Source organism: Argentina silus, assembly GCF_951799395.1.
Source record: "Argentina silus genome assembly, chromosome: 4".
Taxonomy (NCBI): domain Eukaryota; kingdom Metazoa; phylum Chordata; class Actinopteri; order Argentiniformes; family Argentinidae; genus Argentina; species Argentina silus.
Genome location: NC_139658.1, coordinates 6,081,970 through 6,145,244, shown reverse-complemented (window position 1 = coordinate 6,145,244; position 63,275 = coordinate 6,081,970). Strand labels below are relative to the sequence as shown.

The 63,275-nt window shown below is 41.8% G+C and overlaps 8 protein-coding genes across 11 annotated transcripts in view; 4 read left to right on the top strand and 4 right to left on the bottom strand.

The window, feature by feature from the left end:
- The window catches only part of twf2b (twinfilin actin-binding protein 2b), a gene marked incomplete at both ends in the record, with an annotated part of 4,035 nt that extends 3,016 nt beyond the window's left edge, over positions 1-1,019 (bottom strand). Inside the window, 2 exons of the mRNA XM_083668460.1 lie at positions 1-18; positions 995-1,019. The exon at positions 1-18 is cut by the window's left edge and continues 60 nt beyond it. Coding sequence (XP_083524586.1) covers positions 1-18; positions 995-1,019 — 43 coding nt within the window. The remainder of the gene's footprint in view (positions 19-994) is intronic.
- A 1,670-nt stretch (positions 1,020-2,689) lies between these two features.
- Positions 2,690-6,328, bottom strand: LOC310803610 (WD repeat-containing protein 82-like). 2 transcript variants are annotated; one of them, XM_083668457.1, is made up of 9 exons: positions 5,972-6,328; positions 5,377-5,477; positions 5,143-5,209; positions 4,868-4,967; positions 4,597-4,713; positions 4,304-4,459; positions 4,141-4,210; positions 3,730-3,872; positions 2,690-3,588 (listed from the first exon to the last, which is right to left on the bottom strand). In XM_083668457.1, the coding sequence occupies exons 1-9, from the start codon at positions 6,130-6,132 to the stop codon at positions 3,559-3,561; spliced, it is 945 nt and encodes a 314-aa protein (XP_083524583.1). In that variant the 5' UTR covers positions 6,133-6,328; the 3' UTR covers positions 2,690-3,558. The 2 variants fall into 2 exon arrangements, with proteins under 2 accessions (XP_083524583.1, XP_083524584.1); XM_083668458.1 differs by having other exon boundaries at positions 6,223-6,296.
- A 74-nt stretch (positions 6,329-6,402) lies between these two features.
- Positions 6,403-9,356, top strand: rpusd4 (RNA pseudouridine synthase D4). Its single transcript, XM_083668452.1, has 6 exons — positions 6,403-6,887; positions 7,090-7,294; positions 7,421-7,514; positions 7,700-7,850; positions 8,158-8,255; positions 8,675-9,356. Exons 1-6 carry the CDS (start codon positions 6,512-6,514, stop codon positions 8,879-8,881), a joined length of 1,131 nt encoding a protein of 376 aa, XP_083524578.1. The 5' UTR covers positions 6,403-6,511; the 3' UTR covers positions 8,882-9,356.
- A 144-nt stretch (positions 9,357-9,500) lies between these two features.
- Positions 9,501-16,724, bottom strand: qrich1 (glutamine-rich 1). Of its 3 annotated transcripts, none has more exons than XM_083668440.1 (12): positions 16,589-16,724; positions 14,162-14,440; positions 13,878-13,958; positions 13,627-13,767; positions 12,403-13,482; positions 12,034-12,193; positions 11,748-11,902; positions 11,496-11,610; positions 11,218-11,326; positions 10,789-10,940; positions 10,568-10,658; positions 9,501-10,449 (listed from the first exon to the last, which is right to left on the bottom strand). In XM_083668440.1, exons 2-12 carry the CDS (start codon positions 14,411-14,413, stop codon positions 10,263-10,265), a joined length of 2,523 nt encoding a protein of 840 aa, XP_083524566.1. In that variant the 5' UTR covers positions 14,414-14,440; positions 16,589-16,724; the 3' UTR covers positions 9,501-10,262. The 3 variants fall into 3 exon arrangements, with proteins under 3 accessions (XP_083524566.1, XP_083524565.1, XP_083524567.1); XM_083668439.1 differs by lacking the exon at positions 16,589-16,724 and adding an exon at positions 15,420-15,701; XM_083668441.1 differs by lacking the exon at positions 16,589-16,724 and adding an exon at positions 15,420-15,701 and having other exon boundaries at positions 13,627-13,761.
- Positions 16,725-22,108: 5,384 nt separating this feature from the next.
- LOC310803010 (proline-rich transmembrane protein 3) lies at positions 22,109-26,265 on the top strand (the record flags this gene model as incomplete). Its single annotated transcript, XM_083667647.1, has 4 exons — positions 22,109-22,247; positions 22,586-22,687; positions 23,100-24,779; positions 25,991-26,265. 4 exons carry the CDS (start codon positions 22,109-22,111, stop codon positions 26,263-26,265), a joined length of 2,196 nt encoding a protein of 731 aa, XP_083523773.1.
- A 1,188-nt stretch (positions 26,266-27,453) lies between these two features.
- On the top strand, positions 27,454-37,634 carry tmcc1b (transmembrane and coiled-coil domain family 1b). Its single transcript, XM_083668446.1, has 8 exons — positions 27,454-27,503; positions 29,047-29,209; positions 31,080-31,123; positions 32,432-33,207; positions 34,451-34,876; positions 35,166-35,650; positions 35,786-35,921; positions 36,100-37,634. The coding sequence occupies exons 4-8, from the start codon at positions 32,605-32,607 to the stop codon at positions 36,412-36,414; spliced, it is 1,965 nt and encodes a 654-aa protein (XP_083524572.1). The 5' UTR covers positions 27,454-27,503; positions 29,047-29,209; positions 31,080-31,123; positions 32,432-32,604; the 3' UTR covers positions 36,415-37,634.
- A 1,142-nt stretch (positions 37,635-38,776) lies between these two features.
- On the bottom strand, positions 38,777-39,895 carry h1m (linker histone H1M; the record flags this gene model as incomplete). The annotated part of the gene is made up of 4 exons (XM_083667646.1): positions 39,656-39,895; positions 39,335-39,467; positions 39,192-39,244; positions 38,777-39,043 (listed from the first exon to the last, which is right to left on the bottom strand). Exons 1-4 carry the CDS (start codon positions 39,866-39,868, stop codon positions 38,777-38,779), a joined length of 666 nt encoding a protein of 221 aa, XP_083523772.1. The 5' UTR covers positions 39,869-39,895.
- Positions 39,896-43,416: 3,521 nt separating this feature from the next.
- LOC310803008 (uncharacterized protein) lies at positions 43,417-48,454 on the top strand (the record flags this gene model as incomplete). The annotated part of the gene is made up of 15 exons (XM_083667645.1): positions 43,417-43,451; positions 43,903-43,925; positions 44,495-44,773; positions 44,996-45,292; positions 45,468-45,521; positions 45,691-45,744; positions 46,050-46,103; positions 46,412-46,426; positions 46,969-47,061; positions 47,258-47,276; positions 47,378-47,409; positions 47,680-47,720; positions 47,846-47,912; positions 48,058-48,098; positions 48,231-48,454. The coding sequence occupies 15 exons, from the start codon at positions 43,417-43,419 to the stop codon at positions 48,321-48,323; spliced, it is 1,197 nt and encodes a 398-aa protein (XP_083523771.1). The 3' UTR covers positions 48,324-48,454.
- Positions 48,455-63,275: the final 14,821 nt, after the last annotated feature.

Here is a 63,275-nt window from a genome sequence, read left to right as displayed (position 1 = left end):
CCTTCAGCTCAGACGTTGCTAAAGTAATAAGATATATGTCAGACAAGGAGGGGTGGAATTGGTCAGTAAGAACTTGAGACTCTAGAGAGAAATTCTGATCTCATGCCAGCCACTCACGGTACCGCCTTAGGTGACACAGACAAGGGTCATATAGATACATCAGAGACAGTCAGAGACAATACTGTAAAGGGTTTTAAAGTGTAACAAAGTGATCTCAGATCTGTCAATGCTAGTTGGGTAATCTGTCCTCCTCTAATGGATTGAACCCATAATATTTGTGTTTTTGCATTAGCTGAGAGTTTCCTACATAAGAGGCCTTACTTATAAGAGCCCCCCTCCCCCTCCTCACCATGGTTACCAAACACAGCAACCTAATAAATGATGCAGGATCAGGTGAGACAGATGAGAGAGGAGAAGTATGCTTCCGCCAACCGCGCCCCCCACCAAGCTCAAATTACGCACATGTTGAAACATACACACATACTGTTAAACTGCATAGCCACAGATAACATAAAACACATTTCTTATCAGTCAACTCTGGTGTTATGCCTAATGTTTGGTATTTAACCATACAACTGCTGATGAATAGATGTTTCTCTAACCGACAGCAGCATAGGCGACATCCCCTTTACACTGAGCTTTTACGCGCAAAAGTAACCGAATATATATAAAATCGTTTCAAATTAATGATGCTACATTGCTGATCTTGACGGCCTTGTGTTGAAGACATTCGATAATCAATAATCAAGGTGATTAATCAAAGTGAGCCGTGAAAAATCAGCATTTACAAGAAGGCATGGGGAGCTTTTGGCGCACAATGGCGCAGCGCAATGAAACAGTAGGCCTTTTGCCAAAACTGATAAATCCCATCGACCATCTATCACGTTAAGACAACACTAGGCTTATCTATCAACTGTTCAGAAATCAAAACACATTAAATAACAGGGTAGCCATAGGTTTATGGTATGTCAATTCAGGTTGCGGGCGAGTTTACCATGGATTCCCGTTTGGTGTGACATCTTTTGGCAGATAGATTTATCGCTTCAAAATCCTCTCCTCCAACAACGTTGTGAGTCTCCGTGTCTTCACTCTATTAACGCGCAGCAGGTACGTCCGCACTGACAGCAGACAGTTCGGCCTGGACCAACTTCCAAGCCAATGACATAAACGCCCAAAGGATGACTTGGGGGATCCCTAACGCTTGAAACTCGACCTGCGGAAATGTGACAGATGAGTAATAACGTACCTGTCAGTGGATATGCCACCTTAACCACTGATCTAAAATTCTTTACGTATCAATGACCACAACTTTGAAGCGCTTGGCGGGAGTGGGACCTCTCCAAAGACGCGCTTCGTTAGGCTACGGCATGTGGCACTGAAGGCTCGTTATATGTTAGAATTCCGCTGCTCAAGACCATAACATCGTTGCTTCCCTGTCTGTTCTTGGATGGATGGTCCTGTGTCATCACCAATGACATATTATCACTCATTCACATCATGAGCCGGATCAGTTCAACATGCGACCGCAACCGAGATCTCAAATTCCAGCCTCCTGGTCAAAGAAATGCGACACCCAGGGTGAAGCTGACCCTGGCATTTCAACACCGTACCTTGGTTCGGAGTAGGGACTTTAATATATTTAGGCTATTGTGGCAGGGATATGGCTAAGCGTGCATCCTCTGACTGACAAACCCAAACAACTTTTGTTGCAAAAGCGAAGTACACTTTGTATTTGTCTCCATATCCCTTATATCTGACAAAACAATAAACAGCAAATTGACAGTAGCCTACTGTAGACCTGTAGGTAGGCATTTTTGGCGAATGAATGGTTGGTTGTTGAATGGTCAATACAAATAAGCTACATAACAATGGCCATTGACAAAACTACAAACACAGCTCATGCATATTCAATGTGTGTGTGTGTGTCTGTGTGTGTGTGTGAGAGAGAAAGAGAGAGAGAGAGAGAAAGAAAGAGAAAATGTTACAGGCAATAATTGTGTAGAAAAGTGGGAGAAAGAAAAAGTGGGAGAAAGAGGTTGCATTCATAAACGTATCCCTCTATCCACTTAACACCCCCCCGCCCCCTCGCGCTCTCTCACGCGCACACACTCACAGAGGTGGGTGAGAGAAAGATGAGTGTGTGCCTGTGAGGTTACCTGTGATGGGATCATTCATTATTCACCCAGCTGTGAGTACACAATCCAAGGTTCTATGCATTATTCAATAGAGGCCCCCTCTATCACAGACACACTTAGCGCAAACAAACAAACACACACACACTACAACTACACAAAGATAAGTTCACTTCAATCAATCAGTCGATCAGACTATTTGTATAGCACAAATTCAACACAATGTGCTTTGAAGGTAAAGTAAATCCAAACAAATTGAAATACAGTACACAAGCTGTGGGAGAATAGAAACTGTGGGAGAGTAGAACCCACTTTGAGCTCATATACCTAACACAGGACTATCTATACAGAGCACCTTGTAAATGTTCTTAATTAACCACCTATTGAAACGCTTTAAGTGAAAAACCACATAGGTCGCTTAAGAAAATACATTTGTTAATCAGTTTTCCTCACTCTCAACACTTCTTAGGACATTGAGAAATTGTAACACAGTAAATCATATTCTACCCAAATGTTCCCCCCAAAATAACGCCCAACCAAAAATGTGACCACTTGATTTATTTAATAAAAAACATTTATTTACAATGCGCTTTACAATGAAAACAATTGGAAATAAAAATGTCACATATTATGAAAATATAAGTACTAGCAAAATGAAATAATAAAATTAAGATACTATAAATAGCAATTAGGGACAGTAAAACAACAAGACTGCAGCAATGACTAATGCATGCATTTAAAATAACATTTAAAATATGTTCAGAATACAGTCAAAAACACATCAATACTGAATTTACAACAAAATATGTATCTACTATTAAAGCACACTGCGTTGTGTTTATTATGTAATAAAAATACTTTCTTTATGTTTGCCTAAAGAGATGTCCAGAATCGTTGTATTATTACATTTTATGACACATTTCCCTCAGAACCACTTATAAAAGATATCTAAAAACATGTCAGCCCGTAGTAGACCTACTCTAATATTAAGAAACGTTTCTCATCAGGGAAGCTATAAATAGCACCTGTCACAATAGACAGTTGATATCTTAAAACTCAGAAGCTATCGGCAAAAGAAAGGGTGGACAAATCAATCACTTTAAGTAATGACCTCCTCACACAAGAATGAGTGACAATGGCTCATGCATGTACGAGTGATTGGAATACCTTTTACCAATGTGTTATAACAAGGTTCACACAGATGAAACTATTATCCTAAGCCTTTACTGACTAAGTTCCTTGTAGACCACCCCATGGTGTATTGGTCAATCACAATGCACCACATTGAGATCTAATGTGGAGCTCTTTGCACCGACTGCATTGGGCCTGTGCATATTTATAATGACATGAAAGGAGTAAGGGATTGTGGACAATGATGATTCCACAGGTGCCCCCAGGGACGAGTTAATGAGGCCGCACCCCAAGGTCAGTCATCGACACAGGGAAGCCAAAATGTCTAAAAGTAAGGACAAAGAGTGTAAGGATTAGGGTTAGCAGTAATACGTGAGAGACAGTGTTTGAGTATGTCTCTGTGTGTGTTTTTGAGTAAGCATGGTTGTGTGGCTGTTTAAATGAATGTGTTTGTACAGTATCTCACCATATTAGAGCAGGCACTGGCAAAGGTCATGTATTTGGGGTTGAACTGTAGCGTGTTGATCGGACCAGAATGTTTTCCATCCAGAACAGCCACCTTCATCCCACTCTCTGTGCTCCAGACATGGACCCTCCCATCCTCAGAACCTGGGACATTAGACAACACAGGGGTTAGTATAGTGCAGTTTTATCAGAAGAGGGTTTGGACTAAGTGTCAGACCTATTCAGACTGCCCTGTGGAATAATTAAGATGGCAATAATATATGTTAATACAGTCAAGGGTGGAATTGGCTTCAGACTTGAAATGAAGGTGACTTTTCCTACTAACAGAGTCTAGTGATTCAAATGTTGAATGGTCCTGATCTTGCTGAGCTACCCAGGTGCTGTACTGAATGTTTTTAGTGTTTGGGCTCACCAATCATGACAAACTGTGAGTCTGGGGTGAAGCAGGCCTCAAGGGAAATTCCTTTACAGTTGTTGTAGCCCTACAGGACACACATGTAAAAAGTGTTAAATATGAACAGTCAGACTACAACAACCGTATAACTGTGTTGGAAGACAAACAGTAGTTCTCTCACTGAGAATGTGTGCAGCACCAATCCGTTGAAGGCATCTAGGATGCGAATGGCACCCCCGTTGGTAGAGATGAGAATCTGTTTGCCATCCTTACTGAATTTGAGTCCAGTCCACTCACAGACACGGCTAAACTGAGTCTCAAAAGAAGAAAATGGACCCTGAAAACAAAAGACCTACATACTTACTACTGTTGACTTCACTAAAGGAACTGACATTGTAGATACTTGCTGCCCCCCCCTCCCCGCCCCTGACACACACCCATACAAAATCAATTATTGATTTCACACAGTTTTACCTTATCAAAGGAGCGAAGGTCATACAATTTAATCGCCTCTGAGTTCACCCCAGCAGCAAATATCATCCCCTCCGGATCAAAGGAGCATACAGGCTTTCCCAAAGGATTAGTCAGACCCTGAGACAAACAAATACGCACACACAAACAGAGACACATATTTGGATCATTACCCCAGATCATTAGGTAAATGTAAAGGTGTAAAGCTTTAGTGAAACTAGATGACTGGTATACTTCTGGTCACACAGTGAAAGGCTGCAGATACAGTAGTTACCTGACAGTTTGGAGAGCGCAGGTCCCAGAGCCTGATGGTTTTGTCCAAGGAGCCTGAGATAAATGTATCATCCACTGGTGACATGGAGAGAGCAACAACCCTGACAACATCCACACAACCCAAAATTAATATTAGTGTCCAAACAACATTTATATATTTCCAAATCTGAAGCTTGATAATATGTGGCAGTCTATAGTCTAATGACTATATAGTAAAGTCTATATAGTAAAGATGTTTACTATATACTACTATCAAATCCCAAAGAGTTGTTTCACCTTGCAGTGTGACCAGGGAAGTAGCGGATGTACTTGTTGTCAGTGAGCGACAGGTATCGGATGGTATCTACATGAGACACACAAATAATTAACATAATGAACAAGATTATACTTTTATAACACACACACACACACACACAAATATATAATTTAGGTGGGTTGGGGCCCAGCCTAGCTCTGTTATCCCCCACCTAAAAAGATAGTCCTCAACTGGTTTATGCCAGAAATTCCTACCATCCAGTTTGTTGGAGCTGTAGACGACTGTGTTGGCATCCCCATGTGTATATCGGATAAGATCCACTCCATACTTCTTACTATATAGGGTCCGTTTGGGCCTAAGATGGGGTGAGGGCATGACGTGAGACAGGAGTATAGGACCACAGAGGTACAGAACATATTAGATTAGATTAGATTAGATTAGATTCAACTTTATTGTCATTGTGCAGAGTACAAGTACAGAGACAATTATGCTGTTCAATCATGCAAAGAGCAATGCCAATATATGGTTGTGAAATGTCAGACTTCCTAGAATGTCATGACTAGGATGAGTGTAGTATATTCCCTTTGTAAGTGGGGGGTGATTCAGTGAATGCACGATGAGTGAGCTTGCTCTCATCTCTCTGATGCTACGGCTTTAGCTCAGTGGGCAAACACAGTCTTACTGCGTGCAGACTGTTTACAGTAACCCAGTCGGTCACATAATCAACACTATTGCCCAATTCGGCTGCACAATGTGATACCAATTGGTTGAAACAGAGGAGGGGGTAGGCCAATAAGAATGATTGTGGGATTAATGCAATACCAAAAACACAATGCTGATTGAGCTCACTTTCCCTCCCGGCAGTCATATAAAACAATGGAGTCGTCATCACTACTGGATATTGCACTCTCGCCATTCAGGCTATAATCCACACAGTTGATTTTCTGTGAATTCTCCCGGAACGTTTTAGCAACCCTAAATTTTCGCAAAACGCTATCCGTTATCTTCATCTTTGCATGCTCTTATTTCCTTGGGAGCTAAAACATGTATCAATGCCTTAAAATAATATATCGAAAAAAGAAAGAGACATAAAAGCGGACCTCGGCCATCGCAAAAATATTCCGAGAGAGATTATTGACCGCATTTAATCCTCAAATTCATTCTGGAGGAACAATTTGTGGACGTGACTGCGCGGTGGCCCAGACTCATCTCCACTACGTCGCACACATAGACAACAGCAGAAGCTGCGCGGAAGTAAACATTCATCACGTCCGGTTACCCTGTGTTCGCAAGCCTGTCACAGATGCTCAAGCTTTGCCCTTACACTAAATTGCCATCTACATTGTAGGAAGTGTCGTTAGTAATTTTGACTTGACTCGCGTATGCAATATGCTCCTTTGCCCTTTTAAAATGAGGCGCATTTGTCACATATCGACAGGAGTGCCGTCTTTGCTCGCGCGGACACATGTCACTGCTCCCAGACGAAAGACACCCAGGCTTGACTCTGATAAAGAGGAAAAGAAGAGTAATTTGAGGGCGATCGACCTTGCGCGTAAGATTCAACGGGAGGAAGTAAAGGCAACTAACGTGCTAGAAGATGCTATTAAGACCCCTCTGCAGAAGAGGGTCACCGAGCTCCGACAGTCCAGTCAGCAGTTGCAGAATGTCCACCCCAACGTGTTGGCCAAGCACCTTCACAGGTGCATACGCTTCCAAAACAAAGACCTTGTTGTCATCAACAAGCCATATGGAGTATCCGTGCAAGGTAGGCTACTTATGTGAAGTATTATTTTTTTTTTTTTACAGTGCATAGTCAAATTGATCAAGGATTATTTCGTTAATAAACTATTTATTCATTCCGATCTGATCATTAGACTGTCACTGGACCATTTGTGTATGTCTATGCACTATACACTAATACCGAAGATAATGGCACCATAGCTTTAATCCCATTCTCTTTCTCTCAGATGGGTCAGGGGTCAAAAACAACATATCCAGCATTCTTCCAGTTCTTGCCAAAATGATGGATGGTATGCAAACTAAGTCTCAGCTACATGTATGCCTGGGATTAGACAAGGAGACAACAGGAACTCTTCTGTTGGCCAGGAGTGAGGAGGCTGTGGACTACATACAAAACCTCCACAAAAATCACCAAGTGGAGAGAAAATATTGGTATGTAGTGGATTTTTTTTGTTGAGGCTCATTCAAACACCAGTTATCAGTTTATCAAAACAAATCAGTCTCGGGTGGTGTCTGAGCAAATTCCATGAAGTTAATTGATTTGTTAATTTCTCCCAGGGTTGTCACTGTGGGGGTGCCTGTACCCTCCGAGGGCGTGATTGACATCCCCGTCATAGAGAGAGCGGTCACAGGCTCTCAGCCTCACTTCAAGGTAAGCCTCACTTCCTGAATATTAGACTCATCCTTATGTAGAATAAATCGCACAACACAACCTTTACACGCCACAACAGTCCTCGAGTCAATAGACCGCACAATTTGTGTCCTTAGCACGTTTTGCTGTGCTTAAGGATTGGTGTTGGTACCTCTATTATAAAACCTATTTGTAAACACCCTCAGATGGGCCTGAGTCCAGTGTACAGGGTGAGTGACGGAGGAGAGGGAATGACCAGAGTTCGTGCCCATCGCCAGGCCACCGGTGCCGTGACAAAGTACCGTGTCCTGGACAGCAGCAATGGCTGCAGCTTGGTGGAACTTCAGCCAATCACAGGTAAGCAATAGTACTGTGCCTAGACTACATGCTAACTAATGTATTCTGACAGTCATCATTGTCTATTCACACAATTGTGGTGAGGTCTATGAGCACTGGGTGATGTTGATTTCTCTATCCCATAAAGGAACAAGGCGCAGATGCCCTCTCATGCCAGTCTGAAAAAAACTAATAAAAACAAAACATAGAAGAACATCATCCTAGGCCCCTTCCACTTGATTCATGAGGAAGCCACTTTACAAGCCTAGTGAAATAACATTGCAATTTGTTCCTGTATCTTGTCTCATCTTCCCCCTCCTAATCCTAGGGGCGAAGCACCAGATGAGGGTCCATATGGCATATGCTTTGGCATGCCCCATCCTTGGGGACCACAAATATTCCCACTGGAGCAAACTGGCACCCCAGGTAAGGCAAACATCAAAGAACTTCACAATACTCAACTGATACAGTACAGGGTACAAGGTAGCATAGCATTGTAGACTCCTTTTGTACTAAGTAACTTCACTAGTCACCTACAACTCTCAGGCGGTTTCCCAGACACAGATTTAGCCTAGTCCTGGACTAAATCACTTTCAATGGAAAATCTTAATTTAAAATGCATTTTAGTCTAGAATTAGGCTTAATTTGTGTCCGGGAAACCAGCCCAATATGTCTACCGGTATAGGTCATGTCTCCTGTGTGAGTACTGAAGGGATTCAGGCAATTTGGCAGCAAGTAATCCCTGCTTTCATCCATTGAGTATTTGGCACATCAGTGATTTCATTTTTGAAAGGACACAACGCCAAACTATGTATTCAAGTAAACTTTCTCATTTAAATCCTCAGCAATTACCGGAAAGTGTGTTGCGGAGGCTGGGACTGGAACAGAGCAAGGCACGCTACCTCCCTCTTCACCTTCATGCCCGTCAGCTCACATTGCCAGGCTTGAAAGGTCATAGTGACATCACAGTATCCTGCCCCCTGCCAAAATTCTTCACCACCACGATGCACCGCCTGCAGATTACCCTTCCAGATAGAAAGGAGACGTCATGATGTCTGAGCCGCCCCTATTTAGAAGGAGGATGTTTGGACCTTAGAGCTTTGATAATGTCGTGGCATCACCTGTGTGGTTTCCCAACCTGGACTGGGGGGGGGGGAGAATATATATAACTGAGTGAAATTGAAAAATAAAATGCAAATGTAAGCAGTATTTCCTAATTTGTCATGCTAGTAGGATCCTATGTTGGCCATCAATTAATCTCGTTCCCAGAAATCACTGAAAACAAATAATGACCAGGTTTGAGTCGTTATTCCAGGCTTATATGCGCAATATCTTGAAGACGAGGTTAGTACGTATGTGACAGAATTGGACTGTTGAAAGTACATTCCAGGAGAGGACATAAGGAAGAAGCTACTTGAGACTTTTGAGATGCACCCAAGAACTCCATAAACAAACAGTTTGATTTATACAACTCAACTATAAAGCTATTAAAATGAATTGAGCTGTAGAATATTCCGTTGTATGTTCCTTTGTACACTGTTGTCGACTTGGGGATCTCACCTGAGCGAACAGGATTCACAACTTCTTACACCACTACTGAAACACTTCATATTTCATTCTAACCACATCCTCTCAGAATCACTCACAAGCACAAACTCACAGTACAAAAGGCATGTTTGAAAACAGGCTTTCATCTTTAGCCTCCAACAACACTATAATATCAATACATACAGGATATCATAAATGCAAATATAAAAAAAAAAAAAAAGAGAAGGTGAGCAGAGGTCCCATAATTGTCTGTTCATGTGTGATACACTCTGCTCGGGGGGGCTCTATGGGGCCCCATGCTCCTGCCATGTCTGGGACCTGAGAGGAAGGGGACAGGGGCGTGGGGTCTGTGTGAAGCTAAGAGGTAAAAGGGTACATGTCCATATATATATATATATATACACCATATATATATATATATATCAATATATATATCATATATATCATATATATATATGATTTAATTAGTCAGGACATTCACTTCAGTTAAGTGATCTGGTCAAAAAATCCTTCCCACTTATCAGTCCAGGAAATAATTCTATATAGAAGTGAGGGAGTGAGGTGATGGCTTAAACATATGAGACCAACAGAAAGAAAGAATTCAGTCAGTCAATCAGAATCGAGCATGAGTGACCTTGACATACTTTTAACTGCCTTTAGATTAATAAACCAAGGAATCAGAACTTTAAAAAGGCCCATAAGACCATTCTGTAAACACTGTCGCTCCCCAGCTCCCGTGGTTGAAAGGTATGATGGGTTGAGAGGCCACTGGAGTTCTTCTGAATTAGTCAGGGGATACTGCATAGTGAGGAACGTTGTGGAGCGAGAAGGACTGATTCAAAGGAGAGACTGTGTCCATTTCAGTCCCTCCTCCCTTCTCCTCTCTCAGTGCATGTTCCCCGCCATGGCAATGGCTTCTTGGATCTCTCTCACAATGATGATACGTGTGAGCATTTGCTCCACTTGTTCACTTGTGATTGGCTGGGTAGAGTACCATATGGGACTGTTGGGCGCCACAACCGGCTCTGGTGTCAGGTAGTAGGCATCATTACGCCCCTTGGCACTCTGGGGGCTGAGAGAGACAAGAGAAGATTAAAGCTGTTATATATATCGAACACCATGGAGAGCACCACAAGCAAGGACATCTTCTTAGATACGAGAAATGTAATGGGACGGGAAGCATCACCCACCATTTAAAGAGGTAAAAGTCATACAGCTTGATGGGACACCGCAGCGGGTTCTCAGGATCCTCAGCCTGCTCTTCATACATGTCATCAGTCACTACAAGTCACACGGGGCAGGGGTCAGAGGTGAGCATCAGCCAGTAGTGATGGACTGTAAGGGAGATGAGCCTTATGTTGCCAATACCAGGCTAGGTCATCAACAGAGAATGTTGAGCCTAGGATCTCACCTTTCTGTCCGACATGGTGAAGCCCCACTCCCTTCAGATAGCGGATACTGGTGCTCTTGTCCTTGGGGTTGGATGGGTTCTTCTTGGTGTGTCTCAACACCTTGGAGAAGGCTACCTTCATGTGCTGCTCTACTGTCGTCAAATGGAAATACCTACACAGTAAAGAGAATTCTTCAGAACCAAACACACCACCCAGCATTCACACACACAGCACCTAACCTGCAGCAACTAAACAACTACCACTGATATGATGACAGAGGCAACGTGGGTGACGGCTCTACTGTGGCAAGCACAATACAATAAGAGTGTGAGTATGACTGTAATCAGTGAGGGGTGAGTAGGAATAATAGTATGGTGTAACATTAAAACAGGTGTAAACATTGTGTTTATCATCATGTGTACAGATTTGTGTGTTTGTGTGTAACTCACTTAGTGTTGAAGAACATGAGAGTGGTGAGCAGTGTGGCTGGCGAATGGGCACCAAGTTGTTTACACTCCCACAACATCTCTTCTGTCACATGACTAGGAATGAGGTACCCTGAGAGAAAGCAGCTAATAAGAATATATTCCCACAAGACAGCAAGTAATCCAAAACAAACATTTCTTGACGAAAACTTCATCGTTGTCACAGAAATACACAAGAGAAATGTCAGCCTCTCTCGCACCGAAATAATCACAATCAAAGACACAAACACAGTGTCTCTTACCCAGCGGATGGACGCTGGGCCTCCATTCATCCAGAGCTTTGTGTAACCACTGGGAGAACCGTGTGTAGTACTGATCAGAGAAAATATCATCGACCCGTCCATTTTCAAAGAGATACTACAAGCAGAAAGGAGAGAAAAACTCACTTTATACTGTCATACACTTAGGCTAACTCAGCATTCTATGCGTGTATTGAGAGATATCCGAGTCAGTGAGGATACAGAACATTGTGTGTGCAGGAATGGTATGCGTACCTTCTGTATACACAGGAAGATGTAGTAGAGTGCATCAGGCTCAAACTGCTCGCCCTCCAGACCTCGCGCCTCCTGGGTCATCAAGGCCAGAGCCAAGTTCAGCTCAGCCACCGCACTCGATACCAAGTCCTCCTGGAAGCGCAGGGGCTGCCGACCTGGAGCCAGAGAGAGAGAGGGAGCGAGAGAAAGAAAGACAGAGATGGGAGGGGAGGGGAATGAAAGTTATTACACACACTGGGAGGGGGGGGTGATGGATGTGTGGGCGAGTGTCTGTGTGTTGACTCACGTCCGATGGGCGCTAGCTTTGTCTGCTCATCCTTGTCCAGCTCAGCGTTTTTTCGCTGGACCCAGAGGCGCCAGACGTCCAGGCCCTCCTCAGGCTTCAGAGAGACAGGGAGTAGCAGCTCAGTAGGAGGCTCGCCCTGGGATTCTGACTCTATCTGACCCTGCAGAAGGCACAAACACACAGACGGAACATCAAAACTAGGCTCTCAGCATCACAATAGGAAGGAGTAATCACCTCCAGCTTATCTGGTGATGACAACCATCAAAATTAACATCATTTCTTCTGAGAACCTGAAAACAACCTTGGCATCTGTGGCAAGGACAAATCAAAGGTCTAATATAAATCAGGAGGTGTCCACCCCATTCTGACCTGTAGGTGGAGCTGCTGTTCTTGTCCCTCTCCTCCCTGACAGTGCTGTTGCTGAGGGTCCCAGATGTGTAGTGACTGTGTGGTGTTGTAAGCTCCTCCCACCGTCTGCACTGCCACAGGGATGTGGATGTTTCCGTTCATGAACTGCGCAGGGAACAGGGTCTGCACCACCTCCTCCTGTGTGCCAGAGGAAACGGCAGCACCCGACTGGACAGACACGGCCCCTGATGAAGAGTTAGCAACCATCTTGTCCTTGTCGTTGGAGGCTGCCATCTGTACACTGCTGTAGGCCTCCTGGGGAATTGCGATGTGTGCTACACCCTGCTGCTGTGGGGCTGAGTACACAGGGATGGTCCAGGTCTCACCTGCAGGACCTGTGATTGTGCCAGTGGTGCTGTACAGGTGGGTGCTGTCCACGGTGAGCAGGTCCGGCCGTAGGGACAGGTAGCCCTGCTGCTGCCCTTGAGGGATGGCCAGGACTGTGGCCACCTGCTGGCCCTGAGAGAGGGCGTAGGACACTGCAATGGGAACATCCACCTTGCGCTTCTTGGCTGGTTGGAGCACTGCCGGGGATGTGCCTGCCCTCCTCTCAGCCTCGCGAGGAGAGCCCTGCTGCTGGGAAGGAGACATGGTCTCAACAGTCTGGATCTGGATCTGCTGGCCACCTTGTAGCTGGATCTGTTGCCCGCCTTGAAGCTGGATCTGTTGCCCCCCTGGCAACTGGATGTGTTGCCCTCCTTGGAGCTGGATCTGTTGCCCTCCTTGGAGCTGGATCTGTTGCCCCCCTTGGAGCTGGATCTGTTGCCCCCCTTGGAAATGGATCTGTTGCCCTCCTTGGAGCTGGATCTGTTGCCCCCCTTGGAGCTGGATCTGTTGCCCCCCTGGTAGCTGGATCTGTTGCCCCCCTTGAAGTTGTATTTGTTGCCCACCTTGAAGTTGTATCTGTTGCCCACCTTGAAGTTGTATCTGTTGCCCTCCGGGTAACTGGATATGTTGCCCGCTCTGTAGCTGTATCTGCTGACCCCCTTGTAGCTGGATCTGCTGACCTCCTGCTACTGCTGCCACCAACTGGGCCTGGATCTGTGAGAGAGATACTCAATTATAAACCAATGCAATCTGGGTAAGTAAGTAGTAGCAGTGTGAGTGTGCGTAATATAAACGCATATATGCAGAGTGAATTGTGTAGGTGTGTGTTAACATGAGTGATTAATTTTTTTTATGTACCTGCTGGTGCTGCTCCTCTGTGAGCTCTCCCTGCTGGACCAGCTGTGCTGCGGTGGGGATGCCCTGGAGCTCCTGCTGGGAGGGAGAAGACACCTGGAGTACCTGGCCCACTGTCTGGCCCTGCTGTCCCTGAATCTGTACCTTATTATGTAGAACGAGAGAGAAAGAGAAATGTGTTCAGGACACCCTTCACACAGCAAGTCTGAAGGTGGTCACAGTTTATGGTTTGTGTGTGGGCGGGCATTACTCACCTGCACTTGTATTTGCTGCTCAGACGCCTGGTGCACAGCTGCAGCCAGCTGGGGTGAGATCTGTGCAGAGGTCACCTGCACCTGTTCAGGACAAATAACAAGAATATGATCATCACTCAGACTGATAATGGAAGGAACAAAGGTGACAATAAGGCACAAGCACAGACATCAGTCTTTGAGTGTATGTTGTGGTTTACTCTCTGACATCACTTATTGGCAGTCAATTGGCAAAGTATAAAATCCATTTAAGTAAGAGACTGCAGGATAAAGGGACCTGCTCGTACCGGACAGGCCAGCTCCAGGAGTGACCCTGCCACCTCAGTGCTGTCGGTGTAGACGCAGTTGCCACCCTGTTGATACACCATGGTTGTGGTGGTGGCAGTGCCGCCTTGCTGGCTGAACTCCTGCAGCACCTCTGGGCCCTTGTTGGCCAATGACTCCAAGAACTCCTTCATGCGATGCTGAGGCACACTGCGGGCCTTCTGCCTCACATACTCGTCAAATGAGACCACACCGCTCTCTACCGGCTCGTTCATGACAAGTTACAATGCCCTCCACTGCACCTAGTGAGGAAAAGAACATAGTTTATAGCAAAACACCACATCACAGGGGTAAACTAGGCACTAGAACTTCAACTAGCCCCAATATGAGGGTCAACAGTTTCAGTCACAAGTACTGCCTGACAGTATGACACACAACAGTGGTTATTTCGTAATTGAATCAACATTAATGCATACACAATAGTGGGAAACCATAAAGGCAAGCTATACCTCCCATTTTTTTATTAGTTCAACTATGCTGATCTGTGTAAGAAGTGAAATGACTGCTAAATGAATACATAAATGAACATGGTGAATAGAATAGGCCAAAGTATACCCTTAAAGCCCAGCTGGCTGTTTTCATTTGAGGGAGGTGAAGCTGACATGGGGCAAAGTGCATTGGCAAACCCCTTTCCTTGATGCACTTTGCACCAATTATCCCGCCGTCACATTGGCGTAAACATGACAGTAGAGTTGTCACAGAAATGTGTTTGTGTGTATTTCACACTGCCCAAAGATGCATGAGGCCTAGTACACATTGGCTGGCTACACAGAGATAAAATGTATAGCCCCCACAGTTTAAAGGAAAATAAATGTTTATTGAAATAATAAATAATTGCTTTGGACTTTAAGATATGGTCAAAAAATGACCAACGACGCCACCTCCACCAATTAATTCAGTAGGTTAGTTAGGTATGTATCTAGGTAGCTAACGCTAGCGTGCTAACAAGTGCATCTTTCAATGCTACCTTAAATAAAACCAAAACCCTCCGTTCCGCCAAGGCACGGCGTTCAAAAATAAAACACGATAAACCCCAAGTCGTCAGTATATGCTATCCACGTGCAATTTGCTGAAATATACATTGCATGTCGATGCCATTAATTGCAGTATATTAATTTTAACAAGCTAGCTGACTACAAATAGCTACGTGACGTGTGCTTATTTCGACGAAATTTACCCCTGGTTTCCGAGAGAACAATGCAGATATCAAATCAAATTTACCTTACGCACAGATCAACCCAGCAGTATTCCGAGTATTTGGAATACTTGTTTTGTACTGTGTGTGCTCTAATTATGTAGAGAAAAGTATTTTAGCCATATTTGAATATGAAGAGAGAAGATGACGGAAGTAGGCCCGGTGGAACTGTGAGAATCCCCGGACTCGCTCTGAGTCTGACAAGCAACTCCCGCATCAGATAGGGCGAGGACTGTATCGCAGGTCCCTCTTCTTTCTGCTATGCTTCGTCCAAGGGCTAACGATAGGCAACGACACAACACATTTCATATTTACGGGAACGAGCATTGCGTGCACCCGAGTCGAGTGGCAATGCATCAATTTTCTTATCAAAGACAAAACTAATTTCCCAAGAAGAGAGCAGTTATATGATAATGCTTGCAATAGTAATGTATCAGTGAATTTATAATTCCTTGTTGATGGACTGCAACACATTTGTGTCTTAATATCAGCCATATAAATATAATGTTTGCTTGAGATTAAACTTCCTGTTTCTGAATAAGCTTTTGCTTTTCACAAATAGGCTACATGTATTGCCATGCATCACATTTAATACCATATAATAGTATTGCTCAGCTGGTATGAATACCCTACCGTTGTGATGTATTCAATTTAAAGGCTCATTTGCTTGCGATGCATCATGAGAGCACTGGCGTGTGTGATTCGGAAATAACGTAGCCAGTAATATGTTCTACCCCATAAATAATAACAGCTCACAACTTTATCTTGTCATATAGCAGATATTCAACAAGACTTGATGGTCAAAACACACTTTCGTTCACAGGTACATTCATCATTGCTAGGCAGCCTTTTGAGAGATAAAGAAAGAAAGAAAGAAATAAGTGTCTGTGCCTAGATACACAGGTGCCAGATGCCCCTGTCAGAACTTCCACAGATGTGCAGATATATTTGAGTAATTCTGAAAAGCCACAGGGTTTCCAAATGTACTCTCGACTCAATAAAAAGCAGCATTATCTGCTAATAATAGTTGGATGGATACTGCAGCATCTTATTTTGGGTTGAGCTCGAGGCTCTTTTTGTAGTACGCGTGTGCACGCGCCTCTACACTAACCGCGCTCGAAATGTGCTTTGCACGCGCGAGATATGCCAGTGTTGTACAGAACCCCGACCCATATCAGCGTTCTCTCAAGCCTACCTGTCAGAATGGGCTCCAGAACTTGCACCTTATTGGTCGGGCTAACTCAAATGCAGGGTCACAGTCCTCATACGCGGGGTTAGTTATCTACTTAATAATTAGGCACTTCCTTCAATTTTTTGTAATTTGCTACACAGTTTATGGAGGACGCCATTTTACACTAGGTTGGCCGTCGCTCGCGTTCTCGCGAGTAGTGGCTTTCGGAGGGTCACGAGCATGCATGTCATTTGAGTCTTGAATGTATAGTATAGTTTTAAACGTCTATTTTAATAGCGATACTTGCACCCTGCAACTCTAGCAATTCAAATTGTGAATGCTGCTGTAGCCTAATGTTCAAGAGATTATTCAAATCAGGGATCACAGAGAATTTAAAATATCAATGAATCACAAAGGTTTTTAGCTGAAATTGCCTATGCTTTGAGAGATTGAGGGAGGTCTTCAGTGCAGCCCCCCTTTTTTTTTGTTATTATTTTTTTTAATTGATTTTGTATATATATATGTTTTAATCAATCCTGGTCAAGGGAAGGCACAGCCAGAAATGGCATTAAGCTGTTCCTCTTTGTAATGAAACAGATTTATGTGTACACTTTACCCAATAGACCTTACCCAAAGTTGGCCTCACAGTCAGTCAGGAATTTTCACCTGTCTTTACTTACTAAGTTTCCTGTATGCAAGAATGTGTTGTGATTATTTCGTTCAAAAGCTAAGATTTAAAGGCCAGCTGAAAGTCTAACATTTTGAGTGTGTGTGTGTGTGTGTGTGTGTGTGTGCGCGCGCGCGCGCGCGTGTGTGCGTGTGTGTGTGTATGTGTGTGTGTGTGCGCCTTTAACAGGAATACAACTGCCCCAGTCTGCCTTAAAGAGCCAGGCATGTGCCAGTGAGGGCCTCCCCTGCTCTCCCCACAACAGGCTGTCTCTCCGCTCTCTTAAGGTGGACCAGAAGAGATGTACTGCATGTGCATACTACCGCATCGTGATAACGGACAGGAAATAGTTAATTCCCACGCTCTCTCCTTTAGCCTTTCTGTGATCCTAGGAGGGCTGTCCAGTGGAAATGGTGATAGCTCAATTCCCCAGAACACTCCCCTGAACACACACCCCATGTAACATACACATGACATCCATAAATGCACCACCTATACATTCCTCACTTCTTAATGTACGTTGTTTTTCGCACATCTACCTGATGGTAGACAACTCACCATACTTCACATGCATTACATATGGCTGTAAATGAATTGATAAACGTTCATGGACCACACACCTAACTGTACAACCAGCATTGTACACCTCACACCTATTTCTTATCCCTCACAATGTTAGTTTGTGTGGAAGAGGTAATTGTGTGTCCCAATACATATATCCCATAGGGAATTTGTGTGTGACTCTATATCCTCCTTCAACCCCATGTGGCCAATCTCAAGGCTGCGCCGAGAGAAACAAAGGGAAATTTTAAGGAGAAATACTCTAAACTCTCTGATGAGATGACCCCCAGAGAAGGGAGGAGAGGGGAGCCTATCTGTCAGAGCTGGAGCTAGGTTAAAGCTGGAGCTAGGCTTAGGGTTAGGGCTGTAGTTAGGGTTAGGGCTGTAGTTAGGGTTAGGGCTGGAGCTAGGTTAAAGCTGGAGCTAGGCTTAGGGTTAGGGCTGTAGTTAGGGTTAGGGCTGGAGCTATTAGGGTTGGAGCAAGGGTTAGGGCTGGATCTTAAAGATCTAATATAAATCAACAATATCAATATGTTAATTTGTCATAACAGTAAAGTACACAGAGAGAGAGAGAGAGAGAGAGAAAAGATCCAACAAACAAAGACAGGTGCAGGGAAAGACGCAAATGAGTAAAGTGAGATTCAGTTGGATAAACAAGCAGACAAACAAAAGATAAAATCTAATCTGATTAGATTTGATACAATTTGGGGCGCTTAGTGGCGTAGCACGCTAATGCGCATACCATGTAATCGCAAGGTTCCTGGTTCGATTCCGACCCTCGACATATCTTGCATGTCATCCCTCCTCTCTCTCCCATCCTTCCTGTCAAGCTCTACTGTCTCTATCCCAATAAAGCAAAAACGCCCTAAAAACATATTAAAAAAGATTTGATACAATTTATTGTCCATCCAGGGATGGAAATATGTATTGGGCATCACCAGAAGAGAAATGAGAGACACTAATGGCTGCTCCCAAAATGTGTTGTTCATTAGGACAATGTTTCTACCCAAACTGGACTTAACAGTCACATAAAATCCCCATTATTATCATCACCATGCACAACAAACAGTACACAAGAAGTTAAGTAGGTATACCCACTTAGGTATTAATTCCATGTAGCTTAGAATCCATTGGGACCATGATCATCGATATGCTCTAGAAGAAAAGGACTTGGTCCAGCCAACACACCATGTACAGCACAGGCCGTTCCAAAGCTATCCTACTCAGTGTCATGTTTGAGGTAAGCTCCAGCATGATTAAAGCCATGGACTTGGCATTAACTGTAAGTGTGTGTTAGTGAAGTGGCACATGTTTTAACTACTCCTCATGATGAAGACTAATATACTCCCAATGGTGTATGCCTTACACAGACATATACACTTGTTCATACACACATAGATATTGATGAAATACATGAACACTTGTGTGTATTCCCATACTGATACAGTAACATACTGTACCTTCAAAGCAACAACTGTGTACAGTACTACTCTTTCATGCCAACGTTATCACAAATCCTCCCAATGCACTGAAATATAATATACAATAATCACAACTAACACTCAGGCACATGATAAATAGGCAATTGACTCGATATACAGTTAGACCTATTTACATTTATGATTCCTTATGTGTGTTTCCGGGTCTTCTGTCCTCCTTGATCACTGCTAACTTTGTGCTGCTAATGATCTTAATGTAATCCTTTAAATTGAGGAGATTACCTAAACACAGCTGTGGTTAGGCAGAGAAAAAGAGAGAGACGGGGTCACAGTCACATCCAAATATCTATGGATCTTCCAATGAATTACTGTATTTTTTCCTAAGCAGTGAATGAACTAAAGAATGATAAGGGCGTATCTTTAACATTCTTAGACCATCTGATGTACAGTTCATATATTCTTTTTCTATGGGTGATCAAGGAGCAGGGCTGCCAAGCAACCAGCCGGTGCAGTGATTAGACCAAGACATCAGCTTGAAATGGAGATTCTGAGCGTCACTCTAATAAATCCAGTGAGCGCAACCGTTACTGAATATGAACTTCATTGGCTGGCTTCTACATGTGAAATAAGGCGGCTTCCCGCTGCTACTTGACCCTGGCGATCACTAGGAGAAAAAGGTGCATCTCTGTTACCCAATCACACAGTAAAGATCAAAGAATCACAGGTAGGTCACAATTGTCATTTTGAATCTGGTAAAGGGGTTAAAGTAATTGCTTTATTGAAGCAGCTGTCATTGTTTGTGTGAGAGAGGTTGTGGACACATTACCTGTTACTGAATTATGACTCTAACTTTATAAAAGGCACACTTAGTACACCTATCCACTTTGTATGCATTGAGATAGACAATTTGAAAGTGCAGAGAAAGATGTGTGAAAGATATGTTTAACATGTGCTTATGTCATGATGTTTACAAAGTAAGGTATAGGCAAAAGATCATGTTATTACTTTGAATTTAGTAAGACGGTGACCATAAATATCTGAAGAGACAGTATACTATATTAGTTGGTGTATCAAGTCTGACAGTGACGACTCACGGTGATACAATTTATATACTGAACACAAATTTGGCAGGGGGTCTTGGGGTCCTCCCCCAGAAAATACATTTTGATATGACAATAACATTTGAAAAATATATATTTCTGTGAGTGCTTTTCATTTTTGAGGATTAGTCATCTCTCCAAAATGTGGTCTTCTGTAAGCGCATTTAATGCAATTCTACATACAAGATTTATAAGCACCTACCAATTCTACGCAGTTTGATATGACAACAATAACATGGATTTAAGACTTGATTATTTATTTATTTATTTTTTACTTTTTACTGAGGATGAGCCATACCTTCATGCATGTTTATAGGATTAGCACACATTCGGGGAAATAATAAACAGTAGCCTAGGATCCGGGAGTCCCCCCCCTCTATGAATTGATATTAATTTGTATTTTCTTTAAAATTCAATCGCATTTAAATCACATGATAGAATGATCTAAAATCAACTTAGTTCAAACCAGAGACAGACTGTCAAGGCCTATATGTTGTGTTTTTATGCAGGGGGGAGGCAGCTCCCATCTCGGTTTGTACCATAGTTTGATGTGAATCTTAATGTCCATTATCATCAGTGAGGAGAGACAGATTTGCACGTGGAGGAAACTAAGGTACTTTTGTGAGTATCTTGGTGGTAAAAGTGTTTCCAGATTTAATTGTATTTGTGAGTTAGAAATTATAACAACTCTCAAATGTAAAAAATAAAAGAATAATAATTAAAATTGAATAAAAAATAAATAAATAAATATATTAATATTAGAAAGAGTCCGTGTGCTGCTGCTAGTGAGCGCCAGCAGCCGGGGTAGGTATTTTTACGCCTGCAGTTTGAGATAGATTATTGACATCAATAATTGTTTTTGGGACCTGTCAAAAGGCGTATAGCTTGAAAGAATCATGTAGTCCTAGACAAGTGCAGTCTTTTTTTATTATAATTTTTCCCCTTTGCATGTGTAGCATATTCACATTGCTTATGGATTTATTCCAAAAAAATAAAAGACATCTATACATTTCGCCTATATAACATGTAATAACACTAAATGATGGCGACCTAACAAAGACACACAGGCTCTCTGTGACCCAAAGGGAATATTTCCAAACCCTGAGAGATCAGACCTCTTGCAGCTGTTGACTGCTCTGTTTTTGCTCTTACTGAGCCAAACAACCTACAGGTGTGTACTCGCAACTCCACCCTGCGCTCCCATACACATTCACAGCATGCTCGCAGGCACGCACACACCCACCACACACGCACATGCACACGCACACGCACACGCACACGCACACACACACACACACACACACACACACACACACACACACACACACACACACACACACACACACACAGGATTACAGAGGGGATGTATTGCCTCTTATCGCATTGGCACTCAAGATGAATGATCAGGGAAGCTGTTTGACACTTTACTCCCAGCTTACCCTGACAAATGATTATCTACAACCCACTGCTCATCTTGAAAATTCTCCTAGAGAGCTCCATTACCTGGCTGTACTTTACTGTGAAAACCCCCTGACCTGAAACTCACTAGTCTCCCTTATTCATATATAGAGTATCTATAGAGTCATGGCTGGCAAAATTATCCACAAAACACTTGAAAGTGGAATACTACGCTACATAGCAGCTATCTTACTCACTTTTGTCTTTATCTTCCTGCAGGTCTCAGGGTGTGATAGCCAAATTAATATTGCATTGTGCAATGGAGTGGTCCTTATCTCTCTCTGTGGTGCTGGTTCTACTTCATTGCTCACCAGGACACATGATCAAGACCTCACCCTCATCAAACAACTCTGATCCTATCCCACACTCAAACCCCCTCTTCTCCTCCCACCACTCTGTCACAACCCCCCAGCTCACACCAACAATCCAGCCAGTGTCGCATGTGGATCTGATCGATGGTGGGATGGAGGTGCCAGTAAACTCAAACCAATCCCCTAAACACACAATGACAGAGGAGGCCACTCTCAAGGTGTTACAAGAAAGTTCTATGATTGATCAGATAGAACAGTTCCATTCCACGCCAATCCAAGCCAATCCAAGGTCACCTGACTCTCAGACAACAGTGGTTGAGGAAATTAGTGACAATGAACCTTTAGATAAAAATCTGTTTCAGACAGGTGAGAGGACAATAGAAACTGTTGGCTGTATATAATTCAGTTTTATGAGAATTGATCACAAAAAAATTAAGCATTTTTGATCTACATTACCTCTCAATGCATGCTCTTTTGTACTTTAGGAAAGGAGCACACCCAGCCCATTCGTAACTTACAAACCACTGAGTCATCAGCATCATCATCACCTACTGTGGAACACACTGCCATTCAACATGAAGTAATGGGTAAGAAAGATGTTTTCTTTGTTCATAGTCTCTTCCTTTAAATATACTTACTTCATCACAATAGTATTAGTACTATATATATATATATATATATATATAGTACCAGTCAAAAGTTTGGACACACCTTCTCATTCAATGGTTTTTCTTTATTTTTTTATTAATTTCTACATTGTAGATTAATATTGAAGACATCAAAACTATGAAGAAACACATATAGAATTATGTAGTAAACAAAAAAGTGTTAAACAAACCAGAATATGTTTTATATTTTAGATTCTTCAAAGTAGCCACCTTTTGCTTTGATGACAGCTTTGCACACTCTTGGCAAGGTGTGTCCAAACTTTTGACTGGTACTGTATATATGACAGACACAAAAAAAAAATCTCTCTTTCTGTCTCTCTGTCTCTTTTAGGTAAAGATAAGCACTGGCCTGTACCCCCTGTCCACTATGGTGTGTTTAACTCCATAACACATCAAGGACTGTCTCGACCTGGAGGCCCCTGTGTTCTGGGTTTGGGCCTCTGTGTAGTCCCTACAGGCCCTAATGGGACCAGCCTGCTATGGGAGGACCTGAGCCGCACGCTGGCATTTGCCTGGGAGCTACATGTCTTTGGATCTGCTAGCCTCTTCCTGCTGCTAGCAGGTGGGGCTGTTTTAGGAATGGTTGGTACGTCTACTCTGCTTCATCCCCTCTGTGATTCCCTGACCCTGGCCAATGGCCTTCTGCTGCTGACCGGTGTCCTGCGTGCTTTGCATCTTCTTATTGATCCGTATGGTACACGTCGCATCCTGTCTCGGCCTGTCCTCACAGCACTCCACAACATGCCACTGACACTGCTGCTGTGGGCACAGGTTGCCTTGGCTCTGACTGCACTGCGACGAATTAACATGAACCTACTGCCCCTGGCACTGCAGCGCCCTTCAGTGGTTGGGGGTCTGGCTGCACTGCACTGCACTCTGCTGCTGGTGGCCGACCTGCTCTCCTCAACCATGTCTCCTGCACTCCCTGTGCTGCTACAGACACTCTCTCTCTGCTGGAGTCTGCCCCTTTGCCTAGGAATTCTCATCCAGTCACTCTCCCATCTGCACCCATTTCTCAGGACCAGGACCCCCATACCCCAGTGGGGGGAACCTCAGAGGATTGAGGAGCGTGTTAGGCAGGTAACAGCAGTGTGTGCCCTCCTGGGGGTGTTGTGCTGTGGCCTACAAATCTACAGTCTGCTTTGGCTCTATGGGCTGCTTGGTGACTGGAGGCAATTTGGGTGGTGCTGGTGGCTGGGTCAGTTCTGGGCCAGAGTGCTTGAGTTGGCTTGGGGCTTCTCTCTTCTTGCACTGGGATTCTGGGTCTTCTGGAGGCCCCAGAGGAGCCACACAAGGAGTGAACTTGGACACTGGAGGCTGGAGGGATTAAAAAGGGTGGAGAGAGCATCATTTTGGGAGACTGTCTTAAAACGTTTGCGGGGAGGACCTTTCAGGAAGTCAGAGAAAAACTGGGCAGAACTTATGCCAAATAACTGGGCAGGGCAGCAGCACTCAAGAGCAGACATTAACAGCTCCATAATCAGTAACTTTGACAGCCCCCCTATTACCCACAGTCTGGGGGATGGCATCTTTGACCACAAGGTTGGCCCGTTTAGCAGCAGCAGCGGTGATTCGCAGGCTGTTGTTCTATGGCAGCAAGTGGGTGAGCGTGAGTGCATCCTCTCCCTCATAGAGTTTGACATGCGTCCCCTGTCTCCAATCAACCTCAGACGCAGCATTGACAATGCGTTCCATTATGGACACCTACTTGGGGTGGGCAGTCTCTTTTCACCCCCACCTCCTTCCACGACACACAATATGGACACAGACATCTCACTGGGAGGCAGTGTGACCACACTTACCTCTCCCACTCATGTTGGCTGTAGGGGGGCACTGGACGCTGGCTCTAGCCCTGCATCTCCTGACCATTTCCAAACCAAGGAAGATACCGTTAATCAGATCCCCTCACCATTCTTGAACCGTGAGCATCAAGGAGAGGGCCCAAATAGGGCGATTGAGCCAGGGATCTCGGGCATCTCTCAGGAGGATGACCGGTCCAGTATTACCAGTGGTGATGACATTACTGACCTTTAAGCAGTCAGTGACAGCCAACATGGAAAACAAGCATGCCACTTTCCATCCATCTGAAAGGGTGGATTGACACAATTGTTTATACACAGCTCAATTGACCAGGAAACAGACCCATTTATAAACACTCCACTGTATGTTTGATTTGGGGAAAACAAGAATGAAAAGAAAATCATACATATCGACATACTAGAATCCCTGTGGGACCACTGGAGCCTGAGTGGTACTTGGAATACATTTTTTTATTTTTTATTATTCTTTAGCTCTTATTATTATTTGCACTGATACCTCATTGATTTGTTGTTAATAATGTATATGTGTTAAATGACAATTGTATTTAATACATTTATCATGAAGCACAAGTAACATATGCATGTCTGTACATTTCCTGCTAATGTTCACTGTGGTGAAATTAAATACTGTAGGCCTGCACATGTAAAGAAATATAATGCTGTTTTTTTTATTAAAACAATATGATATATGTTAATCATGTGTTCTATGTTTTTACATCTCATTGATAGAAAAAAATATGGATCCTGACTCCTGCAACATGATGTTACAGGCCAATATAGCCTACATATTTCAAAAGTGTCTGTTACAAAATAATTGTGTCAGCTCTATACATTATATTTCTACTTCTACCTTTCTCCTACTTAATGAGCGGCAGGTGTTTATCACCGCATTGGGTGTTAAGTCCTTGAGTACATTTATATATATATACATTAAACCTACTAAAAGACATTTATTTTGACCAGATTTTAAATCTTGGCATAACAGGCCTGTAAAAAGGGTGAATCAACTTTACAAACGGCACCCTGTATTGTACATCTCCATCGCTAATTTCCAACAGTTTTTGCTGTCAAAAGGTAGGATTTTTCGCCCTCAACACAGCTAAATTATGGCTGATGTAGAACTGCTATAATTAACACTAGTACAGCTGAAAGTCTTGCCTGTCTTGATATGTACCATACTTTTAAAATGTCTTTCAATGTCTGCTATGTGGGAGCCCCTTCGGTCAGTTTGTGGGCATTGTGGATTTACCCTTGATTCATACTCTGAAGGACTAGTTCTAACAGCACCTTTACAATGGGTCCTGCATGGAGATGAAGGTACAGTCAATATTGCCATCTTGTGGTCACAAGTGTAACTGGCAGTGAATAACTGATGATGGGCATTTGCTCTCCCTGCTCTCAGCTGATGGGGAGCTTCAGATCTCCTGCCCTTCAAGACCCATCCTTACAGTCGCAACACCTGCTGTGCCCCCTGCTCAGTATCCTCAGTTTCTGCAATACCCAATGTTCCCTAAACATGTCCCAGTAACCGCCCCTCTGATGACCACTACTACCCAGGGCACTGCTGCGCCCCCTACTAAACTCCCTCAGTTCCCACAATACCCCGTGTCCCCACAAAACCTAATGTTCCCTAAACCTGTCCCAGCAACCCCCCCATTCGATGACCACTACCACTGAGGGCACTGCTGCACCCCCTGCTAAGCTCCATCAGTTCCAGCAATACCCCCCCCCCCCCCCCCATGTTCCCGCAATATCATTTTTGATGCAATTGATATATACTGTCTCTTGTTTGTTCTTAAATGTTAAGTGAAGTTGCGCATCTTGTTTGAAATGCTTTTTAAATTGTAACTACTGCATTTTGTCAGCATGATCCATGTGCACAATAAATACTCAAAATATTGCTTTTGTTTTGGTTGTGTATAGAGTGTGGCTCTCGATGCATGAGGTCTACTTTGTAACAAGGAAAAGGCAATGAGGGTGAAATTCACTGAGCCCTACCCTAATAATTTCTGCTACGAAGGTATAGGGTACAGCACTGTTCTGGTACACAGGTCTTATTCAGGGCCAGATTCAGTGTTTGTGCTATTTTCCTGGAACAATGATATCATGGTAGCATGTTATCCCCTTCTGGAAGTTCAACTTTGTGCTTTGCTTTTCAACCCAGATTAGGGGTAGGTTATTATGAGTCTATATGAATTGATTAATAATGGTAATGGTAATATGCCATTCGTAAGACTTTATCCATAATGACTTGCAGTACAGTGGGTGCATACATTTATATATATATATGGTCCCAGTGGGATTGAAAACCTTAGCCTTGATAGTGCCTTACTGTACCTACTGAGCCGCATAGTGAATGTCCTGTGGCAGTTGGTAGAGCATGGCTCTAGCAACACTGAGGTTGTAGGTTTGATTCTCGCTGGGACTATAACTGCTAAACATTTATTGTAGCCAATTGTGTCACTTTGGATAATAATATCTGATAAATAGCATATCACAGGATGAGCAAATTTGAGATGTGTAATCAGTTTAAAAGCAATGTATGCGCATCCAACTCATTTCCAGGTGCAGAGTACAACATTGTCCATGAAAAGCTAGTACTAGTACCACCAGTAAGAAAATGTTTACATAAAACATATTTACATGAATTAATTTTATTTTTTTGAAAGAGTAGTAGTAAAAAATGACTCAAAACATAAATATTTTGGTTTGTGCCACTTTGCAAGTAAGCAGTGTTGTATGGAGTTTTTCTTTACGGTCTGTGTCAGTGTCAAAGAAAAAGTGATGTGCACATAATTTCTATGCCTTTGCCCCCATCGCGACCTACGTTGAACACGCTCTTTGACGTAATCGTGGGAGTGTTCCATCCATCGGGAGAAATGAACGGTCATCAGCACAATCCGCTCAGCGTCCATGTAAGTTGAAACCTGTAAATAAGCCTTACAGTTTTGATTTATGAACCAAAGCAGCAGTGCTTTAAGAAGATTGGTCCCTCTGTCGTTGTAGATATTTTCCGAGAGAGACGTATTGTTCATGAACATTAGTTCAACCTGACAACTAAGCTGCCAACCAACCTGTTCTACCCTGCTAACATTTGCTAACGTTTGAGCAAGCTAGCCAGACAGACATGGCTGTCTGGGTGCAAGCGATTTATACTGTGGCAGGCTCTAGCCCTACGTCAACAAGCGGGGTTAACAAATTAGGGGTGGGGGTAGATTATCAAACAGCTAACTAGTTACTACACGGTATGGCCAAATGTTTATTATTATTTTCCGACAATGTGACTCCTTCGCCTACGCCTCAGATCACTATGAATATAGCTCACACATACTAGCTAATATAGCTAGCTGATGACTGTATCCTGCCACATCTCAGCAAGCCAAGGACACGACTTGGGTGTGTCTCATGTAGCTAGCGTTAGCTAGCTATAATTAACTTAAGGCTGACTAAAGTTAACTAAATATTGTAGCTACGTGGGCTGTGTTCGTTTGAAGTAGGTAGATCCATCCCTGCCATTGGCATAACACAGTTAGAGTTAGCTTGTTATGACCTGCGTTATCACGATTCTACTCTGCTGCAACGGCGGGATGTGCGGTGGCATAAATTGCACGAACCCACGGCACTGGTACAACATCATGTTAGCTTTAGCTATCCTAGCTAGACCGGTTAAATGTACAGTGTCTGTATCTGATGATATTTTACAACGATAGCTAACGTTATAGTCAACGTCATCCAGCTAGCTTGTTAAAATGAGCTACAGTTCATTCCGATACCGGCGATGATGCACTGGTTGTGGTGGTGTCCACACTGGCTGGAGTGACAGCCTGAGCCGCGCGTCTGTCATTCAGCCTAAGCTAGCTAGCCACTCTTTGCTTCAACATGAAGAGAGATTTACTTGAGAGCTTGCTGGACAACTCTATATGTTTATGACTAGCTATGTTAGCTAGTTAATCGTGCATGGGTTTTATTCTCCAACACAGCAGGGCTGGCGTGCACTTGTTTGGGTGTAAACAATACCACACTGACTCACTGTAACAAGCACATTTATCAACGGGCCTTCGATCTGATTAACGCTATCCGATTAATTTAACTAGCTAACAGGCTGATAATTCTAGTGCAAAGATATCTCCTATGTTAAACAAAAACACGACAATTTATTGATTCCTAAATATCTAAAAGTCAGAGATTACGACTCGATGACTTGATAATTGCTTTTTATTTAGCTGTTGCTTCGCCCATCCCACACCAAACAATCCTATTCATGTCAACAACTCTCTGAATATAGTTTTTATTTGCTCAATGTGTAGTAAAAGTAACTTGAGAGGTTGACATTAGATAATGTGACTGATTATACTGACACTGTGTTGTTGTTGATACTACCAAATGTATTCCTATGCATGTCAGTCTAAAGATGTAATTGAAAATCTGCTCTTACTATTCTCCATCTTTCTATTGCAGCATGTGATATTTTTAAACGTCCATGGAAATAGTTGACGTTTGAAGGACATCCCAGCTGTATTTTGTTTGGAGAGAGTGTTCAGAGGAATTGGATTTGGAAATTACCATACATTTTTTCAATGCAGAAAAATCACAGTAGGCCTGCGGATGATCAGGACTGAAGGTATGCGTCCCAATAGCTGACCAATGGCAAGTTGCATCTTCCCTATTCACCATAAAAGCTAACAGAAACAAAAGCTAGCGTTTCATACTTTAGAAAGTACTCCGGCTGACACTGCACACTTTCAAGTCATTATGCTTTAACAAAAAGCTTTGCTGTAAATGCCATGTGAAAGTAGTATGCACTAGGTCTAATAGACAAATAAATATACTTAAATGTGGTGCATGGGTCTTATCAATGTAGGCACAGGCAGTATAAGACTGTAGACGGATACACAACACCACACACTAGCTGGTGTGACCTTGGAAGGCTGCATGCACAGGGCAGAGAGAGTGAGAGGCGAGTGTTGGCTGACCCACTTCAGACAGTGAAAATGCTGTGCCCTAGAGGAGGATGAGAGACTGTATGTGTGTGTGTATCTTAGTTGTAATGTCTGTATGCCGTACAGGCATAGATTATAAACTACAGTAGTGCATTAATCTATTTGTAAATGCAGACCTACGCCTATTGCATGTTTTTAAGTCTTATAGCGGATTGTGATGGAGAGGGTGTTCATAGATGTTTTGTTTCTGGCTTGTTGACGGTGACAAACAGTAGCTGTGCTGAGTCTTCGAGTTACTCCTGTTTGTCTGCTTAATAATGCATGCATAACACAGTCAGACTCATCACTTTGGCTCTGTATTACCTTCAAGCCTCAGTGAAACATGTATGTCACTCTCTGTATCTGTCAGTGTGCGCTTCTCACCTGTTGTTCTCAGTATTCACACACTGACATCTGGCCTGGAGATAGGCCTATATATAGCCAGTCTTTTCAATTTGTTGACGAAGTGAGGAGTTTGTGGTTAGCATTTAAGTGCTTTTCAGCAATAGATATGTAGATTAATTGTAGCACTGTTGATGCTGTACAGTTAGCTGTTAACATAAGTGTGTTTGCATGGCTGCTCTATGTGAGTGCGATTAGGAAAGGTGTAATATAATTCTGACTCTGTATTGTGGTAGAAAATATGTTGGTGTACTTGCTATGGTGTCGGGGAATCAAGAAATCAACAATCTCTCAATCCACACTTCAATCTAAGTCTGGGATACCTTCTCTCCATTGTTAGTGCTACTCTGCTATCCTGTTTTTGGCTTTGCCGGTATTATTTAATCAATAAATGAGATTGATGAAAAGGGATAGCATGGCAGAAACTGCAGACAGAGCACTATCTCCTAATGTGATGGAAACATTAGCCTAGTATCATGATTGTTGTTGTTGTTGGTGAGTGTTGAGACACTGGACCACTGGCATCATGAGTGCTGTTACCAGTAACTGGTCTCCCTCTTTTTAGTTTTGTGCTGATTGGACAAATTGCCCAATTATTGGTACGGTTGCACCGTCTGTCATTGAGGCTCTTGGATCACTGCATCAGAGGCTCCATTAGTGTGGATAGCCTGTCTGAAGGTTGTGTGACCCTCATTACTACTTACTGCAACACTCATGGTGCATGATGCACCCCTTACCACCTCTTATGCTTTAGACCATGATGCAAGAGACGTTCTTCTGAGTATTTTTGAAACATATGGACGCACTATTATGAAACACGCATTCGTAGTTAAGGCTTCAAAGACAGTTAATTAGGTAGCAAGGCCTAGATCATATTTTTGATCAGGCAGTAAAGATCTCCACTGTCTGGATGCTGGACAGCTCATCCTGCAGCTTTAGGAGTCAGAATTTCTTTTAGAATTCGATGAAGAGACCTAATGTGTGTACTTCTCTCTGATTCTCTGATAGGTTTTACATAATGCAATTTAGCATGAGTCTGTAAGCATAGTTTATTTGAATGTAGTTGCTTCCAACTACATTTTCATCTGATGTTGACTTCCTCCTCTGCAGCTGACCCTGAGCTGTAAGTCAGAAGAGGAGAGGCTGGACGGATGGTAAGCTGCCTCTCTCTCCCCCCCCCCCCACCCCCCTCCATCTTTCTATCCGTCTCGTCTCTCTTGTTGATAAGTGAGAGTCTTTATTTAGCTTAAATCGTCTACCCTGACCCAAAGAAGCTCTGGAGTAGCCCTGTACGCCACACCCCTGCACATTTTTGTTTTGATTTTGAGACCAAAGCTTGTAAGGAAATCATGGTGGAACTTTGGGCACTGTCAGATAAGACCATTTGAAAGGATATTCACTTCACATTGTAGTGCTCCATTCATTGCTTACTTTCTTTCATACTATTTGTACTTTTAACCATCATCCAAATTCTTAAGGGGATATCTTTTTACCCATTTACTAAATACATATTTTCTGAAATGTTGTCTTGAATGGGTTTATAGTGTTGGTTCACAATTTTTCAACTTATAGTCAGATGGCCCCTTACAGTACTTTGAAAGTAGTCCAATGGCCAGGAGAAACTTGAATCCATGATTCAGTGTTGTTTAAACTGCTAACTGCCTCTACCAACTTCAGCTAACTTTAGCCACTGCTAACAAAAAAACAATATGAGTGATGGGTCTAAAACATTTTTGTTCAACATTTGCGGCTACAATCACCTCAAATAAAACTGTCTGACATGGTTGGAAGTTACTTTGAGGTGATTAAGCCACAAATGTAGAACAATATTTTTGAGCCCCCATCACTCCCATTGTTTTTTTGTTAGCGGTGGCTTAAGTTAAGTTAGTAGTGACTATATAAACAACTTTGAATCTGAACCATGGATTAAAGTTTCTCTTGGCCCATAGACTACTTTCAAGGTCAGGAACTATCTGACTATACGTTTAAACATCATGAACCAACCCATTAATGGCCTATAGAAAAATGATGAAATATGATTTCATGAACATCGATGGAAAAATTAAATAAACATACTAATTTCAGCATTTCAGAAATTGCTTTTGGAAATGTAATAATATTTTTGCCTGACATCCATCATTGCTGTAGACTGCTTTCTTATAGTTTAGTATTGTTGTGTTAGTGGATTGGCTCTGAGACATTGTGGTTTGGCCCAAATGGATCAATTCTTATTATTGCTATCTGGATACATTTATTACAGAAATATAAAATTTTACAGAACATAAACATTTATTTGGACAAAAGTAATAAGAAACATAAGAGTTAAATATGAAGTCAAGACTCCACATGTCTCAAAGCCAACCCAATAGCTGCTGCTTGGTAATTTTTTTTATTCTGCTGTTTATTATGTCCATCATTTACTGCTGCATGTCATAATCCATTTTATTTTCCTTCTGTGTTAGACGAGCATGACTTTGAGCCAATACGCAGATGCATGTACGCTCACAGGGCCCATCTGAGCGCCATCCCCCTGCTTCCCGGCTTTGAACCCGCCTCTCATAGGGGGTGTGGCGGCGGGGCGTAGCTAGACCCCCGCACCCCCAAGTTGACCCTCCCTGTGAGCCTGGCGCCCCTGATGGATCAGGGCAGTAGTGAGCAAAGTCCTGAGGAGCCGGACATGGGAGGCCGAGCGGAGCCGGAGGTCGGCAGGAGGGCGTCGGAGTCAGAGCATGGCCTGTCTAAAATCACCCACAATGCCCTGGAAAACATGGGTGCGCTGGGTCACGGCCTGAAGCAGCTCTTCCAGCCGCAGCGCCGGCGCTCTTCTGTCTCCCCACACGATGCCGCCTCCTCCTCCACGGGTGCCCCCGCCCCTGAGCCCTCTGATGCAGGGCCAGAGGTTGGGGAAGCCTTAGCCCCCTCGGCTCCTCCTCCGGACTCTGACCCCCACGCTGCTTCCGCTCCTCCTGCAGCTCTGAGCCGTGTGCTGCAGCAGATCCGAGGCGCGCCCCCCATGATGAAGCGAGGGACCAGCCTGCAGAGCCGCCGCAGCAAGGCGGGGGGGGGCGGGGAACCCCCCCAGAAAGGCAGCCCTCAGATTCACCGCCGCAGTACCCATGAGGTGCTGCTGCAGGCTGGCCGCCCACGCTCCTCCTCTACCACAGACACGCCCAGCAGCCCAGCCCTGGCTGACATGCTGCTGACCTCTGGGTACCACTCCACTGAGGAGCCTGACCGGGTGAGTCTTCACAAGGCCCTTCACTTAGGCGGCTCCTTAGGAACCAGCCAACAGAATATGAAAGGCCTAATTTATACCCAACCCAAGTATACAAACGTAAGTGCGCAACAGCTAAGCAACATGTAATTCTGTGTTCAAAACTGTGCATGCCCTCAAATTATAACACGACCCAATAACACTGAAATATATGTTGCTTAGGTGCTGTGTTTGCGTGCTTCGGTTATGTAAATGAAAGTTATTTTTTTATTTTTTATTAAAATCGAAAAACAACCTACTCCAAAAACCTATATCTCAATGAAAATGCAACTCAAATACAGTCGGATTTAACAACTTCCATACCAGTGTTTCATGACAATGTAATTCACATATTGATTTTAGATTTTTAAATAGCTAATAATAATGAACTAACACTTGCTATCGTTGGAAATGACTGAATAAATAAGTAAGTGGATAATTGAGCTGTCGGTGCTGGCAGGTCAAAGATGGCCTGTGTGGTTGGTCACTACAGTATGTGCTCTAAGCCTTTCTAAATTTAGCTGTCGCTGTCTCTGAGTATACTTCAGGTCAGTAAACCCTTGCAAGCAAAAAGTTCGAGTAGTGGCTTGTTCCCTGACATCGCTGGCTCTTTGGGTTTCAGAATTATCCTTACTGGTATCCTCACTGGTGTTCCTTAAATTCAACATTCTGTACATTGTATGGAAATAAACATTATTCTATTAAATGATCTCAGTTAGCGTATCATACTATACTACTAGTAGACAATTGGTTCAGTACCCCTTCAATTCGTGCCATGTATCTGTGATAAAGGCTACCTCATGCATGCAACGTGCATACCCCTTCAAGTCCTCTCACAACGCTTGATGACACCACCAAGCTTTTAAGCAGTATGTTTGTAAATCTGACTGCAGGATGAGGGTAAACTGTTACGCCAACTCCAGACGGTAATCACCCTGTGTTATTAACTTCCATTACAAGAGCAGCTATCAGACTACTAGAGTAGTCTTGACTGTGCTGTGGTTGAGTGACTCAACACAGTCTGTCATTTTAAGAGTGGAGAGAGTATCAATAGCCTCCCCTCCGCCCCTCTTTTAAAAGCCAACAGCAGTTTTTTTTTGTCTTTTCTCATCTTTTCTACTATTCATTAACCTTCTCGCCCATTTCAACACATAATTTTGACTGTCCTTTCTTTCCCATTCTCCCTCTGTTCCCTCTTTTTCCCTCCCTCTCCTTTTCTTCCCGTCAGCTGGATCGTTATGACGGGTCGGGCCTTGCCGTGTCGCCTAATGCCCTCTCCTATGGTGCTGACGGGTATGGGATGGATGCAGTGGACAGCACCCCAGACCCCCAGCGTACAAAACAGGCCATTGCCCAACTACAACAGAAGATCCTCAAGCTCACTGAGCAGATCAAGATTGAACAGACAGCGCGTGACGACAATGTGGCCGAGTACCTCAAACTGGCCAACAACGCAGATAAGCAGCAGAGCGCACGCATCAAACAGGTGTTTGAGAAGAAGAATCAGAAGTCGGCCCAGACCATCCAGCAGCTGCAGAGGAAGCTGGAGCACTACCACCGTAAGCTGTGCGAGGTGGAGCACAACGGTATCCCGCGCCAGCCCAAAGATGTGCTGCGAGACATGCACCAGGGCCTCAAAGATGTTGGGGCAAAGGTATGCACTGTCTGTCACTTTGAAAACCAAAATTGTGTTTCAGTGCTGTCCTTACAGCTATGTAAGCTATGTATGTAATTTCCAAGCTATATAGGCTTGGAAAGTACTCTCCTTTACTTTCATCTCTTATTTCTACTGTCATGCAACTCCTGCTGTTAACTATAAAGGATACAATTCATGATGTTAGCAATCTGTCCTTTTCAGAGTGATCAGCACACTGCCTACATCATTTGTTTATCTCCTGTCATTAGCTTCTTCACTGGTCCCCTTAAACTCTGCTTCCTAACAGGTGACAGGTGGCCTCTCCAGCTTTTCCCAGGCCACACATTCTGCAGGTGTGGCTGTTGTGTCCAAGCCCAGAGAGATCGCCTCCCTCATCCGGAACAAGTTTGGCAGTGCAGACAACATCTCCAACCTCAAGGACTCCATGGATGACCCCCAAGGAGACAAGAGTATGGGTGCTGGGGGAGCAAGGACCCTGGGGGGAGGCCAACTGCAGTCCAGCCCCAAATATGGCAGTGAAGATGACTGCTCTAGTGCCACATCGGGCTCTGCAGGGGCCAACAGCACCACAGGGGCCCCTGGTGGTCCCCCCAGCTCTAAGGGCAATACCCTGGAGCAAGCTCAGAGTTCGGGCTTTGACACACTCCTCCACGAGGTCCAAGAACTCCGAGATAACCAGAGTCGACTGGAGGAGTCTTTTGACAACCTGAAGTCCCACTATCAGAGGGACTACTCCATGATCATGCAGGCTTTGCAGGAGGAACGATATAGGTAACCTGGGGGCTGAAGCCAAACCTTCCAAGTACAAAATACACTTACTAGAAAGAATAGACAGAGTCAATGATGCGTATATTTCAACAACACCCTCAAGTCTTGATTTGGTACCTGACTTCTGTGTGTTTTAAGGTGTGAACGTTTGGAGGAGCAACTTAATGACTTAACAGAGCTGCACCAGAATGAGATCCTGAACCTAAAACAGGAGTTGGCCAGCATGGAGGAGAAGATTGCCTACCAATCCTATGAAAGAGCCAGAGACATTCAGGTCTGTCCCATCCCCTAAAGTAAAGAGCATTCTTAGTCTGAATATCTTCATGTTCATTGAAGTAATCTGCTCATCCTTGTATTGTAGTTGTGTGCCTTTTGAGTGTTTTATTGTTTGTGATGTGTGTGTGACCAGGGCTCTTAGTAACCGTGTCTCCCCCTCCCCCTTGCTCCTGTAGGAGGCGCTGGAGGCCTGCCAAACGCGAATCTCTAAGATGGAGCTCCAGCAGCAGCAACAGCAGGTGGTGCAGCTGGAAGGCCTAGAGAATGCCACAGCGCGGACTCTCTTGGGCAAACTCATCAACGTGCTGCTGGCTGTCATGGCTGTCTTGCTGGTGTTTGTCTCCACAGTGGCCAACTGTGTGGTGCCCCTGATGAAGACACGCAGCCGCACATTCTCTACACTGCTCCTCGTCATCCTCCTTGCCTTCCTCTGGAGGAACTGGGACGCCATCTCGCAGTACCTGGATCGCTTCCTACTGCACCCCAGATGACCTGCAGGGGGGGGCTCTCTTAATGATGAGGAGACAGAGGGGCGGGGCCAGACATGAAGAGAGGGAGGGGATTAACCCATACACTGCCTCAAGTGCAAGTACACTGCCCCAAGTGTTTTGAGCGAGCTCAAAGAGGGTCGGGGAGGGGAGGTATAGCTGAAAAAAGAGGAGTCGAGAGAACTGCACACTTGATATCTCTCTTCAATGAGTGGATTTGTTTACATGTGGAAGACTTTTGTTGTTGTTTCCCCACTGGAGAAATGTTATTGCTGAGTTACTGTTTAGAGTTAATTCAGTTGATATTGTTTCTTAATATATTTGCTCTTTTTAATTCAGATGATTGAGAGCTCTCTCTCTCGCGCGCGTGCTCTCGCTCATGACTGGGTTTGGATGGTAATGACCTGGCATTTATACTAATGCACATCCCTGTCCCCCTTGTTATTTTATTTCCTTTTCTCTCTCTAACCATAACATCTCCCTCTGCTATCTGTCTAATCTATTGTTCTCTCTTCCATGTTTCTCTCTCTCTTTAATCCTCCAAGTCTTAACCCATTTCACAAAATCTCTGGCTGCTGTTTGATTCTCCCCGAAGTACACTCGTTCATTTTCCCTGATTGATTTTGATGGTGGGCTGGTGTAAGAAATATCGTGGAAACTCCCTCTAACCCTTGCTTAATCTAATTCTATGCTTTTAAATGCATGAGGGAAGTGAACGAGTGCACATTTCGGGAAGAAGGGTAGAGAATTGGACAGCAGCCTCCTTTGACACTCTCAGACCAACTACATTGCTATGGAAACAAATATGCTCATCAATGAATCAACGAAGTGATGGTTTCCTGATATGTTTCTGTTGGATGTGCCGAGTTTGCAATGCTTGGCCTAATTGGACCAGGGTGCCATGCTGGAAGGCACTAAACTTAAGAAGGCCCACCCCGCCCCACCCTCTTGGCCAACCGGCCTCCCCCTGTCCTGTTGGCTCTGCCCGTGCAGAGACAAATTATTAATCTATGAACTGAATGAACATACTTGAAGAGCTCTAAAAATGCTCAAAGACTGTGCTTCCGTACTGTTTCTATTAGTGAAAATGAAATAGTAAAACTTTTTAGTTTATTTTTTATTTTTTAAGACCAATAAACATGCTGTTTTAATGAAATGAATGAGTAAATGATTTGTCAATGTGTCATGATATCCAGTCATAGAATTGGTGTCTTAACATCTGACTCCTGGTGCTTTGCAAATGTGGTTGTACAATAAAACCTTGAATGCCTGTGTGTTCATCTTGTCCACAAGAGGGTGCAAAAGCAATACACTGTACCTAGGGGGAGAGGCCTATACATCAGACTCCATTTTAGAATTGCACCATTGTAGGCACATAATGACCAGAAGAAATACAGTATATCTTCCTCAAGGGCCATTAGTACAAAAATGGATGCCGCTGTGTTAGTTTAAGGCCCTGACCAGAAACCTGCCCTAGATTCTTGTGTAGATCTGAAATCACTGGAAAGTACAAAAGGTAGTAGTTGCAGCACCCATGTGGACCTTTTGGCATATTGCTTATCTAAAGCACACTTTTCAGATCTACAAGTGTCTAGGGAGTAGGGATTGTTTTTGGACAGGGCCCTCACAGAATAACAGCTCATTTAAAGACAGCAGTAGAACACGCCTTCCAGACTTGCAACATCTAGAAAGCTTGTATTCAAAATGCAAGCAAACTATGCTATACTCTTGTTAACCCAATGAACAGATGTATGTATTCAAGTTAGAAAGATAGTACAGATGAAAAGGTATGAGGTGGGCTGGTTATTGACACCATGGTGAATTGGTCAGAATGCAGGATTAAGATTACAGTCAGGAGGTCATGGAGTACAGTTTGGGCAAAGTATGGGTTGCACCTGATGGGTTGGTTGTGGTTCTAGGAAGATAAACAAACATACCTGAAAAGTGCCATATCCAAGGAGCAACGCTGCAGCATTTAGACTAACAATGGAAAAAAAAAAACTCCAAAGAAACACAATATAAACTAATTCTAGCAATGAAAAAGGCACATTTGTAAGGTAGCATTTGCACAACAACGGAATGGGAATTAGGCCACCCCTATGTTCTTACCAACTACTCACTGAAATGGAGGGGACACTAAATACGAAGGTGAGTGAGGCAGAGGAACAGCAATCAGTGTGTGGAGGGAGGGCAGGTATGGAGAGTTGATCACGTGGCACCACATGGTCATCAGGGGAAGAAGTGAAGTGATTAACATAACTCATCTGGTCTATGAAATATAACAGAAGCAGAAACTTCAATAAAAAAAGCTTTATTCAATACAAAAAGTGCATAATTAAAACCCATATTTGGAATAAGCGTGCAGTCACTCTGCTGCCTTCTTGCCTCGTTTCCCTGTGATTTTGGGTGGGGGAGCAGCATCTCCTTGATCGTCACCCTCAGGTTTCTTGGAGACTTTGGCACCCTTCTTCTGGGTTGTCCCCTCACCCTTTGCAGCTTTGGAAGTCTTCTGTACTTTAAGTTTAGGCTGCTCCTTAGATGCCCCCTCTGCAGACTTCTTAGCCTTGGGCTTCTTCGCAGGGGCCACCTTTGAGGCTGTCGCCTCTTTTTGGACCTTCTTGGGTTTTGGATCCTGAGAGACAAATTTGTTTGATTTGCTATACATCATTCAGTTGCAAATTAAAGCTAGAGTGTAAACATGTCTTAAATTTCTTACCAATGAAGGTAGTGCATCACACTCCCTACCAGAACAAGGACATGCATAGTGAAACTACTCCTACCTCTGAAGCCTCCTCCTTCTGCTTTTTTGGTGCAGGCTTTTTCTTCTCTGCACCTACGAAAACAGAGTTTTTGAAATAATGAACACCAGTAGGGAAGTGAAATACAAGACATACAATAATAAGGTGGAGGGGGGGGCGTTTACCTGCTTCCTTATCCTTGATCTGCTTAGTCTTCTTGGCTCCAGCCTTTGCAGCTTTGGGGACTTCTCCCACATTAGGATCAGTGTTCTCAGTGGTTTTCAGTTTGGACTCCTTAGCTTTACCCCGAACTGCAAGCTGGAAAGGAAAGTTAAACGTTAACTTGGAGCCCAATGACTCCAATAAATAATATTGCAAAAAGGTCCTACAGCATTCAACAGAGGCCTCTCATTTGACAAAAGCGCACATTTTGTTTGACCATGCTAGAGAGGACCAAGTAGCCTTCAACAGATGAGAAGGTAGGCGATAGCTGGTAAGGTACTTACCCGAAACCGTCCCTGCGCGCCAGTAGCAGTGGAATTGGCTGGCCTCAACAACACGCCACTCTCGAGTCCTTTAGTAAGGGCCTTGCGCATCATGTATTTCAACCTCACCAAGTCCACTGACGGGTATTTCTCTGTTATGTAACTGCGTATCGCCTGTGAGGAGACCCCCTTTCTAGTGTCCAACTGTTTCAGTGCCTCTTTGAGCATCACCATCGTAGGGGGATGAGCCGAAACCTTCCGTGCCGCAGGTGCTTTACCTGAGTCGCCACCGACATCTTGAACACAAATGTTATCAAATAAGTTAACCTAAAACAGACTTATCATATTTCTGTATCGCAGCCAAAACATCAATCCCTGATTTAGCCTTCCCAATAATTTACTTTTTTCATCTTTCAGTGGCGCGGAGGAGGATGAAATTACTTCTTCAGCAACTGCTGCTTTCTTGGGTGGCATTCTCAAACGATTGATTCTAAAGATGAATAAGTACAAATCGTTGTATTTGAAAACAGAACAACTGTTCACAACCTTAACATACACAACAAATCGATTTTTATGCAGTTCAAGCCACCCCTCTGCCATCACGTGGTAGATCACGACAGGTGCTAACAATTTGCACACTTAGGCCACAGAGTTCTTAAATATAAACTCTTTGATTGCATTTTGTGTACTGTAATCTCGCTCACCCGACGCGCAGTAATACACCGGGGACGAGGTTAAGATGCATCTAAATTCGTCATGTTTTTTCACACTCTGCCACATGGTACGCCTGATACATGTATGGCACAAAAGGAAGACGATAAGAGAATATCGTTTTAGTCCCTTTGTCCGTCCGGCTACTTTTAGGCTACTCTCTTCAATACGTAATGAATTATGAAACCCTCAGGCTATACGTGTGTGTTCTGTTTTGTTGGTTAATTAATGCCTTTTGGTATTTTCACTTCCACATGTTTACTCACGACTTCTTCAACCAGAAAGTCATAGGGAAGCCAGAAACTCAATAGACAGACACTTTTGTGATTGAAAACTGAATTGGCCAATAATGTGTCAAATATATTGTCATGTTGAGCAGGAGACGTGAATAAACTAACTACCCAAAATAATGTCAAAGGAGTGTGGTTATTGTTTAGCACCACGTGTCCTTGGCTAAATGTGTAGCTTGCAGCCTACATCTAAATAACGGTTGTGGTTTTCTGGTGAGAAAGACCTACTTCTTAATTCAAGCAAAATATCTCATCATAAATAGCATACTCAGTCTGAGACTCTCTGTACAATTGTTCACACCTATGGCATTGTTCACACCTATGGCTTGGCAGCTGTTTTGGGTAATCTTCTCCTGTGAGTGATTCCAACCTAAATTATTATGCATCTGTTCTCATTCTTTGTACTTTTCAGTTTTATTTTCTCTCTTTCTTTCGCAAGCATCACACTTGATTTGTTGCTCAATCTGACAACTGAATACTTTTAAGTTTTCATTGATTATTTCATGTCGTTGATGCGATTATTAAGCATTTTGCCCAGAAAGTAGGCTTCTGCTCATAGTAGACATGAGCTCAATCAAAATAAGGTGTCAGAACATATACAAATGTAATACAATTAACACTATTATCTATGCTGCTTTACAGTGCCTTCGGAAAGTATTCAGACCCATTCACTTTTTCCACATTTTGTTGTTCAAGTTCAAGTTTATTTGTTACGTCTCATACACGAGTGCAGGGAGTACAATTCTTGGGCTCGGTTCCTTGACAATGCAGCATACAATACAAATAATACAAATAATACAAATACGCAGTAGTGCAATGAGGTAGGACAAGACAATAAGTGACATAGTACAATATAAGTGAGACGGTTGGACAGTGACGATTGTTGGGGACACAAGACAATAGACATGACACAATTGCAGTATAAATAGTAGAGTAAAAAGCAAACTCTAGCAAACTCTAACTATGTTGTGTTATAGACTCAATTTAAAATGGATTAAATTAAAATAATTTGCCATCAATCCACACACAATACCCCAGAATAACAAAGCAAAAACACATTTTCTGAAATTTCAGTAAATTTATTCAAATTGAAATACAGAAATACCAAAAAAAGTGAAGGGGTCTGAATACTTTCCGAAGGCACTGTACAATCTTACATTTTTCACCTTTATATTGAGTATATATTAAAACCTTTTTGTGATAGTCACACACATTTTTCTTTCTGTAGATACCTTCCAATGCATCAAAGCCGCAGGTTAGTATCATCATTCATCATGTGTGAAAGATTTTCTGTCACTGTTTGATTACCTAGTTTTGGTTAGAGTTTGCTTGGCTAAAACATACTTGTGGTTTAGCTTCAGATAGGCTAGGTTAGAAAAATCATACTATCAATTAATCAGATAAGGTAATCTCTGTCAATCAATCAATCAATCAATCAATCAATCAATCAATCAAGCTTTATTTATATAGCGCCTTTCATACAAAATTGCAATATAAGGTGCTTAACAGTCAAATTGAAAATACATGAGTACAGAACATACAAGCATACATACATAAATACATACATATATACATACATACATAGAGAATAGAATAGAAATAATAATGGATTAAGAGGGTAAATAAAAAGAAAACAAAAATACAAGTGCAAATGGATTAAGAGAAAGCTAAGTGTGTCTTGAGGTTTCTTTTAAAAGTGTTAATGGATTGTGACACCTTAAGCTCATGAGGTAGGTTATTCCAGAGGCGAGGACCATAGACACTAAAAGCTGCCTCCCCGTATTTCTTTGTCCTCTCCCCGGGTATGACTAAAAGACCAGTGTCAGAGGACCTGAGAGGTCTCGATGGACTGTAAACTGAAAGCATACCTGACAGGTATTCAGGTGCTAGACCATTTAGTGATTTCAACACGAGTAAAAGGATCTTGAAATCAATTCTAAAACTGACAGGCAACCAATGAAGAGACTTTAAGACAGGAGAGATGTGTGCTCTTCGTCTGGTTTTAGTCAATACACATGCTGCTGCATTCTGAATGATCTGTAGCTTGTTTATAGTTTTTTTAGGTAGACCAGAGAAGAGAGCATTACAGTAATCTAACCTGTTAGTGATAAACACATGCATAAGTCACTCAGTATCTGCCTGGGAGAGAAATGGTTGCACTTTGGCAATATTTCTAAGGTGATAAAAAGCATTTTTAGTGATATTACTGATGTGTGATTCAAAATTCAAATCAGGGTCTTGAAGCATGCCAAGATTTTTTGCGGGAGATCAGGATCCTTTTCCCAGTGGACAGTAGTGCAGCCAGGAGATGTCTGAAGTCCTCTTTTAACATTTCTGACTCCCGTTTCCTGGTGTCGTTCGACCCAATGTGTACAATGATCCTGGTGCACTCTGGATGGTGTTGTAGTGCAGTGGGTAGCTGTTCCAGGATGTTTCACACACAGGCTCCAGGGAAACAGTAGCTGTGCCCCCCCCCCTCACTCTGATGTCTCTTACGATGGAGCTCCCTAGGACTGGTGATGGGGGAGGGTGGTCAGGCTTAGAAGTGCCAGGTGGGTTGCAGGGTCTGTAGGATCTCTTGGAGTGTGGGCGCTGGGATCTGGTTGTGTATGGCCTGGATGCAGCTGTAGCAGCAGACACAGGAACAGTAGACACTGGGACAGGAGCAGGGATGACAGGGGTCGCAGTAGTGGGGCTGGGCGCTGGGGCAGTTGAGGCATCAGGAGGACCAGGAGGAGGTGCAGGTTCAGTGGGCTGGGATGTATGTAGCCGCTCCAGGGCATGGAATCTGTTGCTGAGACGAGGGACCTCTACAGGTGCGCGAGGCGGTGTCTGTCTGCCTTTCCTCTGTCCTCCTGAGGTGGTGCTCAAGGCCCCAGAGGAATGCCTCTTGTGATGCTTGCTTCCTCTAGCAGTTATCCAGGGTTCTGGCACAGGGGGTGTAGAGCAGTGCAGGTTCTTGCGTTTATCCCCCAGTCTGGGCCAGGAGTTTCATTCTGTCAAGTAATAGACGACTATTTTTCTCTCTCAAAATGTTGCATATGTATATTACATTACATACTGTACTGTATATCTTCTTAGATACTGTATACCTGTACCATTTAGATACTCCATTTGCCATAATCTAATAGACTACATTGACAACCACTCATTTCACTTTATCTATCAGACTCTAGTAGTGTAATGCTGTGTCAGAGGTGATACAGCATATCATCTGTACTTAAATTATCACATGACATGACACACTCCACTTCTCTTATCTTGCAGACCCTCCTCAACCCAGTCTGACAGTGAGTCCTAGAGTCATCAGAGAGACAGACTCAGTTCAGCTGAGCTGTGAGACTCCTTCATCTGCCTCTGTGACTCAGTGTTATTACGACTTTGAGGGTGGAACGGAGGAGCATGCCCTACCACCAACTTGTAGACATTCATTCAGAGGGACTGACCTGTTCAGATGGACTGGTTTAAGATCACCCAATGAGGTCATCATTAGATGCCAATACAGTATGGAGAATACACAATATAGATCCATATACAGTGAGCCTTCCAAAGTCAGAATTCAGGGTAAGAAGATAGGTGCTTTCCCATGTACCTCTCTTGAAATATTTCATCATACTGTACAAGTTATCATATGAAGAAATAGTCACAAGAAAACAGTCTCACTGCTGCATGAAGATTATAGAGTTATTCTCAAGATCCCTTACACCTATTTTGAAATATCATTGTGTTACTATTTTACAGGTTCCCATTAGAGTTATGTACTCACTCATCATCATTGTCTTTCATGGTGTCATTCATGGTAAAATGAGCAAAAACCAAACACAAAATGTAAAATACTCAATTGTTCTTGATGTCACAGATCCACCCAGGCTGACAGTGAGTCCTTCAGTCATCAGAGAGACAGACTCAGTTCAGCTAAGCTGTGAGACTCCCCCATCTGAGACTCTCACTGTGTCTCGCTGTTATGTCGACATAAAGGGGAGACTCTCATCATGCCTGGACAAACTCTCAGGCATTGACCTGCTTTCATTGGCAGGTGAACGTTCACCTGCTGTGGTCAACATTAGATGTCACTATTACGTTGTAGGGAGGCAGGACCAATCACCTCTCAGTGACCCTGTCTCAGTCACTGTCCAGGGTAAGAAGGAAATCTTACAATACAGTATGTTTTCAATTTACATAGACTATATGGTCAACAACAGGATTAACAGTAAATGGTATGAACCATGTTAAAAAATTAAGTAGTTTGAAATGAAAAGTACAATTCTTATAATGTGCTATATTTCATTTATATAACCTCCATACTGTTTAACAGTTTAAAAGTCAAACCTTACACAGTCCACTTCCTCTGATCTCACAGGCTTTCCACCCCCCAATCTGACAGTGAGTCCTGCAGTCATCAGAGAGACGGCCTCAGTTCAGCTGAACTGTGAGGCTCCTCCATCTGTCTCTGTGTCTCAGTGTTATTACTACATTGAGGGGAGACAGGATCAACAACAAACACCCTGTCAGTGGACTTTGTTAGGGTCTGACCTGCTGTTGAAGGCAGCTCAAAGTTCACCTGCTGAGGTCAAAGTGAAATGCTATTACACTGTACGCAATCAGGGGCGAAACATCCCATCTACACACAGTAGCTTTGCCTCAGTCACTGTTCTGGGTAAGATCTTGAAAGTATTCCCCCTTAAATGATTAAGATTCAGCAAAATTAAGATTGACATACTCATACCTCAAGACCGATGTTGTGATAGGACAAAGACCATTGATAAAATGCATATTTGATGAATAGCCCACCTTTGCTGCTACGTTATTCCTTTATTATCTCTATTGACAAGGTTTTACTCCTGGTTCTACTTTGCCCACCAGCACCACAGTGAATCCTATTGAAGGTGTGTCGGCCCTCCGCCTCAATTTCCCATTCATGAATAGAAATTACTCACTCAAATCAAGCAGCTCATATATTTCATTATGCATCAGATGCTGATTGCATCAATCCCGTCCTGTAAAAAACCTTTACTCTTGTGTTATCTGTCATGATTACTAATTGCTTTTCAATAGGTTCGAATACTGGGTATACATCGACTTCTGGTACTCCAGAACGTCCAACTACAAGTGAGTGAGCCTTCTAGGTTTCATTCAGTTTGTAAATTAGAGTATAATTGTTTGCATCAACCTGCTTATTGATATACAGGTATACATACTTTTAGTCCAGGTGAGGGGGCAATATTTGCTTAATTATTAGTTTCCTCCAGATTCACCTGTTAGTTCGACTATGTCCTCTGATTCCTCACAAAGGCTAACTGCAAGTGAGTACCATCCCTTGAGACAGATGTTGTGATGACATAATGACCTTATTGACAGTAATTAATTTCCCACCTTGGCTGCTGGGTTATTCTTTTGTCATCTCTATTCATAAGGTTTGACTCTTGGTTCTACTTTGCCTCCCAGCACAACAGTGAGTGCTATTAAAGGTATGTAGGCCCTCTAATTACTTTGCCCATTACTGTGCTATGAGAGTGTTGCTATTGTTTTTGTTAACACCACCACCCCCAACCTCCACCTGCTTTGGTTCTGCTCTGTCTATAACTATCAGGGGGTTGATAGATGTATGGGCTCCCTGCCATGTAATATACATGTATTTGTACAGGGAGCTCTCAAAAGAGTGGAGCCTTCCAAATATGCAAAGCCTAATTGTATCACCATTTTATACTGAATAAATGGTTAAACTAAGACGGAGGTGTTCCTGACTGAACTGATATGCTTACTTTTTCTACCCCAGAACATCCAACTGCAGGTGAGTGGGTCTGCTAGGTTTCATTCAGTTTATATTAGAGTATAATTGTTTGTAAGCTGCTCATTACTACACAAACATATATATGCTTTCTGTCCAGATATTTGGACAATATTTGCCTTGCAGGATCTGCGATCTGTGTTGTCTGCTTATGCATTGCTGCTTGATTATCTGAATTTGTTAAGTCATCACAAGTTCCAATGGAAATATTGCAAAGTTAAATGATCACCTTTCTCCAGGTTCATCTGTTAGTTCTACTATTTCCTCTGATTCCTCACAAACTGAAATATTACAGCCTCAGTTTAATGTCTATTTTCCAGTCATATTTTCACCTAACACTAAGGGTAAGGCCCTGTTGGAACATGTATCCCTCCCTCCTGCCTTCCTTGACGTTATCATTTATCTAATATCAATGGATTGGTCCAAGCAAGCCATTCACAAGCCATGTATTTCTTTCACATGATGTCAGATCAGTGATTTCCTCAAGGAAGGGTGGAAGGAATGTTGAATTAGTGCTTAGTAACTGTCATGATGTCACCAAACAGCAGTGCAGGTTTGGCAGGCTGCAGTGGGTGTGGCCTCTGGAGTGGGTGTGTTCCTGTTGGGATTGACAGCTGTTTGTCTCTGCAGGGGGACTAGTGAGTACATGTGACTGTTTTATGAGGACATTTCATTGGCTCCATACTGTATGGCCACAAGCAACATGTTCTTTCTGTGAAACAAAACATTTACAAGCATTTACCTGACATAAACTAGGCTAAACCTAGTAAATCTGTCAATCTTTCATTTGGTCATATTCTACAGTAATACATTTTGCTCTATGTATTTTTTCAGTGCAAAAAGATTCTCAGAGGTAAGGATCCACTTATGGATAGTTGTGGTTTCTATCTTGACCTTGTATTCTATTTATGATGAGACCCTTGGACTGGAGCATTTTTGTCTATTTTCCCTTAGATCAACAGCCAGCCCTGATGATCGCCATCAACGTATGTTCTTAAAAACACACACACATACACACACACACACACACACACACACACACACACACACACACACACACACACACACACACACACACACACACACACACATACACACACACACACACACATGCTACTAACACAGAATACTTACAGTAAAACAGTGTCATGTTTCTAATCAAATGGGAGTAAATTTAAATTGTTCAAAACACACAAAACATTATGAAACATGATGTGTGACTCAAATGGTATGTGTATTATTGTTTTTTGTTTTAGATGATTTGCTGTCTATGGGTGTTGTGGGCAGTGGAGGCTCAGTGAGTATGGAGCATTACAGTGGTGATTTGTACCTTTGACTGCCAGATGTAAGGAACAAAACCTCTCAGGGTGGTTTCTGATCAATCAACTGTCTACGATAAAAATCTCTCAATCTTTTTTCCAGGTTAATGCAGGAAATGCTGAAACCTCCAGCCTGATCCCTGCTCTGCCATCCACATCTATGCTGTCAGGTGTGTACACACACACACACACACACACACACGCACGCACGCACGCACGCACGCACGCACGCACGCACGCACGCACGCACACATGCACACACACACACACACACAAAACATAAGTCACAAAGGGTCTTTCTGTTCTAACATACAGGTTCTGGTGGTGTGGATGGACAGGCATCTGAAAATGATGATGTGAGTACAACACACAATCACATGGGATATAATGATAATCTTAAGGACACCCCATTGAATACTGAGTTGTACAATTATGTAGCTTTTAAAGCCTAACATGAAACAGTATTCTTCACTCTCTCTTTTTTCTAGTCTGTTACATACCACACATACTGCTCAATCCCTGATAGGCCAGACAAGTCAGCCCAGTCTGATGTGGTGTACAACTTTCTTCAGATGCATTGAAACCACAAGACTTTGTGTTTTTTTTTTACATCAAGTTACAGGAAACGTCTCTCACAACATGTATTTTTGAATATCTATATTATGTCTGTTGATACCTGTCTTCTCTTATGGCATTATTCAAAATGTTTTTTAAACGTTTGTCTTAAAGCCTTTTTCTTTTCAATCAGCTTCTTTATTAGTGCTTGAATTGTAAAATGCCACCCTTCTTTTAGGCATGAATGCAAATTTTGGGAATTGCCAATATTGGCAACGTAGGCAGATTTGAATTCTGTTGTTCTTGTTTGTAAATCGTAAATTGCCTCACTGTGTTTGATGATGTCATACTACTTAATCTATTTTAAATTGCCAACTTTAATAGCACACCCAAGAGTGAAAATACAATGTTTTCTGATAAACCTTAATGACAGGAAAACCTGTGCACATTTTCTGATTTAATCTCAGAGGTGTTTCTAGGAGTATTCCAATGACATACTGGTGGAAGATGCAAGTAGTGAGAGGCAATCATGGAGTGATGGTAGAACACGTAGAGTCGGCCATAGTGATGTCTCTTCATGTCCACGGTGTTTCCTCAGTGGTGGCCATGAAATACATGGTCCAGGCCTGAATAATCTATCACTTAAAACCACTTACTTAAGAATATGATGGTCCTTTTTGATAGGTTAATTGGAGTCACTATAACTGTCTTTCATAATACTTGGATAAACTGTATGAATGTTCATTTTACATTTGTTTGATATTATACCTGTGTAGTTACAATGTGATTACATATGACATTTAATCTACATTTTGGAGTAATTTAGTAATTGTCCTTATTCCACATTTGTAATTACAAGAACTACTCAACTCATATGGGATTATAAAACAAATACAATATAAAATGTTATGACAAGATTAATTGATTACAATGCACACATACTGTAACAGAGCAATTTAATGTTATGAGTCACCAATAAATGTTTTTGGATGCAAAATAAAAAACAGATACAAAATGTCAAATAATTACTTTATTTCTTAATGTAAATTAAAAATGAAGTTCCAATGTAATCATAGTCTTACTCAGCACCACCCAAGAGTCTGGTCTTCTATGTGCCATTTACTAGAATGTTCTAGTGCTCTAGCCCAACAACAGTGAACCAGATTAAATGTTTATCTTGTTTCAAAATGAATTTAAAATGCACCTGTATAAACAGTAAAATCTCTTTCTGAATCCTGTTCTTATCCTGAATCCTTGTTGTTGTAGAGAGGCCTGTTGCTGCTCCACACTTTATGACATTCTCCTACAGGGAAGATTTACTGTCGATACAGACAGGACACAGGCATTCACAAACTGTACATACAAGTCACATATCTATCCACACACAGGTGCTCGTACAGAGCACAACATGCACAAACGTACTGTTCACACACACAGCAACTCAGGGTAGAAAGTGGAACGATAACACAAGTCTGGCCACTTCCTGTTCTTATGAAACCTCAGGCAATTATTTGCAGGAACTAACTTGATAGTTTATGCCCTTTGATGTTTTCTTGTGAGCAAGCCCCACATCAACTTCACTTTTCAAATACTTCTCTCAGTCATACAGTAGACACCATCCTGTAGTCAGAGTTTACAGGCTCTCTCTGTAAAATGGCTTTGTACACACCTATGGCTGGTCATCTGCTTTTGGTCATCTTCTTCTGTGAGTGATTCCTCTCATATACTGTCCATTTATGTTGCTGTTTGTGCCACAGCATTCATCCATTTATTCTTCTGTCATTTTATGTGTCTCTCCTCTCTTTTCTACTACTTCCATTATTCTACTTTCATTATCAAAGCCATAACAGTTGCCTAAACAGTTGCCAGAATTACATTTTACATTTTGCTGCCTATACTAGTCTCAAGAACAAGGGGAAAAGTAATGTGCTATGAATGTATGATGTGCCACTTTAGAATCTGAAGTTAAATAGATAGTTATAGTAGAAATAGTTTGTAACTTGATTCTCCCTCTGAGATGAATCAATACAGATTCTGAAGTATTACAGTATGTGTGTTAATTACAGCATTATTTCTCATGCATTCTCAGGTTTCCAATGTTACTTGCATGATATTTACTTTTTTAATTTACTTTTTTATTATTTCTAGATTCCTTCCAATTTATTAAATCTGAAGGTCAGTATCATTAAATTGTTTAACTTCATAATGTCTTAAAAGGGAGCTCTCTCCATTGTAACTATTTATTTGTTGTTATAATATAATCATGTTTTAAATCAATCAGTTAGGTATTCACCTCTGCATTAAAAGTGGGAACTTGCCTTGTCTATTTTCTTATCTTCAAACATCTTGCTTTTGCAGCCCTTATTTCTGCATCTTTCTGCACTTACATACAGTAGCCTACCTCTATCTTCCATATACTTTGAGGTGGAAGATGCAGGTAGTGAGAAGCAACCAGAGTTGGATATAGAATATTTAGAGTATATACAGTAGAAAACCTAGAGATTGTAATGTTCTAAGCCATTGTAATGTTTCTCTATTAATGTCAATGTTATTTGCTCAGTGGGGCATCTGCCGTAAAATACATTGTGCAGGGTTTTACAACGCAGATGGATAAATACAACTTTATTTCATAATACTTAAATAAACTGTATGTACATTTTACATTAAGTTGATCTTATACCTGTCTAGTAACAATGCAATTACATGACATTGCATCTACATTTTCATACAGAGTCATTTAGTAATGGTCCTTATTCCACTTGTGGAACAACTTGATGACTATGGGATTATAAGAGAAATACTAGATTACTCTGTAACAGTTGAGTTACTAGAGTAATTAATATCAATGCACAGGTAATGGAGCAATGGACATGTATTTGGATTCAAAAAGAAAATAGATGCCAAGTTCCAGTCTAATCATAGTCTTACTCTGCACCACCCAAGAGTCTCGCCTTCTATTCTATGTGCCATTTACTAAAATGTTCTAGTGCCCAACAACAGTGGAGCAGATGAAATGTATATTGTGTGCCCCCCATATCTTTTTTTGGGCTGGAGAAATGTGCACTGCTGTAAAAATGAGAAGAAGACAAAATAAATTGACTTCAGTCATTCCCTTGTACCTGTTGATATTTTACTGCATCCCTGTCATCCATAAAGACAAACATTTAATTTTCAAGATGAATTTGAAGTGTACCTTAATTAAAACAGTAAAATCTCTTTCTTACTCCTGATCTTATCCTTGTTGTTGTTGTTGTTGTTGTTGCTGTGGTTGTTGTTGTTGTAGAGAGGCCTGTTGCTGCTCTGCACTGCATGACATTCTCCTACAGAAGAGACAGGAAAGATTGACTGTAGATACAGACAGGACACAGGCGTTCACATACTGTGAATACAAGTCACATATCTATCCACACACAGGTGCTCGTACAGAGCACAACATGCACGAACGTACTGTTCACACACACACACAGCAACTCAAGGTAGAAAGTGGAACGATGAGGAAGTCTGGCCACTTCCTGTCATATTTCAGCCTATCATATTTCACTTGAAAGTACAGATGAACCCAAACTCAAATACATTTGAGTTCCTTTGCATTTAGTTTATGCCCTTTGATGTTTTCTTGTGAGCAAGCCCCACATCAACTTCACTTTTCAAACAGTTCTCAGTCATACAGTAGACACCATCCTGTAGTCAGAGTTTACAGGCTCTCTCTGTAAAATGGCTTTGTACACACCTATGGCTGGTCATCTGCTTTTGGTCATCTTCTTCTGTGAGTGATTCCTCTCATATACTGTCCATTTATGTTGCTGTTTGTATCACAGCATTCATCCATTTATTCTTCTGTCATTTTATGTGTCTCTCCTCTCTTTTCTACTACTTCCATTATTCTACTTTCATTATCAAAGCCATAACAGTTGCCTAAACAGTTGCCAGAATTACATTTTACATTTTGCTGCCTATACTAGTCTCAAGGGGAAAAGTAATGTGCTATGAATGTATGATGTGCCACTTTAGAATCTGAAGTTAAATAGATAGTTATAGTAGAAATAGTTTGTAACTTGATTCTCCCTCTGAGATGAATCAATACAGATTCTGAAGTATTACAGTATGTGTGTTAATTACAGCATTATTTCTCATGCATTCTCAGGTTTCCAATGTTACTTGCATGATATTTACTTTTTTAATTTACTATTTTATTATTTCTAGATTCCTTCCAATTTATTAAATCCCAAGGTCAGTATCATTAAATTGTTTAACTTCATAATGTCTTAAAAGGGAGCTCTCTCCATTGTAACTATTTATTTGTTGTTATAATATAATCATGTTTTAAATCAATCAGTTAGATATTCACCTCCGCATTAAAAGTGGGAACTTGCCTTGTCTATTTTCTTCTCTTCATCATTATCTTGTTAACATACTGTGCGGTATGCCTGTAAATGTTATTTTTTTTAAAGACTTTTGATCCTAAGTCATACAATAAATGTATCCATGTGACTACTGATTTTGAATACGAATACCATACGGACACACTCAACTGTTCTTATTTCACAGACCTTCCTCAGCCCATTCTGATAGTGAATCCTGCCGTCATCAGAGAGACAGATTTAGTTCAGCTGAGCTGTAAGACTCCTCCATCTGTCTCTCTGGCTCAGTGTTATATTGACGTAGAGGGGACACATCATCCCCAACCATCATTATGTCTGCACAGACTCTCAGGAAGTCAGCTGCTCACATTGGCAGGTAAAAGTTCACCTGCTGTGGTCAAAGTGAGATGTTACTACTACAGTTTATTGCAGCAGCACCACCAATCACCTCTCAGTGACCCTGTCTCAATCACTGTCCAGGGTAAGCAACTGGTTCATTTAATTCTGCATTGCACACATTTATCATTCATCTTTCTTGAAAACAAAAATGAGAAAATTGTTTTCATTTCACACAGTGATGGTCAACAACAAGGTAACCTGTACTTGAATTTGTACTTGACATGAAAAGTGATATTCAAGGAATGGAATGTATTCTATTTACGAACTTTCATATAATGTTATAGTTTAAACTGTCACATCTCACAATCCACTCCCTCACAGGCATTCATCTTCCACCCAGTCTGACAGTGAGTCCTGCAACCATCAGAGAGACGGCCTCAGTTCAGCTGAACTGTGAGGCTCCTCCATCTGTCCCTGTGTCTCATTGTTATTACTACATTGAGGGGGGACAGGATCAACAACAAACACCCTGTCAGTGGACTTTGTTAGGGTCTGACCTGCTGTTGAAGGCAGCTCAAAGGTCACCTGCTGAGGTCAAAGTGAAATGCTATTACACTGTACGCAATCAGGGGCGAAACATCCCATCTACACACAGTAGCTGTGCCTCAGTCACTGTTCTGGGTAAGATCTTGAAAGTATTCCCCCTTAAATGATTAAGATTCAGCTAAATTAAGATTGACATACTCATACCTCAAGACCGATGTTGTGATAGGACAAAGACCATTGATAAAATGCATATTTGATGAATAACCCACCTTTGCTGTTGCGTTATTCCTTTATTATCTCTATTCTCAAGGTTTTACTCCTGGTTCTACTTTGCCCACCAGCACCACAGTGAATCCTATTGAAGGTGTGTCGGCCCTCCGCCTCAATTTCCCATTCATGAATAGAAATTACTCACTCAAATCAAGCAGCTCATATATTTCATTCTGCATCAGATGCTGATCCCGTCCTGTAAAAAACCTTTACTCTAGTGTTATCTGTCATGATTACTAATTGCTTTTCAATAGGTTCAAATACTGGGTATACATCGACTTCTGGTACTCCAGAACGTCCAACTACAAGTGAGTGAGCCTTCTAGGTTTCATTCAGTTTGTAAATTAGAGTATAATTGTTTGCATCAACCTGCTTATTGATATACAGCTATACATACTTTTAGTCCAGGTGAGGGGGCAATAGTTGCTTAATTATTAGTTTCCTCCAGATTCACCTGTTAGTTCGACTATGTCCTCTGATTCCTCACAAAGGCTAACTGCAAGTGAGTACCATCCCTTGAGACAGATGTTGTGATGACATAATGACCTTATTGACAGTAATTAATTTCCCACCTTGGCTGCTGGGTTATTCTTTTGTCATCTCTATTCATAAGGTTTGACTCTTGGTTCTACTTTGCCTCCCAGCACAACAGTGAGTGCTATTAAAGGTATGTAGGCCCTCTAATTACTTTGCCCGTTACTGTGCTATGAGAGTGTTGCTATTGTTTTTGTTAACACCACCACCCCCAACCTCCACCTGCTTTGGTTCTGCTCTGTCTATAACTATCAGGGGGTTGATAGATGTATGGGCTCCCTGCCATGTAATATACATGTATTTGTACAGGGAGCTCTCAAAAAGGTGGAGCCTTCCAAATATGCAAAGCCTAATTGTATCACCATTTTATATTGAATAAATGGTTAAACTAAGACGGAAGTGTTCCTGACTGAACTGATATGCTGACTTTTTCTACCCCAGAACATCCAACTGCAGGTGAGTGGGTCTGCTAGGTTTCATTCAGTTTATATTAGAGTATAATTGTTTGTAAGTTGCTCATTACTACACAAACCTATATGCTTTCTGTCCAGATATTTGGACAATATTTGCCTTGCAGGAAAAGGTGTTGTCTGCTTATGCATTGCTGCTTGATTATCTGAATTTGTTGAGTCATCACAAGTTCCAATGGAAATATTGCAAAGTTAAATGATCACCTTTCTCCAGGTTCATCTGTTAGTTCTACTATTTCCTCTGATTCCTCACAAAGTCCAACTGCAAGTGAGTACCTCAGGCATACCTGGTGTACTTGGAAAACAGAAATTGATGTAAAAATGTAAACATCATCTCTGCTTACTGAGTAGTGCATGTGCATATAGGACTTCAAAGGTCCACAACAAGTGTTTTACAAGTATCCTTTACTTTCAACCTGGCAAAATGCATATTTGATGCATAACTCACCTTTGCTGTTGCGTTATTCCTTTATTATCTCTATTCTCAAGGTTTTACTCCTGGTTCTACTTTGCCCACCAGCACCACAGTGAATCCTATTGAAGGTGTGTCGGCCCTCCGCCTCAATTTCCCATTCATGAATAGAAATTACTCACTCAAATCAAGCAGCTCATATATTTCATTCTGCATCAGATGCTGATTGCATCAATCCCGTCCTGTAAAAAACCTTTACTCTTGTGTTATCTGTCATGATTACTAATTGCTTTTCAATAGGTTCAAATACTGGCTATACATCGACTTCTGGTACTCCAGAACGTCCAACTACAAGTGAGTGAGCCTTCTAGGTTTCATTCAGTTTGTAAATTAGAGTATAATTGTTTGCATCAACCTGCTGATTGATATACAGCTATACATACTTTTCGTCCAGGTGATGGGGCCCTACACATGAATGAGAACTGAAATATTACAGCCTCAGTTTAATGTCTATTTTCCAGTCATATTTTCACCTAACACTAAGGGTAAGGCCCTGTTGGAACATGTATCCCTCCCTCCTGCCTTCCTTGACGTTATCATTTATCTAATATCAATGGATTGGTCCAAGCAAGCCATTCACAAGCCATGTATTTCTTTCACATCATGTCAGATCAGTGATTTCCTCAAGGAAGGGTGGAAAGGAATGATGAATTAGTGCTTAGTAACTGTCATGATGTCACCAAACAGCAGTGCAGGTTTGGCAGGCTGCAGTGGGTGTGGCCTCTGGAGTGGGTGTGTTCCTGTTGGGATTGACAGCTGTTTGTCTCTGCAGGGGGACTAGTGAGTACATGTGACTGTTTGATGAGGACATTTCATTGGCTCCATACTGTATGGCCACAAGCAACATGTTTTTCTGTAAAACGAAACATTTACAAGCATTTCCCTGACATAAATGGAAGGGCATTTGACATAGGCTGAACCTAGTAAATCTGTCAATCTTCTATTTGGTCATATTCTACAGTAATACATTTTGCTCCATGTATTTTTTCAGTGCAAAAAGATTCTCAGAGGTAAGGATCCCCTTATGGATATTTGTGGTTTCTATCTTGACCTTGTATTCTATTTATGATGAGACCCTTGGACTGGAACATTTTTGTCCTATTTTCCCTTAGATCAACAGCCAGCCCTGATGATTGCCATCAACGTATGTTCTTAAAATCACACACACACACACACACACACACACACACACACACACACACACACACAAACACCACACATGTTACTAACACAGAATACTTACAGTAAAACAGTGTCATGTTTCTAATCAAATGGGAGTACATTTAAATTGTTCAAAACACACAAAACATTATGAAACATGATGTCTGACTCAAATGGTATGTGTATTATTGTTTTTTGTTTTAGATGATTTGCTGTCTATGGGTGTTGTGGGAAGTGGAGGCTCAGTGAGTATGGAGCATTACAGTGGTGATTTGTACCTTTGACTGCCAGATGTAAGGAACAAAACCTCTCAGGGTGGTTTCTGATCAATCAACTGTCTACTGTCAGGTTGATGCAGGAAATGCTGAAACCTCCAGCCTGATCCCTGCTCTGCCATCCACATCTATGCTGTCAGGTGTGTACACACACACACACACACACACACACACACACACACACACACACACACACACACACACACACACACACATACACACACACACACACACACACACACACACACACACACACACACACACACACACACACACACACACACACACACAAAACATAAGTCACAAAGGGTCTTTCTGTTCTAACATACAGGTTCTGGTGGTGTGAATGGACAGGCATCTGAAAATGATGATGTGAGTACAACACACAATCACATGGGATATAATGATATATCACACATTGTGTTTTATTTATCAACTTTATTTACAATTTATATCTGTCTAAGTTGTACAATTATGTAGCTTTTAAAGCCTAACATGAAACAGTATTCTTCACTCTCTCTTTTCTAGTCTGATACATACGACACATACTGCTCAATCCCTGATAGGCCAGACAAGTCAGCCCAGTCTGATGTGGTGTACAGCTTCCTTCAGATGCATTGAAACCACAAGACTTATTTTACATCAAGTTACAAGAAATGTCTCTCACAACATGTATTTTTGAATATCTATATTATGTCTATTGATACCTGTCTTCTCTTAAGGCATTATTCAAAATGTTTTTTAAATGTTTGTCTTAAAACCTTTTTCTTTTCAATCAGCTTCTTTATTAGTGCTTGAATTGTAAAATGCCACCCTTCTTTTAGGCATGTATGCACATTTTGGGAATTGCCAATATTGGCAACGTAGGCAGATTTGTAATGTCTCTTCATGTCCACAGTGTTTCCTCAGTGGTGGCCATAAAATACATGGTCCAGGCCTGAATAATCTATCACTTAAAACCACTTACTTAAGAATATTATGGTCCTTTTTGATAGGTTAATTGGAGTCACTATAACTGTCTTTCATAATACTTGGATAAACTGTATGAATGTTCATTTTACATTTGGTTGATATTATACCTGTGTAGATACAATGTGATTACATATGACATTTACTCTACATTTTACAGTAATTTAGTAATTGTCCTTATTCCACATTTGTAATTACAAGAACTACTCAACTCATATGGGATTATAAAACAAATACAATATAAAATGTTATGACAAGAGTAATTGATTACAATGCACACATACTGTAACAGAGCAATTTAATGTTATGAGTCACTAATAAATGTTTTTGGATTCAAAATAAAAAACAGATACAAAATGTCAAATAATTACTTTATTTCTTAATGTAAATTAAAAATGAAGTTCCAATGTAATCATAGTCTTACTCAGCACCACCCAAGAGTCTGGTCTTCTATGTGCCGTTTACTAAAATGTTCTAGTGCTCTAGCCCAACAGCAGTGAACCAGATTAAATGTTTATGTTGTTTCAAAATGAATTTGAAATGCACCTGTATAAACAGTAAAATCTCTTTCTGAATCCTGTTCTTACACTGAATCCTTGTTGTTGTAGAGAGGCCTGTTGCTGCTCCACACTTTATGACATTCTCCTACAGGGAAGATTTACTGTCGATACAGACAGGTCACAGGCATTCACAAACTGTACATACAAGTCACATATCTATCCACACACAGATTCAAGATTCAAGATTCTTTATTTGTCACGTGCATACAAGTATACAGTGAAATGCAAAAGTGACAGTGCCACAGAGTAGTGCAACAATACAATAAGTTTTAAAATAGAATAAAATAAAATAGAAGTACTAAAAACACAGGTGCTCATACAGAGCACAACATGCACACAAGTCTGGCCACTTCCTGTTGTTCTTCCTCCTTATGAAACCTCAGGCAATTATTTGCATTAACTAACTTGGTAGTTTATGCCCTTTGATATTTTCTTGTGAGCAAGCCCCACATCAACTTCACTTTTCAAATCCTTCTCTCAGTCATACAGTAGACACCATCCTGTAGTCAGAGTTTACAGGCTCTCTCTGTAAAATGCCTTTGTACAAACCTATGGCTGGTCATCTGCTTTTGGTCATCTTCTTCTGTGAGTGATTCCTCTCATATACTGTCCATTTATGTTGATGTTTGTGCCACAGCATTCATCCATTTATTCTTCTGTCATTTTATGTGTCTCTCCTCTCTTTTCTACTACTTCCATTATTCAACTTTATATTTTTATACTTTCATTATCAAAGCCATAACAGTTGCCTAAACAGTTGCCAGAATTACATTTTCTCATGATTATTTTACATTTTGCTGCCTACACTAGTTAACTTGATTCTCCCTCTGAGATGAATCAATACAGATTCTGAAATATTACAGTATGTGTGTTAATTACAGCATTATTTCTCATGCATTCTCAGGTTTCCAATGTTACTTGCATGATATTTACTTTTTTAATTTACTTTTTTATTATTTCTAGATTCCTTCCAATTTATTAAATCTGAAGGTCAGTATCATTAAATTGTTTAACTTCATAATGTCTTAAAAGGGAGCTCTCTCCATTGTAACTATTTATTTGTTGTTATAATATGATCATGTTTTAAATCAATCAGTTAGGTATTCAGCTCTGCATTAAAAGTGGGAACTTGCCTTGTCTATTTTCTTCTCTTCATCATTATCTTGTTAACATACTGTGCGGTAAAGTAATCACAGATGCTATGTATACATGCCACTGTAAATGTTATTTTTTTTAAAGACTTTTGATCCTAAGTCATACAATAAATGTATCCATGTGACTACTGATTTTGAATACGAATACCATACGGACACACTCAACTGTTCTTATTTCACAGACCTTCCTCAACCCAGTCTGACAGTGAGTCCTAGAGTCATCAGAGAGACAGACTCAGTTCAGCTGAGCTGTAAGACTCCTCCATCTGTCTCTGTGGCTCAGTGTTATTTTGACGTAGAGGGGAGACATAATCCCCTACCATCATTATGTCTGCACAGACTCTCAGGAAGTCAGCTGCTCACATTGGCAGGTAAAATTTCACCTGCTGTGGTCAAAGTGAGATGTTACTACTACAGTTTATGGCAGCACCACCGATCACCTCTCAGTGACCCTGTCTCAATCACTGTCCAGGGTAAGCAACTGGTTCATTTAATTCTGCAATGCACACATTTATCATTCATCTTCCTTGAAAACAAAAATGAGAAAATTGTTTTCATTTCACACAGCGATGGTCAACAACAAGGTAACCTGTACATGAATTTGTACTTGACATGAAAAGTGATATTCAAGGAATGGAATGTATTCTATTTATGAACTTTCATATAATGTTATAGTTTAAACTGTCACATCTCACAATCCACTCCCTCTGATCTCACAGGCATTCATCTTCCACCCAGTCTGACAGTGAGTCCTGCAACCATCAGAGAGACGGCCTCAGTTCAGCTGAACTGTGAGACTCCTCCATCTGTCTCTGTGTCTCAGTGTTATTACTACATTGAGGGGAGACAGGATCACCTACAAACACCCTGTCAGTGGACTTTGTTAGGGTCTGACCTGCTGTTGAAGGCAGCTCAAAGTTCACCTGCTGAGGTCAAAGTGAAATGCTTTTACACTGTACGCAATCAGGGGCGAAACATCCCATCTACACACAGTAGCTGTGCCTCAGTCACTGTTCTGGGTAAGATCTTGAAAGTATTCCCCCTTAAATGATTAAGATTCAGCAAAACTAAGATTGACATACTCTTACCTCAAGACCGATGTCGTGATAGGACAAAGACCGATGATAAAATGCATATTTGATGATTAGCTCACCTTTGCTGTTGCGTTATTCCTTTATTATCTCTATTCTCAAGGTTTTACTCCTGGTTCTACTTTGCCCACCAGCACCACAGTGAATCCCATTCCTCCGCCTCAATTTCCCATTCATGAATAGAAATTACTCACTCAAATCAAGCAGCTCATATATTTCATTATGCATCAGATGCTGATCCCGTCCTGTAAAAAACCTTTACTCTTGTGTTATCTGTCATGATTACTAATTGCTTTTCAATAGGTTCAAATACTGGCTATACATCGACTTCTGGTACTCCAGAACGTCCAACTACAAGTGAGTGAGCCTTCTAGGTTTCATTCAGTTTGTAAATTAGAGTATAATTGTTTGCATCAACCTGCTTATTGATATACAGCTATACATACTTTTAGTCCAGGTGATGGGGCCCTACACATGAATGAGAACTGAAATATTACAGCCTCAGTTTAATGTCTATTTTCCAGTCATATTTTCACCTAACACTAAGGGTAAGGCCCTGTTGGAACATGTATCCCTCCCTCCTGCCTTCCTTGACGTTATCATTTATCTAATATCAATGGATTGGTCCAAGCAAGCCATTCACAAGCCATGTATTTCTTTCACATCATGTCAGATCAGTGATTTCCTCAAGGAAGGGTGGAAGGAATGTTGAATTAGTGCTTAGTAACTGTCATGATGTCACCAAACAGCAGTGCAGGTTTGGCAGGCTGCAGTGGGTGTGGCCTCTGGAGTGGGTGTGTTCCTGTTGGGATTGACAGCTGTTTGTCTCTGCAGGGGGACTAGTGAGTACATGTGACTGTTTGATGAGGACATTTCATTGGCTCCATACTGTATGGCCACAAGCAACATGTTTTTCTGTAATACGAAACATTTACAAGCATTTCCCTGACATAAAGGGCATTTGACATAGGCTGAACCTAGTAAATCTGTCAATCTTCTATTTGGTCATATTCTACAGTAATACATTTTGCTCCATGTATTTTTTCAGTGCAAAAAGATTCTCAGAGGTAAGGATCCCCTTATGGATAGTTGTGGTTTCTATCTTGACCTTGTATTCTATTTATGATGAGACCCTTGGACTGGAACATTTTTGTCCTATTTTCCCTTAGATCAACAGCCAGCCCTGATGATTGCCATCAATGTATGTTCTTAAAATCACACACACACACACACACACACACACACACACACACACACACAAACACCACACATGTTACTAACACAGAATACTTACAGTAAAACAGTGTCATGTTTCTAATCAAATGGGAGTACATTTAAATTGTTCAAAACACACAAAACATTATGAAACATGATGTGTGACTCAAATGGTATGTGTATTATTGTTTTTTGTTTTAGATGATTTGCTGTCTATGGGTGTTGTGGGAAGTGGAGGCTCAGTGAGTATGGAGCATTACAGTGGTGATTTGTACCTTTGACTGCCAGATGTAAGGAACAAAACCTCTCAGGGTGGTTTCTGATCAATCAACTGTCTACTGTCAGGTTGATGCAGGAAATGCTGAAACCTCCAGCCTGATCCCTGCTCTGCCATCCACATCTATGCTGTCAGGTGTGTACACACACACACACACACACACACACACACACACACACACACACACACACACACACACACACACACACACACAAAACATAAGTCACAAAGGGTCTTTCTGTTCTAACATACAGGTTCTGGTGGTGTGGATGGACAGGCATCTGAAAATGATGATGTGAGTACAACACACAATCACATGGGATATAATGATATATCACACATTGTGTTTTATTTATCAACTTTATTTACAATTTATATCTGTCTAAGTTGTACAATTATGTAGCTTTTAAAGCCTAACATGAAACAGTATTTTTCACTCTCTCTTTTTTCTAGTCTGATACATACGACACATACTGCTCAATCCCTGATAGGCCAGACAAGTCAGCCCAGTCTGATGTGGTGTACAGCTTCCTTCAGATGCATTGAAACCACAAGACTTATTTTACATCAAGTTACAGGAAACATCTCTCACAACATGTATTTTTGAATATCTATATTATGTCTGTTGATACCTGTCTTCTCTTATGCCATTATTCAAAATGTTTTTTAAATGTTTGTCTTAAAGCCTTTTTCTTTTCAATCAGCTTCTTTATTAGTGCTTGAATTGTAAAATGCCACCCTTCTTTTAGGCATGTATGCACATTTTGGGAATTGCCAATATTGGCAACGTAGGCAGATTTGTAATGTCTCTTCATGTCCACAGTGTTTCCTCAGTGGTGGCCATAAAATACATGGTCCAGGCCTGCATAATCTATCACTTAAAACCACTTACTTAAGAATATTATGGTCCTTTTTGATAGGTTAATTGGAGTCACTATAACTGTCTTTCATAATACTTGGATAAACTGTATGAATGTTCATTTTACATTTGGTTGATATTATACCTGTGTAGATACAATGTGATTACATATGACATTTACTCTACATTTTACAGTAATTTAGTAATTGTCCTTATTCCACATTTGTAATTACAAGAACTACTCAACTCATATGGGATTATAAAACAAATACAATATAAAATGTTATGACAAGAGTAATTGATTACAATGCACACATACTGTAACAGAGCAATTTAATGTTATGAGTCACTAATAAATGTTTTTGGATTCAAAATAAAAAACAGATACAAAATGTCAAATAATTACTTTATTTCTTAATGTAAAT

Coding starts and splice junctions, on each gene's coding strand:
- rpusd4 (XM_083668452.1), top strand. CDS start 6,512: ATGCTCCTTTGCCCTTTTAAAATGAGGCGCATTTGTCACATATCGACA. Junction 7,851..8,157: donor GGAACTTCAGCCAATCACAG/GTAAGCAATAGT, acceptor TCCTAATCCTAG/GGGCGAAGCACCAGATGAGG. Junction 8,256..8,674: donor GGAGCAAACTGGCACCCCAG/GTAAGGCAAACA, acceptor TTAAATCCTCAG/CAATTACCGGAAAGTGTGTT.
- qrich1 (XM_083668440.1), bottom strand. CDS start 14,413: ATGAACGAGCCGGTAGAGAGCGGTGTGGTCTCATTTGACGAGTATGTG. Junction 13,959..14,161: donor TCCTGGAGCTGGCCTGTCCG/GTACGAGCAGGT, acceptor TGTCCTGAACAG/GTGCAGGTGACCTCTGCACA. Junction 11,903..12,033: donor AAAGCTAGCGCCCATCGGAC/GTGAGTCAACAC, acceptor CTCTGGCTCCAG/GTCGGCAGCCCCTGCGCTTC.
- LOC310803610 (XM_083668457.1), bottom strand. CDS start 6,132: ATGAAGATAACGGATAGCGTTTTGCGAAAATTTAGGGTTGCTAAAACG. Junction 4,714..4,867: donor TGCGCTCTCCAAACTGTCAG/GTAACTACTGTA, acceptor TGTTTGTCTCAG/GGTCTGACTAATCCTTTGGG. Junction 3,589..3,729: donor CCAGTGCCTGCTCTAATATG/GTGAGATACTGT, acceptor CCTTACTTTTAG/ACATTTTGGCTTCCCTGTGT.
- tmcc1b (XM_083668446.1), top strand. CDS start 32,605: ATGGATCAGGGCAGTAGTGAGCAAAGTCCTGAGGAGCCGGACATGGGA. Junction 34,877..35,165: donor TCAAAGATGTTGGGGCAAAG/GTATGCACTGTC, acceptor GCTTCCTAACAG/GTGACAGGTGGCCTCTCCAG. Junction 35,651..35,785: donor TTGCAGGAGGAACGATATAG/GTAACCTGGGGG, acceptor GTGTGTTTTAAG/GTGTGAACGTTTGGAGGAGC.